The sequence below is a fragment of the Panthera pardus genome, unplaced genomic scaffold (assembly GCF_024362965.1).
Source record: "Panthera pardus isolate Hobbes unplaced genomic scaffold, ASM2436296v1 HiC_scaffold_18, whole genome shotgun sequence".
Lineage (NCBI taxonomy): Eukaryota > Metazoa > Chordata > Mammalia > Carnivora > Felidae > Panthera > Panthera pardus.
In genome coordinates, this window is record NW_026526743.1 from 19,967,562 (window position 1) to 20,036,894 (window position 69,333).

At 57.6% G+C, this 69,333-nt stretch overlaps 2 protein-coding genes and 1 long non-coding RNA gene across 3 annotated transcripts; 2 read left to right on the plus strand and 1 right to left on the minus strand.

Annotated features, from left to right (window-relative positions):
• Nucleotides 1-233: 233 nt before the first annotated feature.
• Nucleotides 234-5,640, plus strand: LOC109251605 (uncharacterized). The gene is made up of 3 exons (XR_002073600.2): nucleotides 234-512; nucleotides 1,497-1,602; nucleotides 5,044-5,640. It is a non-coding gene; the product is annotated as an uncharacterized LOC109251605 (long non-coding RNA).
• A 28,396-nt stretch (nucleotides 5,641-34,036) lies between these two features.
• SLC7A10 (solute carrier family 7 member 10) lies at nucleotides 34,037-50,426 on the plus strand. Its single transcript, XM_019423366.2, has 11 exons — nucleotides 34,037-34,319; nucleotides 44,163-44,367; nucleotides 46,334-46,485; nucleotides 46,698-46,823; nucleotides 46,895-47,048; nucleotides 47,791-47,914; nucleotides 47,995-48,098; nucleotides 48,441-48,537; nucleotides 48,754-48,903; nucleotides 49,609-49,786; nucleotides 50,027-50,426. Exons 1-11 carry the CDS (start codon nucleotides 34,037-34,039, stop codon nucleotides 50,155-50,157), a joined length of 1,704 nt encoding a protein of 567 aa, XP_019278911.2. The 3' UTR covers nucleotides 50,158-50,426.
• Nucleotides 50,427-51,433: 1,007 nt separating this feature from the next.
• LRP3 (LDL receptor related protein 3) lies at nucleotides 51,434-63,550 on the minus strand. Its single transcript, XM_019423364.2, is given in 8 exon segments — nucleotides 51,434-52,084; nucleotides 52,331-52,463; nucleotides 52,677-53,122; nucleotides 53,124-53,794; nucleotides 54,143-54,357; nucleotides 55,694-55,832; nucleotides 61,031-61,078; nucleotides 62,981-63,550. Coding segments are annotated over 8 exon segments (2,310 nt in total). The 5' UTR covers nucleotides 63,054-63,550; the 3' UTR covers nucleotides 51,434-51,499.
• Nucleotides 63,551-69,333: the final 5,783 nt, after the last annotated feature.

A 69,333-nucleotide genomic window follows, 5' to 3' on the forward strand; every position in this document is an offset into this window, starting at 1 on the left:
CACCCTTGGTCCTCACCCGGGAAACGTGGATTATTAGCCAACCACGGGTCCCAGACCAAATCAGGCTTGCCACCGGGTTTTGCACAGCCTGAGATAAGGTTGACTTTGACATTTTTTAATGGTTAGAAAAAGTCAAAAGAAGAATCGTATCTCATGACACGTAAAAATGATATGAAATTCATAAATAAAGTTTTATTGGAACACAGCCACACCTGGCCACTTAGGTAGTGTCTCGCTGAACCCGCCCTGCAGTGGCAGGTGAACAGCCAGAGCAGTGACTGAAAGGCCTGAAGTATTTACCATGTGACCTTTACCGAAAAGGCTCCCTGCTCACTGCCTGGACTCTCACCCACCATCCAGCTGGCTGAGGGCAAAGTCGTCTCTGCTCCCAGCGCTCTGTTTCCCACTTTGGGAAGTGGGGTGAACAGCGCTGCCCTCAGAGGATTCCAAGGGTGACAGCCCATCACTGGGTGAGGTGGCTGTCCCTTCTCACCTGTCCTTCCTTTGCTCCAGTAAGTAGGAACTGAGCACTCATTCTGTGCCAGGCGTTGGGCTGCCCCAGGATCTGCCCTCAAAGGACACGAACCCAGGGGCATGAGACTGTTTGGGGGTGAGGGGCAGAGTACAGGGAGCCCAGAGGAGGGACAGGAAACTTGGCCTGGAGTGCATGGAAGCTTCCCTGGGAGGAGTGAAGCCCCAGCTAAGTTTTTTTTTTTTTTATTTTTTTTAATGTGTATTTATTTTTGAAGGAGAGAGAGACAGAGTGTGAGTGGGGGAGGGGCAGAGAGAGAGGGAGACACAGAATCCGAAACAGGTTCCAGGCTCGAGCTGTCAGCACAGAGCCCTAAGCGGGGCTTGAACCCACAATCCGTGAGATCATGACCTGAGCTGAAGTCAGACGCTTAACCGACTGAGACACCCAGGCACGCCCCGCCGCCCACACCCCCCCCACCCCCCACCCCCAGCGAAGTCTTAAAATTTCCATAGAAATTTGCTAGGAAGCCAGGAGCAAGAAAAAGGATTATAGGTGGAGGAAACAGCTTTAACAAAGGTGAGAATGACAGGCCTAGACCCAGTGGGGGTAGTGGGGAGCCAGGAACTCAGGGGCTTTGGGCAATCAGAGGTCACCCCTCATCACCAGCCTGGCTGTGGCTCCAGGCTGGCAAGGGTGCCTGCCAAGGGAAGGATGTCAGGATCTGGCAGGGTGAGGTGGGGCACTGAGGGCAGAGGATGGGACAAACCCAGGACCCCACTCCTGGCGCCCTGCCCACAGCCAGCGTGGGGACCACTGCAATTGGAGGAGACCGCCGGTGGGTGAGGTCTGGGGGCTCAGCTCAGCAGGGTGGGGGCTGCTGGGGCTGGGGCCACCTGGTCCTGCCCCCAGCCCAGGGGATTCCAGGGACCAGGCAGGCTGCCACAGGAGGGGAGTTGGCAACAAAGGCCTATTCTTCAGGGTTTAAAAAAGTCTGAAAACCCATCCAACTTTCTTTTGTTAGATGCTCCGGGATGTTTCCCCTTTGGAGGCGCTCGAGATACCTGGCTGATAAAGGGCAGATTGGTGGAGACTTAATTATGGCCCCAAGCCCTCCGTGTAAACAATCGGTGAGTGTTTGTTCTACCGCTGCCCCTCAGTGCTAATGGGGAGCGCAAACCAGGTGCTGAGTAGTGGGACTCGGTGACCCCGGATTCTTGGGTTCCCCTCCCTGTGGGAGGAAGGCAGCCAGGCCCAGAGTTTGGTGTGTGGCTGCCCAGCTCTGGGTCCCCACACCGCGGACTCCTGGCAACATGCTGCTCGCCTGTGAGGGACGATGATGGCCATCCGGCATTAAAGGAGGTGTCCGGCACTTCGAGAATGCTCGGGAAATGCTGGACAGCAGTGCTAGGGAGGCAGCACTGTCCTGACCTTGACCCTGGCCCCGGCCTCTGGGAGGAAGCATAAGGATCCTCAGGTTCATCCCGGACCAGCTAGATGAGCAGGGAGGTTGGTGTGAGTGTAGGTTCTCAGCAGCCTTGTTCACATTTGCCCCCATCCGCAGACCCTGGGTGTTTACAAGTACCCAGGCCTGCCTGGGGCTGCTCCTCTGCCCCCGGGGGATCAAAATAGCAGCTTGAGGACTGCCCTGTGGCCCCTCCCTGGCACATCCCTAGCACATCCCACCCATGGCTCACCTCGTGGCTGCCTCCCAAGCCCTGGGCCCTGTGCAGAACTGGGCCCCACACCACCTTAGACTCAGACTAAGGAGTCCCCAGGGTCAGGAAAGCTCACTCCCTCATCCTGTCCCCACCCCCCCCCCCCCCCCAGGGTGGGCTCTGTGACTTGGCAGGACAAAGCTCAGCTTCAATTAGGGGACAAGCTCTGCTCAGGGCACCAGTTGGGAGGAAGGAGACGGTGCCCTCTAGACGTGCACAAAGGCGAACTCACCCAGGGAGATTTGCACACTCACACACACGTGCGTATTCCACAGGACCCCCCACACACTCACCAAGGTAGTCACACACAGGGGCACTCTCAGGCCACGCTCCCACCGCAGCTCGGCTCCTGGTGGGGCCACACGTGCACGTGGGTGTGCAGGTGCACTGTGGACCAGTGTGGTGCTGCCCATGAGTGCCCAGGTCAAGTTCCGGTACGCCCGGGAGGAAGCAGGGAGAAGGGAAGGGCATGAGATCCTCTGGGTCCTCTATCTGAGGCAAGAAGGGGATACAGCAACTGTTCAAGGTCACTCCGGTGGGATCCAGCCCACCTTGGCCTTGAGCAGCACTCACACCAGAGGCTCCATCCATCCAAGGAGCTGAAGAGGCTTGGTCAGAGACCCAGTTCACACCTCCACGGCCCTGCCTCATACAGGGGTGCAGAGCCCCTCTCTCCCTCCCTCTGCAGCTGTCTCGGGCCGGGGTGACCAGCCCCCCTACTAGGCCTCCAACTGAGACCAGCAAGCCATTTTGAACCCTGATGAGAAGAGGAAGTTCCTGTGGCCCCAAAACAGAAACAGGAAGCTGGGAGGGGCTATATGGATAGGGAACGGGAAGGGGACACAGGCACCCAGCAGATGTACCCAGAACACCCCAGCCTTCCTGGGCCCGACACGCGCAGCCGTGGCTACGTATCTCTGCCTGACCCCGGCACTGTGGTCCTTGTCTGTGCATAGCCACACCCCCCCGAAGGACAGACTCGCTGAGGGTTTCTCAGATGCTGGCTAATTGTCCTCCTGGGTGTGTTCAATTGTCCCAGCTTATCTGGTTCTGTTGAGAGGGCTCCATGTATCCCCTGGAAACTTCCCATTCATCCAGGCATTTGTGTCTGCCCATGCACCTCTCCCTGGCCCCTGAGGGTTTTCACATAGGAAGGACTCCCTACGGGGCTGGCCTGACCCTTCTCCACCCACCATGTCCGCGTGACCACCCAACCACTCCCCTGATGGAGCACGCGACGGCCTGTCTCCCTGGCCGCAAGTCTGGTGACTCCTAGCCCTGGCTCTGTTTTCCCAGCTTCCCTATCGCCAGCCCCACCCTGACTTGGTCACTACACACAGGACGGTCCCAGCCCCCTCGACAGAGCCAGGATGTCGGGGCTCTGTCGCCTACACACCACTGCCTCCCACTGTGTCCTGGAACAGAAATGTCCCCACCTGGTGCCTTAGTCTCCCCCTCTGCTGTGTGGCATGGGAAATGGAGTGTCTGAGAAACATGCAGGGGCCCCGGCCACTGTGCCCCTGAACAGGGGGATGGTGAGTACAGAATCTCACCCCAACCACCAGCAGTGGGGAGCGTCCTGCCCACACAGGGCCCAGGCTGGGGCGGGGGGTGTGGAAGGCAAGAAAGCCGTGCTCACTCAGGGAGGGCCTGGCATGTTGTTCCTCCCGGGTCCAGAGGCTCCTGCAGGGAGACTCTGGGGTGAGTGGGCGGGGGCTGGAGCCAAGGGGCCAGAGAGGCAGATGTCACAAATTTCAGTTCTGCCCCAGCTGGCCTGAGGGAGCTCGGGACTTCCCAGAGTGGGGAAGGACAATCCGGGGGCCAGGCCGCTTGGAGGCAGGGCCGGGCCTTGAGGACCCCTTCCCTGGCCCAGCTGGGTGCTCTATGCAGGGGAGGCATCGGAACCCGTGGCGGGTGGGCCTCTCTCCCCGCACCCCTGTGGTAGGTCCCTCCACTACCACCGCTCGTCAGCTCCAGCCCAAGAGCATGGCAACAGAAGAATTTCTTGGCCTTTCTGTCCCCGCAAATGAAGGCTTTAAGGGTACAGCTGCCCCCGGGGCACCTGAGAAATATTTCCAGGATGAAAGTGGGGGGTGCCCAGTGGATACCTCATCCGATGCCAAAGCACAAGGCAGAAACCACAAGAACCCCCCAAAATGGCTCCATCTTCTAGCTCCTTGAGCTCAACCTCCAAAGAAGGAAAGCGGGGAGTGGGTGGGCAGGCGGGCAAAGCCCCTTGCCTCTGCCCCGGCCCTCCCCTCTGGACCCAGCCAGGCGGGCGGTCAGCACCGGAGCCAGCGGGGAAATGGGCCCCCGGGCGGGGAGAGCATCTGACTGGACCATGTTCTTGGGAGATCAGTTGTGAAACTTGCTTCAAACCCCCAAACCACAAAAACGGCCGATTTTCCCAGCCCTGTTCTCACGTTTCTCAGATCAGCCGAGGACTCTTCAGTATTTCCATCCAAGAGACGCCAGGCCAGCCACCAGCCCCCCGAGGGGGACAAGAAAATGGTGCAAGGAGACTTGGGTGCCGTGGAAACCCCTCCCACGTTCACCCAAAACACGCCGTGCTCACCAATGCGTCTGTAAATGTGGGGTCTGGGAGAAGGGCAAGGCGTGGGCCTGATAAAGAAAACTGGAAATCAGGATAGAGGGACCCAGAAGCTGCTAGGGCTGCCTTGGAAGGAACATTTGAGAGCACCCTTTGCAGGGGAAGACGGTATGTGGCTGGCAGGGCGTGAGAGCCAGTAACTGGGGAAATGCCTTTCAGTTTTAAAAAAGGTCAAAGAGGGGTCCCCTCGTGCTTCCCCGACTCAGTGGACAGAGCACCTGTCTCTGGTTCGCCTCTTTCAGGGCCTGGTGACAACAGAAATGCAAGCTCTCGTCAAGCGAGGACTGATAAGGGGACCCTCAGAGATGAGCAGAACCCGGAGGAGGGACTCACCACTTTTCTCAGCTGGGTGGTGATGATGGCCAAAGCCATCTGTGAACAAGAGAAGCTGCTCGTAGGTGCTTTGGATGACAAGCTGCCTCGAAGGTTCAAAGCCCCGTTCCTGCTGTAGGAAATGCAGACCCCTTGGTCTGGCTTCTCCCGGCCAGAAGCCCATCCACCTCCGTCCCCAGCTGGAGACAGGTGAGGTCCCTCGGTGCGCCCCCTCTGGGCCGGGCCGCCTTCTGTCCTCACCAGCCACTCTGTCTGCGGGCCTGCCCCCTCCATAGCCCGCTGTCCCTCTCCCAGGCCCGGTTCCTCACCCTCACCTGCCACCGTAGCTGCCTGTTTCCAGCTGGAACCTCCCTGAGGCTGGGAGAGACACCCTGACTCACACTAACTTCAGCACTGAATCCAAAAGCAAAACGTTGTGGGAAGAACACCGAGCTTCAACTTCGTGTGCGCTCATCCAATCCGTTCCCTGCGCTGTAACTTTTCTTTAAAATGCCATCCGAGAGGTGCTTAATGCTGTGCCGCTGTATTAACCACAGTGCTAGCTAATGCTGGCCGGGACACCATGCACTGGCCCTGAAAGCCACTTGTCATGAGTAGTTACACTGCTAGACTTCTGCCAAGGCCCAGAGAATCCTGCCCCCAGGGAGCCTGGGACCCCGGGAAGAGTTCCCTGAAGCCAAGGCCAGGGGCAACAGAGTCCAGGAGGTCTGCACTGACAGGGGGTCCTACCCGAGGGGCAGGGGCAGGGGCACACAGGAGCCGTGTCACAGGGATGCCCACCAGCTGGTGAGACGCGCTGAGCCCCTGGAGGAGAGCAGGCGTGTGTGTGTGCGTCTTTCCGTCTGAGTCTGCCTGAGTGTCTGTGTGGGAGTCTCTGTGCATCGTGTGTGGACGGGCTTGTATGTTTCTGTCTGTAGGCCTGGACGTCCGTGTCTCTGGGTGGGTGTGTTTACACATCCGTCCACACTACCGCCTGGTGGGACCAGGTCCAAGCCAGATACTGGACAGGTGACAGAGGACTTGGTCTCTGCCTCGTTGTCCACAGTCAGGAGGGAGGCGGACAGGAAACAAGGAATCCCAGCTGGAGGAGCTGGTCTCAGTGAGGACAGGGAGACCCATGCCATGAGGGCAGAGCGTGAGGGGCCGGGGCCCCGGAGATGAGGGACCTGATGGAGACCTGCGATGCTCTGAGGAAGCCACATGAAAGCTGAGTGGGCTTGGCTGTGGGCGCGTCAGCTGGTGGAAGGGGGCAGAAAGTTTTCCAGGCAGAGGGAACAGCATGCACAAAAGCCAGGGCACTGAGGAGCGGTAAGGGGACTGCGGTGGCAGCACAGTGGCAGCTGAAGCGCGGAGGGGTGGGGGCAGGGGGAGGACAGAGTGGGGGCAAGAGCTAGACACACACGTCTGGAGGCCACAGTGACAACGACCGACAGATCCTGAGAACCACCAGAGGGCTGGCTTAGGAAACTGGCCGGTCCCGTGGCTGTTTAATAATAGGGCCATTCCACCTGCTAGGAGGAGAGTGGGCTGGGGCGCAAGAGACAAGGCCTGAGCAGCCACCCAGTGAGCAGTGACAGCGGCCGGGGCCCAGGGATGGGCTTGCAGAGGCGACGGGAGGGTGAGGTGTAAGGCTCGGTGACGGGTGAGGCATACGAAGGTCCAAGAGGCTCCCCTGTGCGTGCCTGCCTGTGAGTGTGTGTGCACACGTGCACAGGTGTGAGTGTGCACACGCCCGCAGCGGGCTAGAGCCCCAGCCCTTTCCCTCTCCCCTCTCCAACCTCATGTCCCCGCAGCCTTGCAGCGGACATGACAGTGACGGTAAGAAGGGCTCGGTGTTGCAACTGCATTTCCTCTCGAACCCGGGGCCGCCAGAGATTAGCTGAGAACCCCGTGTGTACCGGGCGATAACACCCCCACTCCCCCGTTTCCTAATCTCTGATTCATTTCCAACTGATAACAGGATAAGGGCCCATGGGCAGCTAAGAATGCCCCGGCAGGTCCTGCCAAGCCTGGAGCCGAGCTGCCTGCGGGGGCGGGGGGGGGGGGCGTCGGAGGCGGGGGCCCTGGACAACAGAGACTGAGGAAGATCAGGGACAGGGTGAGTGTGGAGGGAGAGAGGGCAGGGGGAGAGGAGAGACAGGGAGACAGGGAGATAGAGACAGACACAGAAGAGCCAGGGTCAGGGTGGGGTGATGGGAAAGAGAGATAAGGAGGGAGAGAAACACAGAAAGCAACAGGCAGACAGACTGACAGATGTATAAATATATACAGAGTGGGGCTGGGGGTCCCGGGGGCAGGAGGAACTTACTAAAGAGAAAACAGAAGAGACAGTGTGAGAGACAGAGAAAGGGAGAAGAGGTGACCTGAGGTCAAGAGAGATGGGGAGGGTGAAAAGGGGGGGGCAAAGGTAGAGCAGGGACGTGGGGACAGGGCTGACCTGGTCCTCCCAGAGCACAGCACATGAGGGAGACTGAGGCGGAGCACAGCAGGGTGGGGCAGGGTGCTGGTCTTGTGGACTCGACCCTGCCAGGACCTGGGAGGCAGGAGTGGCAGCTCCATCCCCTACACCCCACCACACCCCCACTCTCACCTCCCAGGGAGCCCCGGCTCTCAGACCCTCAGGAGGAGAGGAGGGGCAGCTGGGTCTGTGGGCTGCACGGTCCGGGTAGCTCCCACCCCCTGGGTTTATCTATATCCTGATGGGGTCTGGTGGGGCCAGAGTGAGGCTGCAAAGTCAAGGTGGGGCGGGGTGGGACTCAAGCCAGAGGAAGGTGTCAGGGACCAGTGAGCAGGGGACCGGCAGCCCTCCCTGCTGGGCCTGGAGGGGAGCCAGTCTCCCCTGTTCCCTTCCCAGGCCAGGCGCTGCTCCGGGCTCAGCACCTGGGCTCCTGCTCTGTGATGCTCAGGCGAGGGAAGATGGGCTCCGGGAACTCTGGAGGCCTGGCCACCTCCCTTGCAACTAGGCCCCTGCTCTAGCCCCCTCCCATTTGTACAAGGGACAGAAAGTACAGATAGCTGCCCATTTGCGGGGCACCGGAGGCACAGTGCAGGTTCCTGGGCTCGGGCGTCCCTTTTGGGAAGAAGGGGGTTCCCCGGAGCAGCCAGACCAGGCGCTGAGAGCTTCCCAGGAGGGAAGGGGGTCAGGGAATCTTCCCTCAAGTGTCTAGAGATGGGCAGAAAGAATAGGTGCGTAAACAGGACGGGCGGTGTCTAGAGATCAGGAGAGGCAGGGGGCAACTGACCAAGTCCTGGGGGAGCTCCGGGAGGCTCCCAAACAGGGGTCCCGCGGGGCCCATGGTGTTTCAGTAAGTCCCTCCCTCCCCAGGACGCCCAGTCTGGACCAGCGAAGGACAGCAGCAGACTGTGCCCAGCCCGGGGCCTCCTGGCCCAGGCCTGCTGACCAGGCAAGGCTCACCTCGCCTCCTCTTGGGGCAGGGCAGACACCCCTCTGATTTGCCATGCCCGCCCCGATGCCCTGACTGCCGGCGACCACAGGAAGCGCTGCCCCAGCTCAGCACTTCCCTTTTCTGAAATCTGCCCCCAGCAGCCTGGTGGCCAGGGAAGGCAGACTTCCCGCTGCCCCCACCCCTACGTTCTTCCCACCAGTCACAAGTGGCTTGTTCCTGAGCTTCCCTGGGCAGAGGTGACCTTCTTGCCTCAACCACAGATCAGTTATTTATCAGAACAGGAAAGATGGCACCAGAGATATGTCCTCACCCGCCCCAGGAGGGCCTGGCCTGCTCCAACGACCGCATGCCTGCTCCCCACATCACACAGGGAAGTGTGGCCAGCGCGTGCAGGCTGCACTGGGGAGGGAGCCAAGCAGGAGGCCTCATGGGCAGGTAGGGCAGAGTGTGTGTGATGCACCCTAGCTCCTGGCCCAGAGGGGGCTCTGTGTGCCAGCCAGGAGCGGTCCGCACATCTGCTCCCATAAGACTCACCCTCCCATAGATGCACTCTCAGCCTGCGGCAGGTCCTAAGGCACCTCTGAACCCCGAGGTGGGAATACCCTGGGGCCAGGGTCTCGGGCTGCTCCCCTCCGCCTTCATCCCTTAGTGAACATAGGGCTCCTGCCCTGAGGATTCAGGACCCACTTGTAAGAAAGGGCAGAAGCAGCTTTCAAAGTTCCTCAGCAGCAGCACTGTTGACATTCTAGGCTGAGTCTATGTGTCGGGGCTGTTCTGTGCCTTCTAGAATCTTTAGCGGCAACCCCGGCCTCTCTTCGCTAGATGCCAGTAACATTTCCCCACCAGCCGCAACAATCGAGACCGTCTTCAGATATTGCCAGATATTCCCTGGGAGGACAAAATTGTCTCATGTCAAGAACCACTGAGAAAGGAACAATGGAAGGCCCTGGCTGCCATGGCTAGAAAGTTCAAGGGCTCAACTGGCCTGTTTTACAGTTTTGTGCTAGAAGGTCATGGACTGAAGTGACGGTAGCTGGTCAGAGTCTGGGGTTCTTGGAAGTGAGAGGGTGTGTCTGAGGAATCTGTGCTGTAGGGCTCCCTCTGAGGTTCTGGGCATAACTGTGCCACAGAAACCGGGGCCAGAGAGAGGAGCCCCTGGTGAAGCTGGGAGGTTTCAGGGAAGAGAAGGTCAAGATGTACTACCGTGGGGCCTCCTTAGGACCATGGAGGCACTGAGTTAGGGTCATAGGACAGAGAGACTGGGAGAGACCTCAGAATTGGGGCAGGAGACAAGGATAGGATATGTGCCTGGGACTCCCTGCGGTGGTGAGCTGGAACTGAGCCCTTCCATGAAGCTCCAGGCCTGGAAAGACTGTCCCATACAAAGGGGACTTGCAAAGTTGACCCAAGACAGTGCAATGAAGCTTTTCATCCTCTGGAGTGGGAAAAAGTAGCCACCTTGGAGAAAGCAAAACCCTAGCCAGAGCCATGAATAAATGTAGGACTCAAATTATGCAATCCAGGGGTTCTAGAACCCCAAACCTAGAAAATAACACAAAAGCAGATACAGGACCATGAAAGAAACTTACTTCCCACTCACCTGGTATGGGCACTTCCACAGCCCAGGATAATTACCAATAATTACCACAGGGGGAAGAAATGATTGCCAATGAAGATGAGCTCACAATAAAAAGAGGTTATGAATGACCCCCAAAAGCAAGCCACTATGTCAGCAGGAGATCTTAGATTTAGAGGCATTAGAACAACTTGAAAAAGACTACACAATATATATATTTTAAGTTATCAAGGAGATAGAAGAGGGAGTAGAAAACATAATCAAAATATTATCTAAAAGTAAAAAACAGATTTCTAAGGAAATAAAATAGTCATTGCCACGTAAAATACTCAGTGGATGGATTCATAGCAAATTAGTTGTGGTGGATGAGAGGATTAAAAACCACATCTAAGAAAAGTTCATGGAATGCAGCACAGAGATATAAAAATAAAAAAATATGAGACTGAAAGTTTCTTGGAGGACAAAGTAAAATGGTCCAAGAAGATTTAACATACATATCATAAGAATTCCGCAGGGTGAAAACAGGAAAAAATCAAGATGTAATGATTGAGAAATTTCCAGAACTAAGGAATGAGTCCTCACATTGGGTCCTAAGAATGATAAGTAAAAATTAATTCACACCATAGTAAAACTACAAAACGCAAAAGACAAAAGGACAATCTTAAAAGTACAGCATATCTCCGAGATATGGCGGTATACTGCAATAAAGCAAATATTGCAATAAGCCAGTCAAATGAATTTTTTGGTTTCCCAGTGTATATAATAGTATGTTTTTACTGTAGCATAGCCTCTTAAGTGTGCAATAGTATTGTGTCTTTTAAAAATGTCCATACCTGGGTGCCTGGTGATTCAGTTGGTTAAGTGTCTGACTTCGTGGGAATGCAAGCTGGTGCAGCCACTCTGGAAAACAGTACAGAGGTTCCTCAGAAAACTAAAAATAGAACTACCTTACGGCCCAGCAATTGCACTACTAGGCATTTATCCACGGGATACAGGTGTGCTGTTTCGAAGGGACACGTGCACCCCCATGTTTATAGCAGCACTATCGACAATAGCCAAAGTATGAAAGGAGCCCCAATGTCCATCGATGGATGCATGGATAAAGAAGATGTGGTATATCTATACAATGGAGTATTACCCGGCAATCAAAAAGAATGAAATCTTGCCATTTGCAACTACGTGGATGGAACTAGAGGGTATTATGCCAGGTGAAATTAGAGAAAGACAAAAATCATATGACTTCACTCATATGAGGACTTTAAGAGACAAAACAGAGGAACATAAGGGAAGGGAAACAAAAGTAATATAAAAACAGGGAGGCGGACAAAACAGAAGAGACTCATAAATATGGAGAACAAACTGAGGGTTGCTGGAGGGGTTGGGGGAGGGGGGATGGGCTAAATGGGTCAGGGGCACTAAGGAATCTCCTCCTGAAATCATTGTTGCACTATATGCTAACTAATTTGGATGTAAATTTTAAAAAATTAAAAATAAAATTAAAAAAAAGTGTCTGACTTCGGCTCATAGTCTTGCAGTTTTGTGGGTTCGAGCCCCTCATCGGGCTCTGCACTGGCAGTGCGGAGCCTTCTTGGGATTCTCTCTCTCTCCCCTCTCTCTCTGCCCCTCCTCCACTTGCTGTCTCTCAAAATAAATAAAGAAACTTAAAGAAACTTTTAATAAAAAATAATGTACGTACCTTAATTAAGAAAAATACCTCGTTACTAAAAAAAATGTGTCCTATCGTCTGAGCTTTCAGGAAGTCATAATCATTGATCACCATAACAAAGATAATAATAATGAAAAAGTTTGAAACGTTGCAAAAATTACCAAAATGGGACACAAAGGTGCAAAGTAAGCAAGGGCTGTTGGAAAAATGGCGGTTAGACCCACTCAATGAAGGGTTGTCACAAACCTTCGGTTTATAAAAACAAAAAACAAAAAATGAAAAACCAGTGTCTCCAAAGGGCAATAAAGTGAGGTATAATAAAACGAGGTATGTTTGTGGATGAGGAAGAAATGAGGGATTATTGGGGCGCCTGGGTGGCGCAGTCGGTTAAGCGTCCGACTTCAGCCAGGTCACGATCTCGCGGTCCGTGAGTTCGAGCCCCGCGTCAGGCTCTGGGCTGATGGCTCGGAGCCTGGAGCCTGTTTCCGATTCTGTGTCTCCCTCTCTCTCTGCCCCTCCCCCGTTCATGCTCTGTCTCTCTCTGTCCCAAAAATAAATAAAAAACGTTGAAAAAAAATTAAAAAAAAAAAAAAGAAATGAGGGATTATGACAAAGGAGTGACATTTCAACTGACAACAGACGTCTCGTTCACGGCAATGGATACCAGAGAACTAGAGAACTATGTCTTCCAGGTGCTCAGGGAAATAACTTCCCACCAAGAATCCTGTACTCTACTAAACTAGAGTGGCATAAGGAATTGGGCATGACTCAGGATCTGTGGCGAGAAAGTAGCTTTCATTAGATCAGGAGTCTTCAAACCAAGTCATGGGTGGTGGTGCAGGCCGGGCCAGACTGGTCTTTTGCAGGGTAGCTTCACTTTGGATCCTTTAGACAGGAAAGTGGTGAAAGCCAAGGTCAGAGACTGAGATACAGTCCAGAGAAGAACTAGGTAAAGTGGCCAAGAGAAGCCCGAGAAGCCTCTCTGTGTCTGGGATCTGATAAGATCATGCTAGTAGGGTCAAAAGCTACAAAATGACCCTTTGATCCCTGGAGACATGCTGGCTGCTGGGGACAGCCACCCTTTCCCTCAATTCCACCTGACCCATTCTTTAGGCTCCCCTCTCAGATGCTACCTCTTTGGTGTGTTTTCCCCAGCCCCTCACCAGATACACCTTCTCCCCCTGTGAACTCCCCTACAAACTATCTTAGGTCATTTCTGTCTGGACTTTGACGTTCTCTTCCCCTATGAGACACCCACCCTGGGTTAGCGGAAACTCACCTGTGCTTCCCACACCGGCTCTACGGCTCCCTTTCCCTGGGGGGCAGGCAGGAAGCGTGAACTGCTCAGTATCCAAGGCTGTCCATAGGATCAGCCACCTTCCAGCTGCGCTTGGTCAGAGAAAGGTTCCGATGGTTCCGAACGCCTACCATTGCTCCAACCACTCTGAGAAGCTCTCATCTCAGTGCCTGAGACAGGGGGCCAGAGGGTCCCGTGGGTGGGCCTGGAGCGCAGAGGATGACGGGTCAGCCATCTATTGTGGTCTAGTCCCCCTGTCGTCACTTCCTGTTGTCTCCAGCCTGTCCTCTGGGAAGACGTGGGGGGAATGTCCTCATCCTAAGACATACCAATCCTTGGATGCAGGAACTGTCCTCTCACTGTGAGGTCCAGCACACCTTTCCTGACTGCACCTGGAAGTGGCAACACAGCCTTGAGGACAGACGACCACCTCACTTCGATCTAGGGACTCAGGTGACTCAGGTCATCTGGCAGATGTGGCCTACATCTTAGAACCACTGTTACCTGGCTCCTGTCTATTCCTCAAACACTCCAAACCTGTCCCTGCCACAGGGCCTTTGCCCCAGCTATTCCCTCTGCCTGGTACACACTGCCTCCTTCTATTGACTTGGTGGGCTCCTTCCAGTCATTCAAGTCTTGGCTCAAGAACCACCCCTCAGGGATGGGCCTCAACCTCCTTACAATTGGATCCTTGGCTGAGACGGTCTTACATTTGAGTCCTGGAACTGCCAGTTATTGGCTCTGGGACCCTGAGCCGACCTCTGGGCCTTGGCTTCCTCCCCTGTAACATAGGCCTGCCTGGCAAGGATCCTGGGGAGATGAACTGGAACAGGAGCAGGTGCCTTTGGCACAGTCTGGTTCCTAATGGGTGCCCCAAAGAGGGAAGGTTCAAGAGGTGGCTGCAGACCAACTGGGACCCAAGGCCAGAGCATGTGGACCTTTGAGTCGGCCTTGGGGGCGTCTGGCTGGAGAACCCGCAACGTTTCTCAGAGGCTGGACACAGGGTTCCCAGCAGCTGTTGGTGGGTGACTCAGGCCCTGTGGGAGCAGGCACCCCCATACCTGGGGAGAATGACAGGTGGCGCCCAGCTGGCACTGGAGACCACATCCTATTTTCATCCCATCCTGCCTGCGAACATAACTCCCATGCAGACAAGCTGGCCCGCCACCCTCTAGAAGGGCCAGAGTTTGGGGAAGCTGGCCAGGAGGAGGGCTGGGGGCCGATCTGACCCGGGCTTGGGGGCTTCTTAAGAGAAGGGCCCCCTCACCTTCAGCATCCCTTAGGGCTGGACCCTGGACCCGGCAGGGGTCTCCTCTCAGGAACCCTGAAGGCCTTTGCTATCTTTGTGTGTCCAGCTCCCTGCTCCAAAGACCTAGTGGCTGCCCTCATTGCCTTTGCTGACCCTCTGCTGGCAGTGACTGACACGGGCAGTGGTGACCCTCAATGGGCAGTAACTGCCCTACTCTGCTGGGGGGGCAGGGAGGCCACCCCAGGAAATGTCGCATTAGCTGGAGCCCAGCTCCTGCTTCACCTTCCGCAAACCTGTCACTGCCATTCTGGGCCCCAGCCAAAGAGAGGACAGCAGGCTTGAGCCTTCAGAATCCCACTGCCCACCAGGCCTGACTTCTGGGAAGACCCCCCAGAGGACTGATGAAAACCAGCGCCTCCTGGGAACCAGCCCACACCAGGCCTCACTGGCCTTCAGCGCCCCCACCCTCTTCAATCCCTTCCCGAATGGCCCTTGAGGCGTTCACATTTTAATGGAGTCTTGGGTAACTAACAGCAGAAGAATCTGGCTCCAGGGATGGAATGTCAGACAGAGACAGTGGGTCAGAGGTCTCTGGGGCCCTGACTTCCAAGAGGGACCTCTATCTCCACCAATTTAGGGTCGGGACCCAAGGCTGGCCTGGCCACAGAGTCTGGGAAAGGCTTTCTTCATGCCCAGAAGCAGACGGTGGGTCTTTGCCCAGGCCCCTTGTTCCGGGCACGAGATATGGGCCCCTCCATCTAAGCCGGGTTGGTCAGCCAGGTCACCGCAGATCAGCCATGAAGGGTACGTGTGGAATCAAAGACCGGCCTTTGTGGTGCGCACCCATCCCCCGCGGGGGAGGGAGAGGTATTTGGCCCTGGAGGGGGTGAGAGGCCCCTCAAGGCAGTCCCCAGGAGGTAGCTATGCGCCTCCTGAAGGCTGGGGGGGGGGGGGGATACAGCCCCAGGCCTCCCCCCGCAAACGGCACCTTAAGCCCCTGACACCCCTCCTCCACACCCTGTGGGACATGGTCCCCCAGAAGCCCCCATTTTCCCTCTGAATTTCTCCCATCAGGCATTCAGCTCAGGACACCCCGTCCTTTCTGACCTCCACGTTCTGCCCAGTGGGGGCTGGGAACTTCTGGGACGGGGACCTGTGTGGCCCCAGGGATCCTGCAGGGTGACTTGGCTGCTGTGAGCCTGTGTGTGTGTGACAAACGTGGGCAGAGTCAGAGCTTGGTCTGTGTGTGTCTGCGGGTCATGTCAGTGTGACATGTGTATCTATGTGTGGTGTGTGTGTGGGGGGGGGGTGTGGGTCTGTGTGGATATGTCAGAGTGTGGGTTTGACCATCTGGGCTGGATGTCATGTGCCAACACTGGGACTCCGCAGGGAGCAGCAGGGGCCCCAGGGGTGATCATTAGAATGAGGAAGAGCCTGGGCTCCCCTGTGCGGTCACTGATGTCCCCACGGGGGTGCAGGGCAAGCCGGGCATGCCTCAGGGACCAGGGCTCTGGAACTACCTGCACCCCACTCTTCTTCTGTCTACACATTGTCCAAAGCCGCAAAGGCCCAGCAAGCTGGGGCACATGTCCCCTCTCTGCAGGCCAGGCAGGTCCTGGGCCCCCAGCAGGGAGAAGAGTAGCCTGTGACCCTCGACCCTCATCGCTCAGTCTGGACTTCTGGCAGGATTTCTTATTCACAGGCCTGCAACTCCCGGCCTTGGGGTCAAGTCTAGCTCCATCTCCCAGGGGGGCTGTCACTCCTTTCTCTGAGACTTAGTTCCCTGGGCCTGGGTGGGGTCACCGGGCAGCAGGCTTAGCCCAAGGCGGGCAAAGAGGGACCGCTCGGTACAGGTGACCTCCACTGTTGTTTTTCCTGGCCACTAGTCCTGGACCCCATGGCTGTTCCCACCTGCCTGGCCCAGGTCCCAAGTAAAGAAGAAATGAGGCTCCCAGACAGCTCAGAAAACTGCCTGGATGGGGCAGCAGGGTGGCCAAGGGCCTCAGAATGCCGTGCTGGGGCCTTATGGATGCTCCCGTCCTGCCCGCTGACCTCAGGGCTTGCTGACCACACACCCGCCCCTCGCAGCTCCTGAACATGGCCCAGGGAGGCAGATAGGCAGGGCCTGAGGGGGCCCTGCGGTGGGTCAGGATTCCTCCTCCGGGGCACCTGCTGGAGGTCTCAGGGGAGGCCGGTGGAGTCAGGGGAGAAACGAGGACTCCCTGACCCTGAGCCCACTTCCTGGCTACTCCCCTTCCGGTCTCTCTGAGCCTCGGTTTCCTCATCGGCAGCATGTCTTCATGCCTCCAAGTACTCCTCAGCTGCCTTCCTGTCTTGGTGGGGAGCCCCTGTCCATCCTGCCTCACCCACCTTCTTCCTCACCTTGGCGTACGTGGGGGGGAGGCACGGGGGAGGCGTCTCATCACTGGAGCTTCTGGGCCGTTCCCCCTCCCCCTGCTGCAGACACAGACGGACCCAGGACAGAGGGCTGCTGGGCCCTGTGGCTCTCGGAACACCTGTGTGGGGGAGAGGTCTCTTCTTAGAAGCAGGAGCCGGCATGGAGGCACCCACGGGTCCAAAGACAGGCACCCAGGTAAGGGTGACATGGTGCGCGACCTGGTGGTCCTGTTGTCCTGGCCAGACCTCCTGAGGCCAGAGTCTCAGGTACTGGTGCCCACGTAGGAGCCCAGGATTCCCCAAATTGCTTTGCAGGGTCGTTCAGGGGATTTCAACGGGGCAACGGGCTGGAGCAGGCTGGACGGGCAGGACAGGGAGGTCAGAGCAGTGACCCTCCTGGCCCAGCTGAAGGGGATGGAGCTAGGGAGCACTTTGGGGGCCTCTGATCAGCTTCTTCCTCATTCTTGGGTCAGGGCTGCTGGGACCCAGATTGGTCTGGGAGACTGGCTGCAGGAAGGGGGACCCCTGTATAGGGGCCCTCCAGTCCCCCAGAGGCTTGTGGCTGGTGCCCCGGCTGTGGGGGTTATGGGGACTACATGCTATCCCCAGCTGCACTCTCCCTATCCTGGGGGTTCTTCTCAGCCAGACCCATGCTATAAGGATGGGGGTTCCGAGGCTCAGGCCCCTGGCCTGATGCATTGCAATTTGGGGGAGGTGGTAGGGAGGGACACCTTTACCGGCCTCAGATAGGAGATAGGATGCCCAGAGTCCCTCCCCTGACCTCCCAGGGGCCCTGAGCCCCAGAAGTTACCCAGAAGGGACTCCAAATCCTTCATTCACAGCCCTTGGCTGTCTGGCATTTTCAGCTCCGAGGCCCAGCCTATTAGCCGGCCAGGGAGGTCCTACCAGGGAGGGCCCCAGGGGCGGCCGCTGACTTGGGCCCTGAGTGTGGAATGAAGAGAAGAGGCTGGACCTTGGAGGCTGACAGCCACACACTCCCTTCCCCTCACAGCCGGGGCCGTAGCCGTAGCCGGGAGTCACCTCTCCTCAGCCACCCCAGAGACCAGAGCAAGGATTGGTGGAAAGACCGGTAGGTTCAGGGGTCACACTGTGTGGCCGGGTCAGAGGTCAAAGATTTGCTGACAGCAGGCTCGGAGGTATTGATCTGGTGGGGGAGGTGACAGAACTGTGTCCCCTGCCCAGGGCTGTGGGCATGGGCTGCTGGTCAGCGAGCTGGACTCAAGAGAGCCCACCCCAGAGGGGGCTCCTTGGGATGAGGGGCTGGGGGGCTACAGAGCGCCATCTCATGGCTCTAGGTCCCTCGACGGGCGGGGGAACCAATTGTCATGCCACAGGTGATTTCAGTTATGGCCCTTGGGCTGATGGCCCAGCATGCCTGGGCCTGTGTGGCCGGGAACAGCAAGGACTAGGAGGTCATGTGCTCCAGCCCCCAAAGCCCTCTCAGATTTGAGATGACAGTCAATAAGCCCAACCTCCCCTTGGAGAGGACGGCGGGCTGAGGGCTGGGCTGACTTCCCGAAGGAGGGGGTTGTAACCCAGTGAACCGCAAAGCCTCACACATCTTACCTGCCCTAGGGAGTGGGTTTGGGTCGCTCCAAAATGACAGCGAGCACAGCTCCTCCAGAGTCAGGCAGCACCGCCCCCCCCCCCCCCACTCCCGCCTCAGGCCCTATGCCCAGCTCACTTCCCCGGGATGCAGGCACAATTCCTGCTCCCTCCCACCCCAGAAAAATGTCCCAGAGGCCGCCAGATACCCCAGCTGCCCCTTACTCCTCCCACACACATCCACCCACAGGTCCAGGCTGGGACAAGGCTGGCCTGGAGAGGAGGCGCTGCCGTGACTTGGAGGGAGAAAGGCCACCTCCCCCAGCTGAACTCACCCCGAACACACTGGACCCAAATGGGTTTCCTCCATCCGTGCCCCGGGGGGGGGGGGGGGAGAGAGTGAGGCGGGCACACCTGTGTCCACGTGCATGTGTATCCGCACGTGCGTACATCCACGTGCTTGTTAGTCCACGCTCCTGTGTATCCATGTTATGTGTGGGTGCACGTTTACGTGCCCCAGGTACGTGTGCGAACGTGCACTTGCATCCATGTGTGAACCGTGCGACTGTGGGCACATGTGGGCATATTCTGTGTGTGTGTGAGTGTACTCACATGTGTCTGGCCCGAGCCCGAGGCTGGCCTGGCCCCCTTCCAGGTGCTGACTGGAGAGACACTCCAGCTGTCCCTTGGAATGGCTTCATCCGGCCTTAGCCAGAAACCCTTACCCGTCCCTATGGCCCCGGCCCTGGCGGCTGTCCTACAGCTGAGGGCTCCTGATCGGCCCTGGCCAAGCTGGCTGCAGGGCCAGAGGGCAGCTCTGTCCGCTGGGAAGGCATGTGGTGGCCCCTGGCTCAGAGCATACCTAGGCTAGAGGTCACTGGCACCGAGGCTGAGGCCCGTGGCCCCCTGGGGTCCGGAGCTGTCCTCGCTGCCACCAGGCCCGGCTGGGACCACCTCCGAGCAGTGACCCTTACTGGGAACATCAGGCACGACAGACTGGCTTTACAAGCCATTGTCGGGAGGAAGGGCCCCCTTCACCGCAGTGAGCAGTAGGTGGGTGTATCTGATTTTCAAACCACGTTCCAGGGAACCCCTGGGGTTCCCGCAGGTCCCTCCAAGGGTTCCCAAAAGTTGGTGCTGCCTCATCTTCCTCCCCAAAAGAGCATTGTTTTTCAGTATTGGGCTTGTGAAGACATTTCTCCAAAAATATATTTCAATCCCTAGGCCAGATGTTGACCCTTCAGCTCTAAGAGTCTGTTTATGAGGGTACCGGAGTCAGATCTTCTTTTAGAACAATTCATTGAGTTTCAACCCATCATCTCCTGCTAGGTGTTCAATATTACTTTGGGGGGGGGGGGCTGGTTCTGGTTTCAATACCTCTTGGAAACCAAAAGAGGCTCTACACAGGGACGGCATCCACCTCAGAGCTGAGCAGCCTTGGGGTGCCCTGAGGCCTGGCCCTTTGGTGGGGGCTGCTGCCCCCTTCTACTCACAGCCTCCAGTAAGAGGGCATGTGTATGAGGGGCTCCCAGGGGCCTTGCCCTGGAGAGACCCTGATACCAGCGCTTCTCCCCCTGAGAGTCCACCGACCCCACCCCCAGAGCACGCAGGACAGCTGTGGCCTGTCCCTCCCCGCCGTGAGGTTTCCCGCCTCCTCCCACGTGCCCCCGGTGGCTCCATGCAACCTGTCGGGCACATCACAGCGCCCACAGTCCACACCAGGCAGGGGGGCCTGAAGCCCTTGAATGGGGTTTGCGGTTCACAGAAGCATAAAGCAGAAACAGATGTGCCGGGGTCAGTGGCTCTGCCACTGCGGCCCCCAGTCTGGCCCACCACTTCCAGCTTAGATTGGTCCTTGGAAGCCCCTCATGGGGGCCACCTCCCTAAAATTCCCTCCAGGGCTGATGGCAGGACATGCCAGCATGACAAAGCCTGGGGACCTCGGGGCTCTGCTGGAGGTGGATGGGGGCTAAGACCCAAGGATGTCCGGTGGCGGCCAGGAGGGATGGGGGTAGGCTTGTCCCACTCATCTCATCCATTCATTCCTTCCTTCATTCACTCCCTCAATAAGTATTTATTGCCGTGTGCTGCCACTGTGTTAGGTGGGCTGGATCCAGTGAAAAAAACAGATCACCGAGCTTACGGTTTAGTGCAGGTAGTGGGGGAGGCGGCAATAAAAGGAAAGAAGCTAAACATACAGACTTTCCGATGGTGGTCAGGGAGAGAACCAAGACACCGTGGGGACAAAGTACAGAGGGGGGTGGGGATGTGCTCTGCAAAGGCATGAACAGAGAAAACTTCCCGAGAAGGTGATGTGTGAGCACATCTGAGGGAGGTGAGGAAATGAGCCCTAAGGATATTTGGGAAGAGCATTCCCAGTGGAGAGAACAATAAGGACAGGGGCCCTGAGGCAGGAGTGTGCCTGCTTCAGGAGCAGTGGGTCTGGAGCCAAGCAGGGGACAAGAACAGTTTATGAGGTAAGCCGGATTAGGGGACCGCATATAAGGCTATTGCCATGGGAAAGTCTTTGGATTTATTCCGAAGGGTGCAGAGACGCTACAGGGTGTTGAGCAGTGGAGAGACTCAGGACAGGAACTCTGCGCCCTTCCCTCTGACTGACCTACCCCCTCCTTTTGTTCTCAGCCAAGAAGAGTGTCCAGGAGCCTGGGAACTGAGACAGACCAGCCCTGCCCTGCCCTGCTCTGGGGAGCCCTCGACCAATGGGGAAAGGCCCTCTTGGGGTTTTACCTGCTTCCCAGCCCACGGGGATATGAGGGCCAGGTCCTCTCAGGTCCCCCATGAGGGCCCTCCTATTCTTCAGTGGCCATCATGAGCTCTGAATAGAACAGGCCCATCAGCCACATTCCAGCAGGAAGGCTCCACCACCCTGCAGAAGGGATAGCCCCTGAGACCTCTCCCCATTGAGTGTCCTTGGGGAGAAGAAGGCAATGTGGTCTGAAGCTCTTTCTGGTCTGTTTCCTCCCACCCTCCAATCTTGATCCTTGCACCCTCCCTACACAAGGCCTCAGTGTTTCGCTGATAACAGGTTTGGCTTTTTCCTGCCTCAGGGCCTTTGCACATGCTGTTCCAGCTGCCTGTCCTGAATGTTTGCATGACTGATTCTCCTCTTTACCTGTTCATAAACCCCCCCAAAGTAGCCCTCCCAGTTACTTCATGGTTTATTTCCTACGTGACAGCATCTCTATCACACATTCTCTGGTTAATTTATTTGGCAACTTTAATATTCTACAGCTCGCAAGCTCCATAGGGCAGAGTCCAGTTGTCCTGTTTGTGGCTGGATCCCCAGTGCCGGGCACACAGTAGGTCCTTGTTGAACGTTGCATGAATGCATGGGCAAGGGCATCGGTGAGTGCATGGCAGGGGGTGGGGGCTGGGTCTGAAGGAGGCTGAATGGGGCCTTGGGAATCCAGTTGCCGAGCTGGGCCTGGGTGGGGACAGAGGTGGGCAGGTGCCAGTGGGACTCTACCCTCCTCCTTCCCCAGGCAGGCAGGCAGGCCCAGGGTGCAGGTCAAAGGGCTCCCCTGGAGGTGCCCGCAGAAAGCAGCAGGGCCAGGCGGGGGCTGGGTGGCCAGGAGCTGTTTCCCACCCCCTCAGCTGTGTCCTCAGCCAGGGTCTGTGTGGGCGGGAGGTAGGACGGGCTGCCTCCGTGGAAAATGTCTCCTTCTGGATGGGGCACCGCCTCCCCACCGGCTCAGTGCTGCTGGTGGAGGCTCAGACAGACCAGGGAGTGCCCCTGCCGGTGGGAGTGGGCACACCTGGGAAGACAAGGGGCTCAGGCCACTCACCAGGAGCCTTCTTCTGTCCCATGGGCTCCTGGTGACACCTAGTGGCCAGTATTCCTGATGCACTGTGTCCCCAATCCCCAAACTCCTTCCCTGGACCTGTCCCAAATAGCAAGGGCACCGCTGGCCTTGGTCTCCACCTACTCACATTCTCACGGACCCGTCCCCCCAGCGGGCTCTCTGGGGCTCCCACCCACACAGTCACTCTCACACCCTCTCTCAAGGCTCATCCCTCCCACACATGGTGACAACGCTACGAGGGGCCCAAGGGGGTGTCCTTGAGACCCTCTGGGCAGAGGGCCTTCTCCAGTGCCCGCCAAGACCAGCTCCTGCCAGCCAGCCCCACCCCATCCCCAGGTGCGTCATGACCAGCTGGTCCACCCTGGGGAGGGAGGCATGGAGGGCAGGGCTCAATGACACCTTGGATTCTCTGCCCATCTCCTCCCACTGGGCCTCACAAACCTGGACCAGAAGCACAAGACCAAGGTCTAGGACCAGCAAGGACCCAGGAGGTTGGCACCCAGGAGGTTGGCACCCTAGCTAGAAGCCTAGGAAGAGCCAGCTCATAGGCAAGGCCCACATGAATGAGGCGGGGGCGGGGGGTAGGGGGAGACTCTTGAGGACAGTGGGCAGGGGAAAGGGGTGTGGGAGCCAGGCCAGGCCCAGGAATGGGTACATCCACATCAGCCAAAAGCAACCTCAGCTGAGCCAGGGCCAAGCTGCCTGCGTCACCAAGAGGAGCCTGAGGAACTGGGGGAAAGGCCTGGTAGGCAGCCCAACCAACTGAGGCATGGGGCACTCATGACCCAGAGCACAGGGCATTGCCTGGGGCCTGGGACCCCAGAGCCCCCTGGGCTTGAAAAGACCAACTTCAGGTATGCCCTCCGCCTTCTCCAATAGCAACCAGGACAGGAGGACAAGGGTCACTTTACCCATTTCGCAGCTGGGGGCACTGAGACCTGGCAAACGCTAACAGAGACAGGAGCTCACTTCCCAGTCTTCTGGGGATCAGGGTCTCTCCCTCCCTCCTCCCAGGACCCAGACGTCCCTCACCACTGTGCACGCAACCCTGACAGCTTGGACAGGGCCTTATCCACATGTGCACCCCTCCCTGATCCGCTCCCCCCCCCCAACCTGGCCTCCAGTCCTGCACGGCACTGAGGAAGCGTGCCAACAGCCAGGACACCCACAGGACAGGATGGAGTCCCCACCCAGGGCTGAGGAGTGGTGTGAACCTGGGTCAGGGGCATGCAGAGTTGTGGGGGGGAGGGACAAATGAGGCAAAGTCCAGCCCAGGTCCCTGTGACCACTGCCCATGCCCACGCTCTGTGCCCCAAGAATACCTCCGGAACTGGGAGTTCAGGCTCCACAAAGGGTAGGTGCCAGAGGCTGGACTGGAGGCCAGACTCTTAAAGGCACCTCCCTGGTAGGAATCAGGGTGCTCCTCTGCCTCCCTAGTGCTTTCCCTCAGCCCCAGCTCCACTTGGATTGGAGCAGGTCTTTCCCTGGCACTTTTGGCCAGAGAAATTCCAATGTCCACCTACTGCCCCTCCCCCCATTTCTCCAGGAGAAGGGGCAGAAGCTCTGGGCAGGGGGACGAGATTCCAGGTCGCTCCCAAGCTGCTCCGCTTCAATGGTGTAACCCAGGAGAGGTTACCCCTTAGCATGACCCCCTTCAGATTTGTGGTGGGGGGGGGGGTACAGTAGTCCTCCGTGAATGAAAATAGAATTGAACTGAACCACAGATTCAGTCGTGCCACCTTCTTGGAGCCAGACTCTGATGAAGGTGGTGGAGAGGGGGCGGGGGACGGAGGAGAAACGTGGCCTGGCCGGATACTCCCATGGGCACTGGGACACCTGGAAGGAAATGCTGGCCCAGCCCGTGCAGGGGAGGGGACAGCTCAGGAAGGGCTCCCCAGGAAGGACACCTCCTTCTGGAAGAGAAAGCTCCTCCAGACTTGAATGGAGCTCCAGGGTAACCCAGAGCGAAAGAGTGAGGAAAAGATGAGAAGGGGGAGTCTGGAATTAAGGAGCAGCAGCAGGGGTGAGGCGGGCGAGGCTGGAGCCTGGAGACAATGGAGGCTGTGGTGGGGATGGGCCAGATGGCCCTGCAGGGGCCAGTGAGGGGGCGGTGACAGGGCCCCAGGGAGAATTCAGAACAGTAGGTATTAAGAGTGTGCTAGGAAGGGGCTTCTGGGCATGGCTGCCCGCCCAGCCTTGGATTCGAGAACCAGGTAGGTGAGAAGCTCTCAGCAGTGGCTTGCTGCTCCCATAGGCATTTCAGAAACGGAGGGGAAATCGCTGGGTGCTGCGGTAATGGGGTGCTGTAGGCATCGGCGGTGGGGACCTGGGATGTGAGCAGCGTTCTGCCCCGTGGCAAGATGACCCGCATCCCACACAGCGTGCAAATATTCCACTGGACACTCAGATGGGTCAGGGGTTCCTAACGGGGGGGTGATTTTGCCACTTGGGGGAACTTTGGCAACGTGTGGGGACTTTTCTGATGGTCACAACCTGGGTGGGGGTGCTACCAGCATGTAGGCCAGGGACGCTGCCGAACATCTTATGGTGCAGCAGCCTGTCCCTAGCGTCGTGGCTGAGGAATCCTGCTGTAGGTGAAAACTCTGTTAGTATTGATCGGAGTCTGGAAGCTACTTCCACTTTCCAACACAGAAGTTCTTAGGGATGCAACACGCATGAAAACCTAGCGGAGATGGAATCTTGTTTCATTTGGAAATTTACCAAGCGTTGCTCCCCGGTTTGTAAAATCACGTCCCTGAGATGCAGTGGCCTCCGCGGGCATCCGAGCCTGGGAGGCTGTGCCAATCCCTGTCTGTGTCTGCAGCAGCTCTAGCTGCGAAGCTCCTGCATCACCAGCAGCGTCTGAGTCCTCTGGAGATCATACCCAAGCATTTTTCATAATCGAATACACATTATGAAGTTATTCATTACTTTCCTTTTATTTCTCCCTGGTTTCGAAGTTAGGACACGGTATCGATTTTTTAACGTATGAAGGTAAGTTATATCGGCTGTGAATTTTATTTTCGCAAGAAGACATTATAAGATTGGGGCCATGGGTCTGATTGGATTGACCAGATTTAGGTGCTCACGGGAGGTGGGGCATAGGGAGGAGTTGAGGTGAGACCCCCAGGTTCTTGCCTCAGCGGAGGAGGGAGGGTGTCCTCTGGATAAGGGAAGGGAAGGAGGCCCAGGTGTGAAGGAAGATCCACTTGGAAGCTGCCCGTGGGACCCTCAGCCCTGCCCCATCTCCCCCAGACAACAGCCCGTTCCTTTCCCACAGCCTGGCCCAGGCTTAGCTACGCTAACTGTGCCCCCACCCAAGGGCAGGCTGGAGCCAACTGAGGCCCTGAGAATCCTTACTTTACACTCCTCTCTTCTGTAAGATGAGCCCCAAGAAAACACACCATCTTCATCTTGGGAAAGAGTTCCAACAGATGCAAGGGCCCTTGGCAATGGTGCTGGGTAGACTGGAGGCTCCCAGCACCCGCCGCCCCCCCCATTCCCCCCCCCCCCCCCCCGTGACTCACGTCAGCTGTCAGCTCGGGAGCAGCAGGGCAGCAGAGACAGATCTCAGCCCAGCCCACCCAGAGTGGCTGGTGCCTTGTGCCCAGAGGCGGTCTCAGGAGGGCGCCCAGGTGCTGAGGGTGGGCGGACCCCTCTGACATTGAGATTGCTTCTCTTCAGACCCTCTGGGGGGCACCCGGGACCCTGCAGGCCCTATCAGACAGGATCCCTGGAGAAGTGGGACCCCATTTCTCCAGAGCAGCTCACATCCACAACCCCAGGCAGTCAGATCCCCCTGTTCTCCCCACCGGCCCTGGCATCAGTCAGCGCAGGGGGCACCCCCACAGGAGGGGGATCTAGGTGTGTGTGTTTCCGGCGGAGGGGGCAGCCAAAGAGCCATCCTGTCCAGGGCGTCATGTTCAGATCTGTGTGGTCCCCCAGCGATGTTCCACACGTGGTCCCCAAGCCACCCACAGGACTAAAGACAGCCCACACCCATGGAATGACCTCCTGCCGTGTCCCAGGAGCTGATGCATTCTCAAATGCAAGCAGTACCAGGCGATGTGCAGTCACACTTTTACATCAAAAGTGTGAGTTTGTTCGAAGGGCACGCCTAGATTGCCCCAATTTTTTGCAACTGGTATTGACATTTCTTGGTGTTTTGAGACACCGGGGCCTCGAGGGGCCTTCCTGGGCACCCGCTCCACTCCAGTGGCACCCACTCCACCGCCCGCGCCTTTCCCAGGCGCACTGCCTCCCTGCCTACCGGGCAGGTGGGGCGCCTGGGCCCGCGGGGCCTGCAGAGCCCCTGCCCACCGGGCCATGGTCGGCCTGTCAGGGCGGCTCCACTGAGCTGTGAGAAAGGCTGGGGCCCATCAGATAAGGCTCTGGGCCCTCCCCACGACACCGCCACCACAGGCGGCTCTCCTGCCTTCCAGTCCCTCCCCAGGCCCGCCCCGGGCAGGTGTGCTGCGCGGAATGAATTTCACTACAAGATCTCTCTGGTTTCACTATGAGTTTCCTGACCCAGGCCAGCACCCACAGGCCCGGGGGCCTCCCCTGTCTCTCTCAGGCCAGGAGGCAAGCTTCCCCACTCAGGCAGCAGCAGGAGGGAGCCTGGGCAGCCCTTGGGAAGGACTCTCTACCTCCCAGATGACTCCAGTGGTCCCAGGAGGTTGGTCCTGGTCCGAGGAAGCCTGTCCTGCCCTCTCCAACCCCGTAGGACGCGGTCCAGCCGAGGCCTAGATCGCTTGACATCAGAAAGAGGCAGGCCACCGGGGTTCAAACCAGGGATAGGGAAGCTGCCCTCTGGTGGCATCTTTTGGAATAGCAGGTGTCCTTGAGTGAAGGCCAGGGCCAGAGGGGTGCCCAGCCTCCTGGCTGGCCAGCAAGATAGGTCTGGGACCGTCAGGAGGGAGAGGAGAGCCCAGTTCCAGAGAAGAGGCCCAAACCCCAACTTTTCATGTTTCCAAACGTTCCTGGTTCCCACAGCGCCCCCACCACCACCAACAGGAGGTACACAAGGCCATGCTTATAAAGGGGCCAGGGAAGGACACAGGGTGAGTCAGGAAGGCACAAAAGTCCCAGACTCCCCCAAAAGTCACCCCTCGCCTCCATTTCTCTCTTCTGACCAGTGGGCCCAGGAACCCCAGGGTCTGGACAAGCTGCCCCCCAAGACAGCTGTGGGCACTGAGGGCTCATGAGCCACTCCCCACCCTCAACCTCACGGATGTTAAATGACTCATGACTCATTAGTTAAATGGTCTCCCTGCCGAGATATCACTGGGAAGGGTTGGCCCTCACCCACCCACCCCCACCCTCCTACCCCCCACCGTGGCTGCACTGAGCCAGGACAGTTGAGGATGGGGAAGGGGATTAGATTTGCACTCTAGAGCAATCCTGGGGTAGCAAAGAAGCTGTCGTCAGCCCTAAGGAAAGGGTGGGTGGTGGAAAGCATCAGGTGCCTGGGGTGTGTGGTATGGAGTGGTGAAGACACCCCCCCCCTTTGTGGGGACAGTCTAAGCTCTGGAAGTGGAGACAGGAGGGAGTGGGTAAGGACCCTACAAGGCAACACACGCCCCACCAAGCAAATCCTGTCCCACCCAGGGACCTGCCCAGGACATGTTTAATGTCCTAGTCTTGTTAAAGTGAATGGAACCTACATACAGAAAAAAAAATCACAGAAATCGTAAGTATTCCGCTTGACAAGTTTTCACTAACTGAACATACTTCTATGATCAGCATCCAAAACCGGGAGAACATGACCAGCACCCCAGGGTCCCCCTCCTACCCCCCTCCAGTCCTTACCTCCAAGGGTAACCTCTATCTTAACTTTTAGCAGCATACGTTAATTTTGCCTGTTTTAGAACTTCAGGTAAATGGAATCACCCCAGAACATAATACCACATCCAGCTTCTTTTGCTCAGTGTTATGTTGATGAGATTTCTGTACGTTGGGGCATGGTAGCAATTCGTTTATTTGTTCATTTGTTCAGCGCCTGCTTCCTTTGTTCATTGCCTCCAGGATCTGAATATACTCTGATGTATTCATTCTGCAGACAATGGTTACACAGGTTTCCAGTTTGGGGCTACCATGGAGACCACAATATTGTAGATGTCTTTTAGTGTATTTATACATCATTTCTGTTGGGTATATACCCGGGAGTGCATCTCAGCCCGGGGCCCCCCAGAAACAGAGTCTGAGGCCAAAGCTTAGGTGGTACTTCTTTTTTTTAAACATCTTTTTTTTTTTTTTAATTTTTTAATGTTTATTTATTTTTGAGAGAGAGAGACAGAGCATGAGCAGGGGTGGGGGGGGTGGGGAGGGCACAGAGACGGGGGAGACACAGAATCCGAAGCAGGCTCCAGGCTCTGAGCTGTCAGCACCGAGCCCGACGAGGGGCTCGAACTCACGAACTGTGAGATCATGACCTGAGCTGAAGTTGGACGTTCAACCGAACGAGCCACCCAGGCGCCCCAGGTGGTACTCCTTAATTAGGGGGTGCAGTCGCAAGGAGTCAAGGGAGGGGGGGAAAGGAGAGAGGAAGGCAAGAGGGCCAACATGAGGATGAGTTTCCGGGTTGGCCACCACTCGGCACCAGAAGCATCTGATTGCTGGGCCCATGGGACCCTCTCACAAGAGGCTTTAGGATATGATTTGTCCATCTGGGATGAGGGATGGGAAGAATTTGTCCACTGGCTCCCGTCTGTCATCATCAAAGAGGAAGCCCAACACTTTGGTTACAAGTCTGTGGGTGCCAGTTGGTCCTCCATTACCTCACACTTCAGGGGTAGCAGAGAAGCCCCGGGGGGTAATGGGAAGAGCCAGAAGGTTGCACTTGAAGTGGGAAAAAAAAGTAAGCAAGGTGAGGCTAGAGGATCTGAGGTGGTTCCCAACAGGCATCTGATACAAAATGAAGATGCTGGGCCATGGGCACTTGGAGATACAGCAGGGGTGGGGGGGGGGGACAGTCAGATGGAAGGTACCAGTGCACATTCCCTCCAGCCCTGCACAGGAGCCCCCCGACGTTGCTCCCACCCTCGCCAACACTGGTGTTCAATTTCAAACGCTCCGGTGAATGTGCCGTGGTACCTCGTTCCGGTTTTAGGTGGCATTTCCCTGATGACTAATAAGGTTGCACACCTGTTCAGGAGTTTACCAACCAATCGGATATCCTCTTGTGAAGCTCCTATTCAAAGTCTTCCTACTGATTTGTAGTAGCTTTCATATTTCTTTCAGATAAAACCTCTTTATCAGATGTGTGTATTGAAATGACTCCTCTCACATGTGGCTTACGTATCCCTTCTCTTAATCATGCCTTTTTGAGAGAGACAGTGCATTTGCACTTGTGTAAGTGGGGATAGTAGGGGGCAGGGGCAGATAGAGAGAGACAGAATCTTTTTTTTTTTAATGTTTATTTTTGAAAGAGAGAGAAAGAGAGAGAGACAGAGCGTGAGCAGGGGAGGGGCAGAGAGAGGGGGAGACACAGAATCCGAAGCAGGCTCCAGGCTCCGAGCTGTCAGCCCAGAGCCTGACATGGGGCTCGAACTCACGGGCCACGAGATCATGACCTGAGCTGAAGTCGGATGCTCAACCCACAGAGCCACCCAGGAGCCCCGAGAGAGAGAGAATCTTAAGCAGGCTCTGTGCCCAGCACAGAGCCCGCTGGATCTCACAACCCTGAGATCATGACCTGAGCCGAAATCGAGAGTCAGACACTTAACTGACCTAGGCACCCCCCTTAATCATGCCTTTTGATTAACAGAAGTTTCTAATTCTAATGGAGTCCAATTTGCATTTTTTTTTGTTTTTTGTTTTTTTGTTTTTTTTGTTTTTTTTGTTTTTTTTTACCAATAGTGCTTTCTGTGTCCTGTTTAGGAAAGTGAATCTATTCTCTCCCGAGTCTTCTTCTAGGTGCTTTGTTGTTTTATCTCTCACACATACATTTCACATGCACATCCATGGACTTGGTTTTAGGATATAGTATAACGTAGCGATGAAGAGTATTTTTTTCACTATGGATACTCAACTGACCCAGCACCATTTATTGAAAAGTCTGTGCTTTCTCCACTGCTCTGTGATGTCAACTTCGTGGTGATACACCAGGGGCCCATAGATGGATGGGTTTATCTCAGCAGTTCCTGTTTTGTTCCACTGGTTGATTTGTTTATCCTTGTTTCCAGCTGTAGCAAATCCTTCCACATTGTTCTTCTTCATATATATTTTATTTTATCTTATATTTTAGTTTATCTTATTATAAATGTTTATTCAGTTTGGAGAGAGAGAGAATGAGTGGGGGAGAGGCAGAAAGAGGGGAACAGAGGATCCTAAGCAGGCTCTGAGCTGACAGCAACGAGCCTGATGCGGGGCTCGAACTCACAAACTGTGAGATCATGACCCAAGCTGAAGTCGGACACTCAATTGACTGAGCCACCCAGGCGCCCCTCCTTAGTATATATTTTAGAATCAGCCTGTCAAATTTCACCTCCACCCACCCCCTCAAAAAATCCAAGCAAACAAAAACAAAACAAAAAAACAAACCATTGGGATTAATGTGTTTTGGATCTATATATCAACTCTATAGATCAACATGAAGAAAACCAACATCTTAAATTCTAATCCATGAACAGAGTATACTCCTCAATTAATTTATCTCTTTTACAATTTCTCTCAGTAATGTTTTATAGTTTTCTGTATGGAAATTGTACACATAACGCACTAGATTTCGGTACTTGGTCTTTACGCTATTATGAGTTTATTTTCTAATTGTTGTTGGTACATAGAAATATAATTAGTTTTTATATATTGGACTAGTATCCAGCAACTTTACTAAATTAACTAACTTTACATTTATATATATATGTACATATATGTGTACATATATATACATATATATGTACATATATATATGTATATATATGTACATATATATGTACATACATATATATATGTATATATATTACCCAATGTATCATATGTTTTATGTATTCCTTTCCTATCTTCATACGTTTTTATTTCTTTCTGGATTAGCTTCTTTCACTTAGTAACATGCATTTATGTTTTTTTCTGTTTTTTCATAGTTTCATAGCTCATTTCTTTTTAGCTCTGAGTATTATTTTACTGGGTGGATGTTCCACAATTTATTGATCCATTCACCTACTGAAGGACATTCTGGTTACTTCCAAGTTTTGCCACTTAGGAATAAAGCTGTTATAAACATCTATGCACAGGTTTTTGTGGGGATATAAGTTTGTAATTCCTTTGGGTAAATACCAAGGCGTATGATTGCTGGATTCTATGCTAATAATATGTTTTATAAGAAACCGCCAAGGCACCTGGGTGTTTCGGTCAGTTGAGGGTCCAACTTCGGCTCAGGTCATGATCTCGCGGTCTGTGAGTTCGATCCCCACGTCGGGCTCTGTGCTGACAGCTCAGAGCCTGGAGACTGCTTCAGATTCTGTGTCTCCCCCTCTCTCTGACCCTCCCCTGCTCACACTCTGTCTCTCTCACACTCAAAAATGAATAAGTGTTAATTTAAAAAATCTTTTTTTTGAAAAACTGCCAGACTGTCTTCCAAAGTGGCTACATCATTTTCCATCCTCACAAGCAGTGAATAAGTAAGTGTTCCTGTTGTTCCACATCCTCACAAGCATTTGGCGTTATCATTGTTCTAAATTGTAGTTAACTAAAAGGTGAGCCTTTTTACTTCTTTTTCTTGCCTTATTGCACTGGCTAGGACCTCTAGTGCAGTGTTCTACAGAACTGATGAGTGCTAACATTCTTCCACATTTCCAGTCTCAGTGGAAAAGCATTCAACATTTAACCATTTAATGTGATGTTAGCTGTCAGGTTGGGGGTTTTGTTTGTTTGTTTGTTCCTTTGAGGGCTTTGGGTTTGGGGTAGAAACATTTACCAGATGAAGTACCTTCTCTTCTCTTCTGTTTATAATCTGCTAAGAGTTTTTTGTTTGTTTAAATCATGGACGATTGTTTTCCGAATCTATTGAGAGGATCTCATGGTTTTCTTTCTTTTTCTCTGTTAATGTGGGAAAGTACTCACTGACCAATCTTGCCAACTTTTTATTTGCGCTGGGGCTTGCGATTCTGGTTCGATTCCACTAAAATGTCCTCTTGAACTGTGGGTCTGGACAGTAACATGCAAATTCCATCCTACCAGTACCCTAAAGTCACCCCTTCTCTTCAAATACATGCATTGCACGTTTCAGGAGCCTGCTCCGGGCTCCCGGGTGAGGCTCAGGCCAATCCCTAAGTGCACTAGCCCTGGCTGGACCCTCTCTCAGCAGGCCCTAGTGTTGCAGAGGCAACTGGGTGGGGAGGGTCAGACCAGCAGGTCGACACCCTGGCTTCCCATCCTACTCCACTACATCCAGGAGTCCTCTGAACGCCTGTCCCGCCCCCTGCGCGAGGCTCCTTTAAGAAAGCCGGCTGCTGAACGCGTCTCTGGGGCGGGAGGCAGAGGGCGCCAAGAATGCGGGACTCCGACGACGGGAGCGCGAAGGCTGAAGCTTCGCCGGTGGCCTCCCCCTCCGCGTCCCCCCAGCACTCCACCCAGGGTCCTCCCGCTCCCTACTCCCAGATCCCCGCCCCCCCTCCCCCCCACTTCGAAGGTCCCTCCTCGGCTGCCAAACTCCCTGCACCGCCACGCTCGCACCTAGCTGCTCCGCCCGCAGCCCAGACCCCGGCCCCAGCCCCCGCCCCACCGCCGGGCCGCCGGGCGGCCGTCGGACTCGGGCGGGGCCCCCGCAAGCCGCGGGCGGGGGGGAAGGACGGGGCGCCCGGCGCGACCTCATCCACATGCAGGGGACGGCGCGGCGCGGCGGCCGCCAGGAAAGGACAAAAGCTGTTCCGCCGCCGGCCGCGCAGTGCCAGGCTCGCCCCGCCCGCCGCCCCGGTGGCCCCCGACGCGGCCCCCCTTCCGTCTGCCCCGCGGTCCGGGGCTGCACAGCCCTGACGGCTTCCGGGAGGAGGCAGCCTCTTTGGGGCCCTGCACGCCCGACCTCCTCCACGTCCTCAGGAGCCACAGCCCCCTTCTCCGTGTCTCCTGGCCAGTTGAGGTGGCCCCATCTCCTTGAGCGGGCCTGGACTGCGGGGGCCCTTCCTTCGCCAAAGCCCTGAGTTCTAGTCCCCCTAGCCTCCACTCTCACCTGTGACCAGCAATCTGCAGATGGAACTTGCCAGACACAGCCCAGAGCCCAGCCGGGCGGGGCGGGGGCGGGGAGGTGGGGAGGTTAGGGCAGAACCTCTTCCGGGATTCTCTCAAGGCTCTGGACGAGGGTTGGAGGCCAGACTTTTGATGGTGGGTGCTTAGGGTCTCCTGACCCTCCGAGGGCTTCCTGGACGCAGCCCCATCCCCCCTAGAGCTGTATCTCATACCCCACCATCACCACCCGGAGGCCAAGGAAGCATCAGAAAGGCTTTGCGTCTGGGCCCTGCCACTTGCTCTGTGATGCTTCTTACGCATCTCTGGGCCTCAACTTCCACCTGTAGAATGGACCCAACCTCCACCCTTCTCACTGGAGGCGGGCACTCGGGGTCTGTGCCAGGATTCAAGGAGTATGGAAGCGCTGGCACACAGAGGGTCCCAGTAAACACACAGCTATTATTTTTGCCAGCTTCCTCAGTCTCGTTGAGGGCAGGGACAGTCTTGCCTTTGAGCTCTGCTCCCCCACTCTCACCCCACGACTGGATGTAACTCCGGCAGTGGGAGGGCCTCTTCCTTCGTTCAACTGGAAAGTTCTTCCCAGGTCTGCTCCAAGTCCTCTCCTTCCTTCCCAGGCAGGGGGGTGGGGGCAGTTCCCTTTAAGGAAGGTGGGGGAGGGGGCTGCCGACCGGTCCTCCTTCCGCCCCTCCCTGGCCCCCGCAGCTGGGGGCCCAGGGCCCGGGCCCCGCGCCAGCGCATGCGCCCGCCTGTGGGCGCTGTCCGGGCTGCGAAGGCCGCGAGCGCACGGACAGACGGACGGACCGACGGACTGGCGGCCGGTCGGACACACTGGGCAGCGCGGGGAGCGGGGACGCGGCGGGACAGCGACATGGCCGGCCACACGCAGCAGCCGAGCGGGCGCGGGAACCCCGGCCCTGCACCCTCGCCCTCCCCCGGCCCGGGCCCGGGCCCCGGCGCCTCGGAGCGGGTGGCGCTCAAGAAGGAGATCGGGCTGGTGAGCGCCTGCACCATCATCATCGGTGAGCGGGGCCCCGGGCGGGCGGGTGCCTGGCGTGGCAGGGCCAAAGGCTTGGGGCGCACTGCCGCCCGAAACAAGGAGCACCCCGCTCCCGGCGCCCCTATGATCTGCGACCGTGGGACGCGTGAGGAGATGCCCAGAGCACCTGTGGTGTCACCCCTCACACGGTGGCAGTAAGACTTCTCGTTCCCACCTCTCCTGGAGCCCCAAATGTTTGCACCTGAGAGAGGTACAGGTCCCATCCACCCCTGGGAATCCCCCTCCTGCCTTTAATTTGCTGTGGTTTCGGCAAGGGGAATTGCCCTCAGTTTTCTCATCTATGAAATGGAGGTGACTGTAATCCTGCCTTGAGTGCAGGAGCCTTGTAAGTACGGGGACTGGATAGGTTGACCCAGGTTAAGGCCCCAAGTTCTGGGCTGTGGCTCAAGCTGAGCCCCTACTGTGTGTGGGACCCAGGTGCCATACAGTGTGGGTGATTTATTCAAAAGCAGGATGCCCTGTGCGTAGACTGGACAGGTAGAGCCAGCCCAGTGGGGAAATAGGTTCAGAGTATGTAATTATTGCAGAGTTTGGTGGCAGGACCCTGGGGAGAGTCAGTGACTGGGAAGGCCAGTGATGGGGTGGGCATACCAAGCCTGCAGAAAAGCCACCTGCTTCCTGGGCAGGGATCCCAACAGGCACTCACATCCTCTGGGCTCATCTTTCCCACCTGAGAATGGGTCCGTGTGTCTTGCCCCCATATGGGGACTTCTGGATCAGCAGAGGGCTCAGGGGACAAGGCCCAAGTCATGAACACTGACTCCTCAGGAACTAGGTAACCTAGACCTGTGCCCGTGTCCACACCAAGTGCCTCAGAGACCCTCCTGGGAGTAGTCTGTTCCATCCCCTGTGTTCCAGGAGACAGAGTGGGGGGATGAATGACGGGGGTCTTGACTGCTCTCATCCTGCCTGCCAGATCTCCCCCTCGCCAGCCAGGGAGGCCTTGTGTACCCCCCTGCCCACCACCCATCCTCAGACCCCTGAAGATGAAGAAAGTTGGAGGCTCAGAAGGGCAGACTGGAGTCTTCACCTCCTCTTCTGCTGCCCCCACACTGGGAGCTCCTGAACTGGGGCTGGGATCTGGTTCGTGGCCATCCCCACGCTCACGCAGAAGGTTGCCCCAGAACGCAACCCCTGTCCAGGTAGCTCCCCCATCTCACCCCCTTCGCCCTGGAATGGAATCTTCCAGGAGCCGCTCCTGTGACCTCGTTGCCCTAGGACGTCCCTGCCTGTCTGCTGCTGGGAGGAAGTGTTGGTCCCAAGGATTTGGCCGGGATACTGGTTAGAGTCTTGCCTGGCCCACACATGATGGAGTCAAGAGGCTGGCCGTGTCTGGAGCCAGCTACGGTGCCAGGAAGGTGCAGGGCGCGACACGGCTCTTCCTGGGCTACCTCAGCTAAGCAGGCATCCTTGAGCTGTATTCCTACTCTGCCTCCTCCCGCACCCTATCTGCTTCAGGGCAGGTGGAGGCCACTGGCTCCTCTCTCCTCGAAAGAGGACCCTGGCGGTGGCGGTGGGACCAGAGGAGGCCTCCTCCACCGTCACATGTCTTCTGCAGGACGGACCCCGTAAGAATAGCCCCGTGCATCCCAGCTCTGCCCTTGTGGTGCCCACCCCCCCCCCCCCCGCCCCGCCCCGTTTCAGTCCATTCCCACTGTTCCAGGTCCACTGCCCCCTTGGTCTCCAGGCCTTGAAGACTGAGCTGGGGTAAGAGGTGACTTGGCCAAGGGTGGCCGACTCGGGAGGAGAACCCAGAAGACCTGACCCCCACCTGCGACACTCATTGGTGGTCCAACGACCCTGCTCGGGGAGCTGTGAAGGGTCCCAGAAGGCAGGAGACGGACGAGGAGAGAATGGATGTGAACCAGAAGGGGACGGGACATGAGGGAGGAGGCCTCTGTGGCTGAGTCAGGGTCTGCACTGCTCTTCCCACTTGATGCCCTGGGGACCCCACCCTCTCCCCCTCCCCATGCTGTTCTGTGGAGTCTATCTATCTCACACATCTGATCCCACCTTCCTGCCCTGGGCCACCTGGTCAAAGTGAAAAATGTCTCCAGAGTGTCATATTTTATTATTTATTTTTTTTTAAATTTTTTTTTTAACGTTTATTTATTTTTGAGACAGAGAGAGACAGAGCATGAACGGGGGAGGGGCAGAGAGAGAGGGAGACACAGAATCAGAAGCAGGCTCCAGGCTCTGAGCCATCAGCCCAGAGCCCGACGCGGGGCTCGAACTCACGGACCGTGAGATCGTGACCTGAGCCGAAGTCGGACGCTTAACCGACTGAGCCACCCAGGCGCCCCCAGAGTGTCATATTTTAGCTTTAAAAGTCTTGAGGCCTTTATATTCTACTCCACAGTCTTTCTTGTTACCAGATCCTGCACTTGTTATCTCGAAGACTTCAAATAGCCCCTTCCAGAAGATCCTATAATTCTCGTTCCTTGTACCCTCTGCCCTGTCCTAGGCTGAGGAGTGGGAGCTTTCGGGAATGGAATGATATGGAAGGGCTCTGGGCTGGAGTCAGACTCTGCCTGAAGTGTGTTTAGAACAGCACCTCCTGGCCCCAGCAAGCACACCTGGAGGGGAACAGGCCGGCCTGGGGGAAAGTGAGCCAGTGGAGCAGGGGCTATGTAAGACACCACCATGTCTAATGCCTAGCCTGAAAAACACCCCTTACTACATCATGAAATCGTGTTCCCCCTTTATCTCACTTGATTCTCATGCCCACCTTGCAAGATGAAAGTGTTTACACCCATTCTACAGATGTAGAAACTGGGGTTGGAAGTTAAATGACACTTCTGCAGGCAGTAGACTTGGGACTTGGAACCAGATTTGGACCCAATCTTCTAATCCAGTGCCCTTCTTCATACTGTTCTGGTGCTGGGCAAAACTGGAGCCAGATTCAGAGCCCTTGATGGAAGAAGATTGGGATTTACCGAGGATTTACCCGAGTCCCCCACTTTATGATGGATGGATGGATGGATGGATGGATGGGTGGGTGGATGGATGAACAAATGGACAAAGGAATCTCCCGGGACTCCCCACTCCCACCCAGGACTGTATGTACAAAATCTCTTGTCCTGACTCAAGAACCTTGGCCAGCTGCCTCTCCCAATCCACACCCAAGGAATGGGCATGCCCAGGTCCAGCAGAGTGGGAATCACTTTGGGTATGCTCACCAGGCTTTTTTGTCCTCCACTCTCTCCCTTGGACTCGGGTATCCAGCCCATGCTCGTGTTTGTGTGTCAGGCTCAGGAGTGTTCAGGGACTCAGAGGCCTGCTTCATGAACCCCATCTCCTGCTCATCCAATCATGACCAGGCCCCTTTCTGTTGTCCCCAGGGCTGGTGGTGGCTGGTATGCTCAGAGGATGGCCCTCTGCAAAAGCCCAGCACCTCCTCATAGGGACCCTGAAGAGACATAAAGCCACACAAGAGCTTGTCTGTGTCTCACACCCCTGATTTACAGATGAGGAAACAGACTGAGGCTGCAACCAGCCCAGATCAGATGCCCTTGGTGCTCGGGACACCATTGGGGGCCAAGTCAGCTCAAGCTACAATGGGGGGTGGGGGGCTGCCAGCACTGGACACACTCATTCATCTAGGTACAGAACAATGCCAGACACTGTTCTGGGTGCTGGAGATACAACAGGGAATAGGACAGACAAAAGCCCTGTCCTCTTGGAGCTGACATTCCAGCATGGGAGTGAAAGAGCAAATGATAAACAAACTGAATGTTCGGCCAATGGGATAATGATAAGTGCTAAGGTGACAAAATTAAGACAGGGGGTGGGGAAGATTGTAGGTAGGAGATGAGTCAGGAGTGGGAGGAGCCCAATTTGTGTGGGCCTTCCTGGCTACAGTGAGAACTTTGCCTTTTTCTCTTTATGAGACAGGAGAGGGCTTTGAGCAGACGAGGGATGGGATAAGACAGGATGGGATGAGATGACATGGGGTGGGATGGGATAGGATGGATGGAGTAGGATATGGGATGGGAAAGGATGGAATGGGATGAGATGGATGGGATGGGATGGATGGGGTAAGATATGGGATGAGATGTGATTGGATATGGGATGGGATTGGATGGATGGGAGGGGATGGGGTGGATGGAATGGGATGGATTAGATGGGGTGGGATGGATGGGATGGGATGGGATGGATGGGGTAGGATATGGGAGAGGATGGGAAGAGATGGGATGGATGGGATAGGATATGGGGTGGGATAGGATGGGTGGGATGGGATGGAATGGGATGGAATGAGATGGGGCTCACTATGGAGAAGCTGTGGACAGCAGGGGTAGAAGCAGGAAACCTGGTCAGGAGAGTACTGAGTCACCCAAAGAGATAGTGGTGGCTCAGAGCAGGGTGGTGGCAATGAGGTGCTGAGTGGAGGTTCAGTTCTGGATGTGTTTGGAAGGTGGAACCAAAGGATTTGGGATGAACTAGATATGAGGTGTGGGAGAAGGAGAAGAGTCAAGGGTGACATCAGGTTCGGGCCTGAGCCTTTGGGAGCCAGGTTTGCGATGTACTGATCTGGAAAGACTGTGAGGGAAATAGGTTCTTGAGGGAAAGGGGTTGGAAGTCCAGAATCTCATTTTGACCATGGGAAATTTGAGATGCCTATTTGTAGAGTAATTAGTTGGATATGCGGGTTTAGTTTAGGGAAGAGGTCCATGGTAGGCATATAAATGTGGGAGTTGCCAACAGAAGCTAGGGGACTGGATGAGGTCTCCAAGGGAGGGAGTGTGGAAGGAAAGGGGCCAAGGCCCCGGGGCTGAGCCACAGGCACTCAAAATCTGGAAGTCAGGAAAGAGAAGGACCAGCAGAGGAGTCCAGAAGGAGCAGCCAGCAAGGTGGGAGGAGGGCCGGGAGGCTGAGGCTGGAGGAAGGGGTTAACATGCCAGATGCCACTGATGAGGCAGGTAAGATGCGGTTTGCGGGTGCATGACTGGATCCAGCGTTGTGGAGCTCATCGGTGACCTTGACTCAGCCTGGAGATGGGGCACAGGCGAGGCTTCTTAGGTGGGGTTGGGCTGGGCTGAGCCAGGCAGAGAGAGCTCCACACTTCTGCTCATCCCTCTCTTAAAAGGAAAGTGGGTTAGGCCGGAAGTACACGCCAGTCATTTGGCAATTCCAGACATGTCCTGGAGGCATCCCCACTCACCTCCCTGGAGTTCTGCCAAGAACCTCAATGGGCACTTCTGTCTCCTCAGAGGGATGCCTACACATGCTCATTAAGGACATTCATGTGTTTGGAGTCACGGGCTTCACCCAGGGGGACAGCAGGGTCCCTAAAGCAGAGCTCTGGCTACGGACTCCAGCATACAGAGGTCCCATGGGGATCAGGTCTCCAAAAGCCAGATTGGGTGGCCCGGGGTATCTTCAAGGTTGATGATAGTAGTGAGATCCATAAGCACTTCCTGGGGCCTCTGATGTGCGAAGCAGCGTGGGGGCATCCCTGCATCGCTGCCTTTTCTTCCCACTTTGTAGCCAAGAAGGGTTGGAGAGGTGATGTATCTTGTCCACAGCCCCCCACCAAGAGGGATCTGGGATTCGAACCCAGATCTGGGGATTCTCAATTAGTGCCTCTGCCTGTGGCCTCAGGGACCTACTGAAGGGAATTTGGAACTCTTTCCCAGAGGCCTCATGGGTCATATCCTAACGGGGAGGTGCTGAGACTCGTTGCCCAGAGCAAGGGAAGGAGGTCTGGCCTATGGCCAGCCCCTGATCAGGCCCAGGAGCCCCAGAGCTGTTCTCTGTCAGGCCAGCAGGCCAGTGTGACAGGAAGAACCCCCATTGTCAGCCTGCTCGCTAAAAGAGGCACAGAAAGGCAAGGCGTATGTAAGATGACCTAGGCCCTGTGGGTTCTTTGTCCTTTTGAGGGGCTGAGGCTTCTCATCACAGACCCTACCCTCTGGGGACTCAGGACCTATGCAGGGTAGCCAATAATCACTTCCTGGCCATCCTCCATGTACCATGGGAGTAGAGCAGGATCCAGGTTATAGGGGCCAAAGTGGAAGGTCAGGGAGGGCTTCCTGCAGCTTCTGGGAAACTAGCGAGCTGAGGAGACACCTGACACAGTGAGGGACATGGGCCCCCGAGCAGACTGTGTTTCCTTAGGCCTTTGCAAATGTGCGGGATGTGTCCACCCTGCCCAGCAACACCTCTGCCAAAGTCTGGGTTGAGCCAGCCCTCTGCTGCCCACTAGCTCAGTGGCCTGACCTGGTGAAAGGGGAAACTGAGGCCCAGAAGGGCAGCACTGGCCTGAGGTCACACAGCTGACTGCTGAAAGCGTTTCTAGGGATGAGGGGTGGTGCCAGCAGCCTGGCCTGATGGGACCTCCCTGTCCCCCTCCCCAAATCAGACTCTGCACCTTCCACCCACACGCACCGAGGGCAGTTGGCTCTTTCCACCAACATGACCTCCACCGTCCACCCTTGCGACCTCCACGGTCGGCCACTGCCTCCCAAAAATAGGTCAGCGCGCACCGCAACAGCCAGAAGAACAATGGCCCTTTCTTCGTTCCTCCACGGAGCCGAGTAAGCCCCATCAGGCCAAACATCTTAATGTGATAAAAGCCACCCGGTGTGGGCTGAGGGAAGAGGGGCGGGAGGAGACTGAAGGGGGGCTTCCTGGTGGGGGACTCACATCCTCACCCACCTGTGCTGGCGCTGTGGCCCTGCGAGGACCCACTGGGTGGGTGGGAATGTGGAGACCCTGGAACCTGCATTTCTCCAGCCCACTGTCAGCAGACGTCTGACCAGGCGCATGGTAGTCTCTCCCTGCCCAGCCCATGCTCCCCGCTTCCTGCCCCTCCGCCTCTTTCTCCAGAGCAGGCTTCCCCAAGGTCTGGCCTTGTCCACTACTGTGTCCTGAGTCCAGCAAAGCTGATCCTGCTGGGCCTGAACACGAGGGCTGAGAAGGGAGGCCTGAACCCACCGCCACTGGGAGGGCTGGGCAGGCACCCCTGCCATATCCCTCACAGCTCTGTGGTCCCTTCGCCACGCCTCCTGGAATCATTCAGATGCTGGAGGCCCCACCCCCGCCCCCGGCGTCCTCCTCCTTGCCCTCTACCGCCCACCCAAGCCCACAGCCCCTGTGGATCCTTGCAGAGCCCCACCCAGCCCATGTGGTGCCCAGAGCAGCCAGTGGACTTCAGTGGGTTTTCTGCCACCTTCCAGCACAAACCCGGGGGAAGGTGCTAGAGGTTGTCCAGGCCCACAGGGAGAAGCCCGCAAAGACCTCAGAGGCACCAGCTGACACACGTGTTCCGCTGAGCCATGTGGGGAGAAGTCCTGCACTGTAGGCTGAGGCCATGTGTCCAAACAAAATGATCCCCTGGCCCATCCCCCAGGGCCAGCATTGGAGTCTCCCACTCCTGAGCACAGGCTAGTGATGTGTCCCTTTTCAGACCCCAGCTTTAGAGGACAAGATGCCAGGTGTAGCTTCCCAAGGGCTATGCCCATGAGGCCCTACTGTGCTGAACTGTATAGAGCGCTGGGGTCCCCATGGGCTGGGTTGCTCGGGTCCCTGGATGTCCCCAGCCTGAATGCACCCAGCTCCTTCCAAGGCCACCCAGCCCCCGCTGGCTTCCAACCTCACTGGCTTTTGGCAAATCCCACTCCACCAGGTCCTGAGAACAGAGGCCCTGCTGCCGGATAGAGCGAACTCAAAGACCCTTTAGAAAGCTGACCCAGGCCCCAGGCCCCCCGGGTAGATAAGGGAGGCGGCTCCTCTCCCCCTGGAAGCTGGCTGAGGGCACAGCTTACCTCTGGGGGCTGGGGGACAGGAATTCTTTCGTCCTTATCTGGATGTATTTAGGGCTCCTGGGATGTGACTGGAAAACCAAGTGGGGCACCGTGGCCGTCCAGACTGGAAATCTGTGTCGGCCGGGGGCGGGGTGGGGGGTAGCACCGTGGACAAGGAATGCATGCAGATTGGTGGCTACAGCTGTGTCCTTGGCCAGACCCGCCTGTGGGCCTGGCAGGTGGAACAGGCAGGCTCTGCCCTGATGGGTGTGCACTGTCCCACAAGACCTGGCAGGTGGGGGTGATCCTGTTGAGGGGCTGAGCCCCAGCTCCTAGCAGGGTTGCTTTTTTATTCTTGTGGCCTGCGCATTCTGGGATTATTTCCTCTTGGGCGGGCCCTTGTGCAAATCACCAGTGATGTGACCTAATTTATTTGCACAGATGGTGAGACCCAGGTCACCCAGAACATTGCCCTTTTTGCCCTAACTGCCAGGGAGCTCACAGCTCAGTGGGTATTCAGAGCCTTGTTCATCCTGAGAATCTGCTCTGCAGACCACAGCTTGGCCCTCTGAGCATTTTGATTGAGCGTTCCCAGACACCATGAATCAACAGAGCACCCCCTGACACCCACCACACTCCGCAAGACTCAGAGTCATCCCCAAGGGCAGGGAGGGCTTCCATGACCAAGGCAGATTCCACTGGCCTCTGAGCCTCAGAGGCTGGCCACTCCCCTCCTCTTCCAGGAGAGTCGAGTAGAGAAAGCTGCCCCACTTCACAGATGAGAAAATCAGTCTTTCATGCCAAGGTATTGGTGCCACTTTGGACATCAGGCCTTTCACTCATCCATTAGTTTACTCAACAGCTGTGTATTGAGCACTTACTACACACCGGGAGTTGGAGGTGAACCCAAGCAGGTATGGCTGCAGAGAGTACACAGAACCACGCCAAAAATGCTAGGTACATCTGGATACAGCTGTAAGTGAGCAGAGGGCTTCCTAGATTCCTTGCCGAATCCTCACGATAACCTCTTGTATAGATGGATCTGGAAAGGTGACCTGAGCGCCAGCTGGGCTTTCCCCTGGGATTAGAGCAGCGACTCCTCTTTGCAACCAGTAGGCTGTCTCAAGGGAGAGGCGGTCTGTGTCCAGACCCCAGGCTGGCCGGGTCTCTGCCAGCCTGCCCTTGCCCACCCGATTCCTTCAGCGATGGCTGCTGACCAACCCCCGGTCCTGAAAGTGCACCAGTTCTTCCCCGTCACCCCACCGGCCCTTGCCCAGGACCTGACACATTTTAACAGTGCCGGGAAACAAGGTCTCTTCAGAGTCTTTGTCCGCAGTCTGGGTCTTAGGTCAGGGACAAGCCCAGGAAGCAGGTTCCCTTTTAAGGAAAGGGGAGAGAGAAGATAAAGAAAGAAAGTACGGGACAAGGTCTGGGGAAGGACAGGACTGTGACATGGGAGGAGGACCCCAAACTGGCATGGTCAAGGAGGGCTTCGTGGAGGTGGTGCCACTCCCTGAGCTACTCCATGAGTTTGGACTTTGGCCAATGGGAAAGTAGCAGGACAGTGTCATGGTCAAGGTCTTGCTTTAGGAGGCCAGCTCCAGCCAGCAGGTTGGAAGGAGAGCAGGTGGCTGGAGGCTGACAAGTCTGGAGGCTTCGGCCAGGGCCAAGGGGCTGAGCCTGGGCCCTGTGAGGATGCACAGGAAGGCTGCCAGTCTGCCACCGCTCGGGTGATGGAACTTCCTCGCCTGTGCTTCCCCGCCTGGTGGGAGTAAATGGGGTGGGGGTGGGGGTGCAGAGGAACTCAGAACAGGACTCATCTCCTGAATTGCAAGGACAAGGCCAGGGCCTGGAGAAGGGGGGATAATGAGCCCAGAGTGGGGATTGCAAGGTCTGAGGTGCCCAGTGGCATCCATTTGCCTCCAGGCTCACCTTCCCCCTCCTCCTTCTCCAGGGAGCAGCCCAGGCTCCCTTCCTCACTGTAGCATCTGGAAGCCTGAGGAGAAGGCTGGGCTAAGGGGACCCCAGACCTGATGCCTCCCCATCTCTCCCGACCCCAGGGAACATCATCGGCTCGGGCATTTTCATCTCCCCCAAGGGGGTCCTGGAGCACTCGGGCTCTGTGGGTCTGGCCCTCTTCGTCTGGGTCCTGGGTGGAGGCGTCACTGCCCTGGGTTCCCTCTGTTACGCGGAGCTGGGAGTCGCCATCCCCAAGTCTGGCGGGGACTATGCCTATGTCACCGAGATCTTCGGGGGCCTGGCTGGGTGAGTCTGGGGCACCCGTGGGGTCAGTGGGGGAGGGCATGACAATCCGGAATGGATGGCCAGTGGGGCCCTAGACTTTGGTTTCCTTTTTTTCTCACATCTCCAGGAGATCATGGGGTGGATGGAGGGAAGGAGGTGGGGGTGTTGGGGAGCCTTCCAAGGCCAGGGTGGGCAGGACACTCCGGCTGGCCCCCTGACCTCTCTGTGCTTCCTTTCAAATATTTCCTTAAGCCTAATCTGCACCTGGGTGAGGCTAGCAATAAGGCAAGGACAGCCTAGATTTTAGTAAACCCATATGTGTGTGGTGGGGGACAGGGGGCATGATAACTCCTATCAATACCCTGCAAGAGCTCTCCTTTGAGGAGCTCCCCAGCATTCCTTTATGCACCAGTAAGCATTAGCTGAGCACCTACTATGTGCTGAGGACCAGGGAGAAAAAGATCCATTCCTGCCCTCAACTTGTTCACAGTGCAGAAGGGAAAGAGCCCCTCTACACTTGATGAGGACCTAGATCCTTGCTTTGAGGGTGTGCTTGGGGGGCCCGGCAGCTAAGGGAATGGGTGGCACCACCTCAGAAGGTTTCCAGGGAAAACACATTTGCACCAAGGCTTGGAGGGTGTGCTCGACTATCTGGTGTGGCCAGAGGCAGGTCAGATCCATGGTAGGTGTGGGGGCTTGGAGGCGCTGGGGGAGCCTGGGGGCGGGGTGGGGGGGTCAAAGCTATTGTAGTTGTCCAGCTGAACCATGCCGAGGGCCTGAATAAAGGCATAGGAAGATCCCAGAACCTTGTAGGAGCCTAAATGCGGAAGACGCGGTGGCCAGTGTGGCATGAGGGAGAGGTGGGTACAGAGGAGGTGACAGCCGCTTTCCCACTGGTGGGCTCCACTGGCAGCAGTTCCCGGGAGGGGGAGGTTGGGGGACGGCTGCCATGCTGGTGGGGTCTGCAGCATATCCGGGGAGATGATGTAGTCAGGCCTTGCGGGGCAGTTGTCTGGATCCCAGAGGAAAAGTCTAGGCTAAAGTGTGCAAAATTTGGTCCTGAGGGATGTGGTCCAGAGCCTTTAATGGGGTAGTGGCAGACGGGGCCCTGGCAGGGCGTGCACACCCCTGTGGGTGTGCCCATGAGTTCTCTGCTCTGGGGAGAGGGTTCTTGGAGGCAACTGCGACCTGAGAAAGCAGAAGGTGGGCGGGAGAGGAGGACCCAAGACCCCGCCCCAGGGGCACCTAGCTTCTAGGGTTGCAGACGCCACAGAGTAAAGGTGAGGACCAAGACGAATCTACAGAGCATGGTGGTCCAGAGGTCAGTGGTGTCCCTGGATGAGGCAGTCCCCACCCTCAAGGTCCAGGAGCATCCCCAGAGACAGGCCCTCCCCTGAGTGCAGGCAGGACCCCCCCCCCCCCCCCCCGGAATAGGTTGGGCCTTATAGCCTGAGCAGAATCCCTGCTCCCATGTGGGCACCCTGCGGTGCTGAGATTCGGGCAGAAGGGACATAAATCGTTCCCAACCCCCAGCCACAGCTCCTCGGAAGGTCCGGTCCCTCAGGGGTCACAGCTCAGAGCCAGCTACCTGCAGCCATAGGCTCTGCTGAGAGCTCCAGCTGGAGCCGTAACTAAAGGTTCCAGAACAGCTCCGGCTCAAGAAAACAGCCTGTGACCAGAGGCTAGATGGCCATTAGAAAGGTGGTTGGTTCCCAAGTCCTTTTGGACACCTGCCCAAGGGCAGCCCATAGCTGTTTAACTGTGCTGAATGCTGTCTCTGTTGAAGCAGTCCATTGATAGAGTGGAGACCCCAGCGGGGCCAGCCCTGCCTTCCTGGACCGAAGCCGGCATTGAGTGCCCGTGCCAGCCTTGGGTGCCACGGCCCAGGGCGCAGCCCTGCTCCCACACCTGTACCTGCTTGGCCAAGGTGGCGGGGAGGGGGGGTGGTGCGGGATGCCTGTGCCAGGCAGGCCCTCACTCATTCCAGCTTCCTGCTGCTCTGGAGTGCGGTCCTCATCATGTACCCAACCAGCCTGGCTGTCATCTCCATGACCTTCTCTAACTACGTGCTGCAGCCCGTGTTCCCCAACTGCATCCCCCCAGCTGCTGCCTCCCGTGCACTCTCTATGGCCTGCCTGAGTGAGCGCCCACCTTGGGGCCGCACCATGCCCCCTGCCCCTGTGTGGGAGGACTGCGGGGGCGTGGGGGGGTTCCTCCAGCCTCCAGCCCCCTGTGAGCTCAGCCTCAGGGGGTGGGCTTCTGGCACCCCAGCTGCCACAGGGGATGCCGCCCTCCTACAGCCTGGGCTGGACTCGGCTGAGGCCCACCCACCCACTCTCCTTTCCTCTCAGTGCTCCTGACATGGGTGAACAGCTCCAGCGTGCGCTGGGCCACACGCATCCAGGACATCTTCACCGGTGGGAAGCTGCTGGCCCTGTCCCTCATCATTGGCGTGGGCTTCGTCCAGATCTTCCAAGGTAGGGCCTGGGTGGGGCCGTGCACCAGGGTGGGGAGAGGACACTGACCCTTGACCTGTGGACCCCCCCAGGACACTTTGAGGAGCTGACACCCAGCAATGCCTTTGACTTCTGGATGACACCCTCCGTGGGTCACCTGGCCCTGGCCTTCCTCCAGGGCTCCTTTGCCTTCAGTGGCTGGAACTTCCTCAACTACGTCACTGAGGAGCTGGTTGACCCTCGAAAGTGAGTAGGACACCCAGCCGGGCCCTGGGAAGGGGAGGGGTGCGGCGATGGGAGAGATAGCCTCTCTGCACGGACCTGCTGCCACCTATGGCTCAGTCTGGTCACCTGCCTGACCATGCTGCTGCCCCACGGGGATGGCTCTGGAAAGACAGCCGGGACACTGTTCCAGCCCGGCCCTGCTCTGCATGGCTGTGGGTGAGTCACGGCCCCTTGCAGGGCCTCAGAAACACTGAGTATCACTGTCCCACTGAAAATGGATCCAGCTATTTGCATTTGCCCAAAACTTACACATGTGCACATAACACGGTCCCTACTGATAAAGCCCATGGCTCATCCGATACTCACCCAGGGTCACAACAGAGAGTTTGCGCTGGGGCGGGGGCTGGGGCTGATAGGGAGTCCCAGGAGACCCCAGGTCTAGGGACCGGGCCTCAGGGGGATTTGGGGATCTTCAAGGCTGATTTTGGCTGTATTCACTTTTCTCTTTATGTCCTGACATTAGACCTGCCCCTCAAGGTTTGATGTGGCCCTTCCCCCATCTGCCCTTCCTCCCATCAGCCCGTGGCCCAGCTGGGGCTGGGGGGTGGCAGGGAGACAGCAGTGCTGCCCCTTATCTGTCCCAAGTCCACCAGCAGACCCAGGAGATGGAGACTTAAAGCTCCTCCCTCGCTGGGGTCCCTGGGCCCCATCTTCCAGCCCCCACCCCAGGGCTGATGCTGACACACTTCTCCACTGCCCCCAGGAACCTACCTCGTGCCATTGTCATCTCCATCCCGCTGGTGACCTTTGTGTACACCTTCACCAATGTTGCCTACTTCACCGCCATGTCCCCCCAGGAGCTGCTGGCCTCGAACGCAGTGGCCGTGGTGAGTGGGGTCCCGCTGGTACCCGGCTCCTGCCCGTCCCGCCATGCCTCACGCACCACCTCTTTTCTGTGTCCACTCAGACCTTCGGGGAGAAGCTGCTGGGCTACTTTTCTTGGGTAATGCCCGTCTCCGTGGCACTTTCTACTTTTGGAGGGATCAATGGCTACCTGTTCACCTCCTCCAGGTGACTGGACTGGGTGGGAGGGGTCATGGTGAGGGAAGGCAGGTCCCCCTGGTGTGTGTGATCAGTACTGGGGGCCAGAGGAAGTCAAATCCTGCCAGGTGGGTCCCACCTGAAGCTGGGACAGTGAACCCCCCAGTAACAGATGTGATCCCAACTCAGCTACAGCAAGCGAAAGGGAGGTGGGCTAGACAGGGAAGAACTGGCCAGTGGGGCTGCTGGGACCCAGAGCAGGGGTCAGAGGTGACAGCTCAAGAGGGACCTCAGGTGTGGAGCTGAGGTCTGGGATCTGGTTGGTAGGGGGCCCAAGGCTGGGCTCACGGCCCCCACCAATCTCTGTCCCAGACTGTGCTTCTCTGGGGCCCGAGAGGGGCACCTGCCCAGCCTGCTGGCCATGATCCATGTCAGACACTGCACACCCATCCCTGCCCTCCTTGTCTGTGTAAGTTGTGGGACCAAGGCTGGCAGGGAGGGGAGCCGGGGCCACCCAGCAGTGTGGTAATGGCAGGGATTCCCACTGGCCCTGGGGGGCCGCCCACGGAGGGAGTGGGGAGGGCCTGGGCTCACCAACGTCCTGGCCTGAGCCGGCAGGCCCAGGACAGCCCACAGGGCTGACGGAGGCAGGTGGGAGGCCACCCTCAGCCCGGTCCTCTCCCAGTGCGGGGCCACAGCGGTCATCATGCTTGTGGGAGACACGTACACGCTCATCAACTACGTGTCCTTCATCAACTACCTCTGCTACGGTGTCACCATCCTGGGCCTTCTCGTTTTGCGCTGGAGGCGGCCAGCGCTCCACAGGCCCATCAAGGTGAGGCCTGGGGGAGGAGGGGCTGGCCGGCACTGTCAGAGCCGCCCCTTCACTCATTGGGCATGGGGGTGTGGGGTGGGGGTCAGGGTGGGGATGGGAGTGATGACAGCATTAGGTATTCCGGCTTTGGCCACATGCTGCACCCTGCTCAGGGCTTTAAGTATGCTGATGTATTCAGCCTTCATCACAGCCCCACAAGGTGGGTGCTTTGAATACTCCCAGTTTACAGACAGGAAAATGAGGCTAAGACACAGAATTCCATGAGCACACACAAAGACAGAAGAGCCTTAATCAAGCTAAATGCAAATACTCTATTTGCATATAAATCCTGGAGCTGGAGAAGTGCTCAGTGCCTAAAAAACATGAAACACCGAGAGAGAGAGAGAGAGAGAGAGAGAGAGAGAGAGAGAGAGAGAGAGAGAGGCCTTCAGCCAAATGCAAGCAGCCAGCAACACATAGTTACTGCATGGAACTCAGAGCCACCGAAACTTTGACAAACCCTCAACCATTTGGCAAAACGGCCATCCCATGAGTTTGTTTCTAGCATGTTTGGCTGCTGCCAGAGCAGGAGACCCTCAAGCCTCAGCTCCCAGAAAAGGGCAGCACCTCGGGATCCCCCTCCCCCCACCCCTGCCAGGGTGGGGGGGCAGGAGGGCCCAGGGAAGGTCCTGCGCCTACGTTAGCAGTCCCGTCGCTCTCCCCCAGGTGAACCTCCTGGTCCCCATCGCGTACTTGGTTTTCTGGGCATTCCTGCTGGTCTTCAGCTTCATCTCGGAGCCCATGGTGTGTGGAGTCGGCGTCATCATCATCCTCACGGGGGTGCCTGTTTTCTTCCTGGGAGTGTTCTGGAGAAGCAAACCAAAGTGTGTGCACAGACTCACAGGTGAGCCAGGCAGCCTCCCCAAGGTGGCGGGGCCGGATATGTGACCTGTTAGGGACTCGCCCTGGAGCAGGACCTCCCGGCAGTTGCGGTGACAACAGGGGGTCCAACCGCCACCCGACATCTCCCCAAGATGTGGCCCCAGGGTCCAGGATCCACCCAAAGGGAGCGGCTCCCTGAGGACCCCTGCCCCACAGGGTCGGATCCCAAGGTCTATCTGTTTGTTTGTCTCTCTGTCCTCAGAATCCATGACACGCTGGGGCCAGGAGCTGTGCTTTGTGGTCTACCCCCAGGGAGCCCCTGAGGAAGAGGAAAATGGCCCATGCCAGCCCTCCCCACTGCCCACCAGGGACAAGCCCTTGAAAACGCAATGAGACATTTGCAGAGCCTGAAGCAGCTGTTTCTGTTTACATGTTGTTTATTGAGGAGGTGTTTTTGCAAAATAAGTTGGGTTTTGTTTTTTGTTTTTTTGTTTTGTCCTGAAAAAAGAGAGAGAGAGAGAGAGAGAGAGAGAGAGAGAGATCTGACTCCTTTGAGTCCTGTGCTGAGAGAGCCCTGGAGATATTGGCTGGGCTCCCTGTCAGTGCTGCCCTGCTCACTTTCCTGGAAATGTCTATGAATAAAACAGGGCTGGTGGGCGGTGTGCTTGTCTTAGGTGAGTCCCTGGTGGGCATGACCCGGTGGGGCTTGTGTGGTGCTGGCTGAGGAAGGTGCCCCAGCAGGCTCTGGAGGGGGCCTACGGCTCTGCCACTTGAACCAGGCACTTCCTTTCTCCCTTGTGGGGTCCAGAGCCAGCCTTGACCCAAAGGGACACCGGGGTTGGGAAACACCTTGTGCGCCCCTCCCCGGGACCCGCAACGCCAGCTCTAGGCTCAACCACCGAGGTCAGTCCAGGTGTTTCTGCTGGAACTGCCTTTCCCCCGGCCCCATAAATCTCTGTGGAGTGACTGACAGGACTTCAGAGCCCATGGCCTCACCCTGATTTACAGGGGAAACTGAGAGCCTGCGGCAGGATGGGATGGATTTAGCCACTGTCAGTTGGTGCTTGGCCACTGTCACCTGAGAAAGCATCCAGCAGCATCTCCCAGGGGCTTCAAGGCCTGCAAGAGACCATGGGCTTCCTCTACCCTGTGCCCACATTCCCAGCCCTGCCCTCATGCCCAGGAGATTAACCCCTCAGCCAGAGGGCAAAGGGCATCTGCCTGGCTGGGCCTGTACTGACACCACAGGCACGAGGCTGGGGCCAGCAGCCTCCTAGCCTGCTCCTCTAGGGATGGCTGGGAGGACGGGGAGGGCTGAGCACTGACAGAGGTCCCCGCCATGGACTAGGTCTGTGGCACCCATAACCCTGCTCAGTCCAGCACAGCTCTGCCACCCTAGAGGGTGAATGAAGCAAGAAGCCACAGAGATCACTCCAGAGAGCCCTGCCCTAACTCTCCTGCTTCTTCAGAAATGGATTCCCAGAATGGAGAAAGAAGTAGAGTGAGACCCCAGGGTGCCTGCAGAGGGGCTCCTCACTCCACCCCGCTCCTCACTCAAACCCCCACAGCCCTGGCCCGCCGTGTCCACCAGGGCTGGGGGTGCCGATGCAGCAGGCTAGCTGGGCCTCTGGGTGGCTTCTCTGCAACAAAGAAGGACGCGGAGGCAGGGTAGAAATGACTGTGTATTCCCTGGTTACAAAGCGGGGCTGTGGCGGTCACCAGCATGTCCAGCAGGTCAGCAGACCAGCAGGGCCTCATCGTCACTGGCCTCCAACGTTGGGGAGCAGGGTGGTGGGGGACTCCTGCAGACACCCAATGGCTCTGGTGGGTGGGGGCCCAGGGTGCTACTGGCAGTGGGAGCCAGGGGGTGAGGGTCCTGGGCCGAGCAGGGCTCCCGAGGCGCTTCGGCAGGGGCCAGGCTGTCCACCAAAGAATCCCTGCAGGCCTTTCTGTCCTTGTCCCCCAGCCTGCACTCTGGGTCCCGCAGGCCGGAGGGGGGCGGCACAGCAGATCCCGCCTCTGTTGCATGGCCTGGGACACTGGGGGGCCCATCCCCAGCCACCACAGGGCTGCCTGTGTCCGTGAGGGGTGCTGGGGGATCTGGGGTGGTCCCCGGTGCAGGCTGGAGGAGCCCGTCCCCCAGCACCGTCTGTGAGGTGCGCGCAGCGGTCAGCAGTGGGATCTGTCCCCGCGGTGCCCGCGGCCGGTGAAAGAGCCGGTTCCAGAGGCGGCCGAGGCGGCGGCGGGAGGGCCCTCGGCGGGAGGCGTGCCTGCGCATCTGTCTCCGCATGGCTGTGCGAAGGTTCTGTAGCACCGAGGCCTGGAGGGTGGGGCGGTGGCTGAGAGGGCAGAGGTCAGCACGACCCCAAGAGGACCAACTCGTTCTCCCCAACGTGGCCGTCCGTGGTGACCCCCCGCATCACCCTGCCCCAGCCTCACCTTCCGCCTCCCTCGACCCCTGGGCCATGCAGTGTCCGACCTGGCCCCTAAGTCTCCCGGTCTGGGCGTTCTCTGAGGTCCAAGCAGGAGCCCCGCCCGGGGCGGGATCTCACCCTCTGGCGCTCACCTGGGACGCACTGTAGACGGGAAAGTCCTCCACGGGCGGAATGAGGCCCTGCGCGATGAGCTGCCCATAGGACGGGGGTGCCTCCCGCCGCACAAACTCAGCCTCCAGGCGCGTCATCTGGGTCTCGAAGGCCCTGAAAGTCGCGGGCAGGAGGGCAGCATGGCGGGGCTGGCCACGACCGCACTCTCCCTCCGACATACACGGGGTCCCCAGCCCTCCACTCTGACCTCCCAGGACGCACAGAAGTCCACCAGCCGCGGCCCGAGCCGGGGGATGCAGTCCTCGCGGTGGAGCGCGGAGCAGGGAGCCCCGCCCCTCCCCACTGCGGCGGCGCGGCCCCGCCCACCTGTACTCCTGCGTGCGCAGCGAGTAGAGTTTGAAGGCGCAGCCCAGCGCGATGACCAGCAGCAGGCCGCACACCAGGCTGCCGATGAGGGCGGCGGTGATGACCTTCCGCGGCACCGCCGCCAGACAGCCGTGCTCGTCGCTGCCGTCCTGGCAGTCCTCCTGGCCGTCACAGCGCCACGTCTCGAAGATGCACAGGTTGGTGCCGCAGTGGAAGGTGCCGGGCTGGCAGGAGAAGCAGTTCTTCTCGTCGGCGCCGTCGGGGCAGCTCTTCTGGTTGTTGCAACGGTCGGCGGGCGCGTAGCACAGGCCGCTGCCGCCCTCGCAGGGGTACTGGTCGGGCGGGCAGGCGGGGCAGCCCTGCTCGTCGCGGCCGCTGGCACAGTGCCACCAGCCGTCGCAGCGCTGCGGCTCCGAGAAGCAGCCCTGCTCACCCGCGTCCCCCGCGGCCCCCCTCGCTGCTGCTCCCACACGGCTGCTCCCACGGGAGGCAGTAGCCCTTCACCTGATAGGTGGCGTTGAAGCCGTGGCCGGCGCTGCGGGCGCGGGCGTGGTAGGCCACGGTGAGGCGGCCCTGGGCAGCCTCCAGGCTCACGGGCCGGTGGTTGCTGCGGTAGGACAGCGTCTGCAGCAGGCGGTCCCCGCGCTCGCCCAGGCCCTCGTACACCTGCACGTAGTCGTCGTAGCCCAGCCGCAGTTCCAGCTGCAGCAGCACGCGCCGCGGGTCCTGCGTGTCCACCAGCCACGTGCAGTGAAGGTCCGAGGGCCCACGGGCTGCGCCAAACAGGTCCGGGGAGGCGAAGGAGCCGTAGAAGCTGCCCAGCCGCCGGCCACACGCCAGGTCGGGGCAGCCGGCCTCGTCGGAGCCGTCCCCGCAGTCCTGCGTGCCATCGCAGCGCCGCTCGGCCGGCAGGCAGCGCGTGGAGCGCGCCCCGCTGCAGGGGAAGGTGCCCCCCGGGCACAGGCTGCCGGGTGGCTCAGAGGCAGGTGCCGAGCAGTTGCCCTCGTCAGAGCCGTCGCCACACTCGTCCACAGTGTTGCATTGCCACGGCCCGGGCAGGCACTTGCCGTTATCACAGCGGAACTCGTCTGCCTGGCAGGACGCCTGGCCCAGCTTCCCTGTGGGGTGAAGAGCATGGGGGAAGGGGGCAGTCAGGGGAGAGCAGAGCCTCGCTCCAGCGTGGGACCGGGGGCCAGGAGCAGGTAGGGTGGTTCCCCTGTCCTGGGGTGGCAGGGCCTCTCCATGGCCACCCGAGGTGCAGAGACCCCTCAAATGCCAGAGTGGGCTCATCCCTGACTTGACCGAAGGGTGAGGGGTGAGCCACTCACTCTAGCCAAGTCTAGGAAGTGGGGTCAGGGAACTCGAGGGGAAGACCCTGCAGGGAGTGGGCCAAGAGAGGGCACTGCCTGGGCCCTCGGAGCCCTCGGGCTCTGTGGTGCCCTGCCCCACCGTGCCGCCAGCATCACCTCGGATGTACGAGAGACGGAAGCCCTGGGCCTGGCCGGAGCTGGAGGCGTCAGAGTGGAAGAAGATCCACACGTGGTCCCGGGCAGAGATGAAGGCAGGCGGGATGGCAGAGCCACAGAGCCGGAAGGCCTCCTGGCGGGGCGGGGCTGCTGGGCCCAGCATGAGCCAGTCCAGGGAGCACTGGTGGGACTCCTCCACGTCAAAGTTGCGGAAGCTGCCGGGCAAAGAGGAAGAAGGACCACAGGTGTGGGCGGGCAGGCAGGGAGCCCACAGACCTGAGCTTACGGCAAGGGTGGCCAGCCACACTGGTCCCTCTACTCCTTCACGCCGGGCCTCTTAGTGGGACCCCAGCCACCATCCAGGGGCCTGAGGGTGGCTGCATGAAGAATCAGAACAACCGTGGACATCCCCATTGAGGCTCTGGGAGGGCCTCACCTTTCTGCCCTCCATCCGCACACACAGTGCCCACCCCAAAGCCAAAGTGGAGGGGGAGTCAGTTCCTTCCCCTGACACTGTCTCTTCAAGGGCAAGACCCAAGAGTCCAGATCCCTCCCACACTGGGTCTGCTGGGACAGACCTAGCACAAACTCACAGGCTTATCCAGTGAGGGGGCACACGCACACAGGGCTGGCCTAGCCTACATCTGGGTGACAGCTTGTCTCCTGGGGAGAAATGCTGGAGCTGGCCTCCCACCCAGGCTGTAGGGCAGGCAGGCCACAGGGCCAGGGAGTACCCTAGAAGTGGCCAGTAAGGGTGGAGTCTTTGAAGAAAGAGTGCCTGAGAGCCACGGCCCTGCGGCCACAGGGAAACTGGCAGGACCACCAGGAGAGACCCCCATCGTGTGCATCACATCCCTGTGCTTTGGAGCTAGGGAGTACCCGGGCCTGCTGGGCTTTGGCATGTAGGAGAGTGACACCTCAGCCAGACACCCCATGGCCACCCCAGGCCAGGGGTTCCAGCCTCAGTTCCACTGTCTAGCCACCTCATCCCAGCACCCTCTGCACATCCCTGCAGCTACAGCACCGGGCTCCTGCCTGGCTCCCTCTCCTGCCGAGACTGCCCCCAGACCCCGGGGGAAAAACCCTGCTCTAGGCTCCATGCCAGCCTGGCCTCAAGCCACCTGCAGGACACTTCTGCCACCTCAGGGACAGCTGGACCACGCCAACCAGTCCCCAGGGCTTCTCTCCCTGGCCGGGCTGAGGTGATTGACAGCCCCCACTCCTCATGAGAGAGGCTCTCGCAGAAGTCCAGCAGGAGAGGCAACCAGCTGCAGGGACCCACAGAGCCCGGGGCACGCTCACATGCTCACACGCACCCACACACATGAACTTACACACATATCTGCTCACAGCTGCCTTCTGTACCTGTTCATACATGTGCTCACTCACATGCACGCATTCACACGTGCTCTCATACATGCCCTCTACACCTGTTCATACATGCACTCACCTGCATGTACCGTCACACACCCACACACTCTTTCACATACACACTCACTCAGCCTGTGTAAGGCCCACGGAGTCTCCCTCTGATGCCCTAGGTCCCCTTACCTGATGGTGATCATATCCCCACGGTCACCCTGGATGTACCAGCTGCAGTTGGTGCCCGGCGGGTAGTTGAGGGGCCAGGCTGGGCTGTAGATGACACCGCGCCGTTCCGTGTGCTGTTCCAGCTTTCCGCTGCAGGCAGCTGTCGGGAGAAGGGGCTGAGAAGTGCTGGCCTCCCGTTTGGGTGGGAGGTGAGGTGGGAGGCCCACTTGATCCCCCCCGTGGCTTGAGCACAGGCCTGCCCCAGGGTGGGATCAAGTCAGATGAGGGTAGCCATGGCCAGGGCAAGGCCAACCTCAAGACTTCACTGGAATTCCGTATGGAGGGCCAAGGACCCACAAGGACTCGGGGCAGCCTCAGCTCCCAACCCTGCCCCATGCACCAGAGTGTAGGTCTCATTCCCCACTCCCGGCAGGGCTGTGAATGAACCCACCGGCAGTCCCCTTGGCACCTCCGGGGTGCAGCCTGCGTGGACAGTCCTGCTGTGGTTCCCTGCCTGCCCTCCCTGGTACAGGTATAAATACAGGCCTCAGCCCTGGGAAGGGAGGGGCTTTGCTCACCCAGCACATATTTACTGAGTAGCTACTAAGTGCCCGGCACAAGTACTAGGTGTGCTGAGTAAGACAGTCAAAAGCCCTGCCCCATGGAGGCTGCCGGGAGAACAGACATGCTGATCTCTGGGTGGAGTAAAGATCATAACACAGGCCTGCAGGGAGGCCAGTGTCCAGATGTGGCTGGAAACACAGGCTGAGTCTGCTCCCACCTTGTGTGGCACTGGGGTTTCATCCTGAGCGTAAGTGGGAAGCCACTGGAGGTAGATGTCATAACCGGACAAGGAGACAGGCTCAGAGAGGATAAGTGACCTTCCTGTGGCCACACAGCAGTAGGTGGCGGAGTCAGACTCGACCCTGGTCCCCTGGTAGGATCGGCCTCTCACTGCCATCCGTGAACCCACGCACCAGGGACAAGTGCGGGTTATCATTCCAGCCAGTATGATGAAGCAGTGTCACCACGCCCAGCCCTGCCAGCCTCACTTCACCCTCTTCATTATCCATGCCTCTGCTTCCAGCTGAGCCTGCCTAGCCTGAAGACTGCAGAGCTGACCCCGGTGTCAGGCCAGGTCCCTGCACTTGGCCACACCCACCCCTCCCAGCCCCTGCAGCCCTCCACCACACCACCTCATCTGATCCTCACAAAAACCTGTGGCAAAGGCAGGGCCCATTATACAGATGGAGACACTGAGGTCAGTAACACCACCTCCTCACTCTCCCACTGCCTGGCACCTTCCACTGTCGCCCTAGAAACCAGGGTCTCTCTGCTGGCTCTTAACAAGACTCTTTGGGACCCCAAACTGCACGGCTGCAGAAAGGAGAGTGGAAGCCTCCAGCCGCCTCCCGTGCTCATAGGACTGTGACCTGGAGGTCCAGGTCATCTGATACTCTGACTAACAGGGAAGTGGAAACCCCCACAGACAGCTCACAAAAGCATCAAAGGACTAGAAGAGAAACACCACACTTAACCCTAAAACACGGCTGGGCACCCTTGGGCTGCCGTCAGAGCCCCAATAGTCCCTGGTCACCAAGGCACCAGCCAGACCTCTCTGCTTGGCACTCACCTGTGGCCCAGAAGGCCAGCCTTCCTGACCCTCAGATTTCTTACCTATTAAGCAGGAGCATTATTGCACCTGCTTAATAGGTAGATTAATAGGTAGAGCACACAGGAGGGGAAGGACAAGGGCCCCTTCCCTCTGACAGATGAGCCCCCCCCCCCCCCCCGCCGAGACCCTGGGTGCTGACCAGGGGGCCTGGGAGGTGTGAGGCTATGAAACCAGAAGAAGCTTCTCCTCCTGGATGGTGCTGGACAAGAGATTCACAGGCAGGGAGAGCCTAGTATGGCTGGCTCAAATCTCTAAAGGACATGATTAACGAGAAGTCAGGAGACTCCGTCAGCCAGGGTGGGAACCACCCTTTGTTGCCTTGACCCTCAGCCCCTGGGACAGGGCCTGGAGCAAAGCAGGGCCTAGTCTGTACCTACCCTGGCCTGGAGGCCTTCCTCAGGGACAAAACACTCAGGCCAGGGTCCTCACCCACAGTGGTTGCAGAAAGCCAGGCCCGTGCATCTTCTACAGGCATCACCTGCCTCAGCCAGAATCTTCTTCCTGACCTACGTCTATCCTCCTTTCCAGAGTCAGGCCGCCTGTCTCTGGAACCACCAGTCAAGTCAGGAGCAGGTGACGAGGCAGCAGCCAGCCCAGCCCTACCTCTCAACAAAGCCCCTGACAGCATGTCCCCCACACAGCCTTACCCCTGAGCAGTCCCCAAGGCTGCCCAGAAATTCCCACCTAGGCGGCAGCGAAAGCACTCGGTTTGCTCTTCTCCAAAGTGGGGGCACAGAGCTCATGTCCTCTGCAGCCATCAGCCTGGCCCACTCACAGTGAACGTGGAGCCAGAGAGAGGGAGCTGTGAGCTCTGGTCAGGGCCTCCTGACTGGACGCTGCTTGGCCGTGAGCCTGGAGGCTGCCACCAGCTCAGACAACCAACTCCAGGCCTCTGCATGATGGCAGCCTCACTCCCACCCCAACAAGTCACCCCGGGACCCAGGCACAGGTGGGGGAAAGGCCTCACAAATCCAGTTCCAGGGCCCACATTGCCAGGCACTCCATTCAACCCTAGGCCTCACCTTGTCCATCAGTAAAATGGAGCCCATGGGTGCTGCTTGTCTCAGAGGTAGTCGGGAAATTCTAGGAAAGTGGCAGCCTCTAGGCAGATATTCATGTGATGCGGTGAGTGGGGGTACGCCCTGCGGGGGGGTGAGGATCCCACAGAGTGTGTGATGATGGGCAGGTAGTGACAGGTGCTAGGAGGACCGTACGTTTGCAGGATAGAGGGTGTGCGGTGTCAGGGGGCAGAGAGGCCTGTCTGAGCTTTAAATGGAGGTGACCCGTGTTCACTCCGGCAGAAGACCGCTCGGCCCTCAGGCCCGGGTGGCCCTGCTCAGGGGGGCAAGGGATGAATGAGCACTTTCAGACCAGCGAGCGTCCTTCTTTCCCGGTCCAAAGAGTCATGAGATGCTCTTGAGGAAGCATGAGCAAGGCCCGATAGAGCACAATTTGCGGATCTGGTTTCCAGAGGCAATCAATACTCCAGACAACCTGCCTGCTCTAACTGCACAGCAGAGAGCTGGGGGCCCCACCCCGGTGCTCGGGGAAGCTGCCAGGGGAGTGGAAGGCAGCCCGGACACGCTGTCCAGGTCAGGAAGCTGGCGCCACGGCAGCCACACGGCCTAGCCCAGAGTCCGGGGTGCGGGAGGTGACGACCTGCGGCAGGACAGGGGCTGAGAGGCCAACACCCGTGAGGTTTCCAGGCAGTCCAGCTGGGCCCTCAGGGGTGTCTGGGTGGTTACCTCAGGCAGCCAGAAGCTGCTCTCCAATGCTCTTAGCAATGCTAGCGGGACAGAGCTAGACTCCAGGAGAGCTAGGGCCCCAGACTGCCACCTGTGGCCACCTAGGCCGCCACGCAGTCAGGCTCCCAGGGTGCCACGCATAGGCGCCCTGATGCGAACCGCAGCCCCTGAAACTGGGGAATGAGGGCCTGCTGAGAACAATGTGGACCCTGGCTAAAAACAACCAAATGTGCAGACCTGGATGGCTGTCTTTGTCTCCCTGGCACTACGAGGGAACCTTGTCCCTATAGCAACACTGTTCTAAACCTGGGGCACGGGCATGTGGCAGATGTATTTGAGGTCACATGCCCACCCACCATAGCAGCAGAAGGCCTCACCTGGGGCTCACAGTCTGTAAGACCCGGCCCCCCTCCCCCCCTCCCTCCCACTCTCTACCGTGGTCATAGACCCCTGACCCCGGCAGGGCCAGTCAGCCTCCTCTGGAAAATTGGGATGGGGAGACTGGGCAGTTAGCGGTGAGGGCCAGGACACCAGGCAGCACTGGGGCTGGCTCGGTGCTGAGTAAGGCAGGGCCCCAGGCCAGCTGTGTCAGCAGAGGAGGCCAGACAGCAGGGATCAGGAGATGATGTGCAGGGGGAACCAGGAGGGAGCCTGAGGAGCCACATCTGAGAGATGGGCCTCTGAAAGCAGCCTCTGTGGGCCCTGGGCCTCCCTATCCCAGTGACCCTGGCCAGCAGAGATCCCTCTCCCTGAGCCAGCCTCAGTGGCTTTCTGCTACGAGGCACTGAGCAGAACGAGAAGTCCCAGGTGCCTCCAAACCACTATGCAGCCCTGCAGACAGCAAATGAGTCACCGACCCCCCACGTTGGAGACCACACATTCTCCCCAGCTCCCTAAGGCCCTCCTCAGATGCCCCCTGGTGGCCCCAGGGCCCTGAGGGCCTGGGCTTCCCTGCAGCAGCCCCTCAGCAAAGAGCAAACACCCTGATGGCCTCAGTCTCCCCTCCTGCTCCTGACAGTCTTTGCTGGCCCTGGCATTGGGCCAGAGCACAAAGATGGCCCGTGGATGGCTGGACCCACTCAGACAGGAGGAGGCAGGGAGGAGCAGTTCTGACCATGTGTCTTGGGTTCAGTAGGTCTACTTGGCAACCACCGATCCCAGGGCCAAAACATCAGCCAAAGTGTTCATCTCTCTCCTGCACACCAGCTGGCCTGAAGCTGGTCTTGCCCAGACAGACCAGCTGAACCCAGGCTGAGCCACCTACTTTTCTAACTCACAACCAAGTCAGTATTTTCCCTGCTCTGGGTGATCCTGGCACCAGGTACCCGGCAACTGGACCCCACCCCTGTAGCCTCAAGCCTGCCAGAGTCATTCAAACTAGCCCATTCTGAGTTGTTTCCCCTTCCCTGCCTTGACTTCCCCCCTCTCAAGACACATAGGTAACAAACTTGTCTGTCAATGGCATTGGCCTCTCTGTGCCATCACCCATTCATACCTTTATAAATTCAATCCCAGGTATAATTTTAAAACAGGCAAGCATCTCATGGTGCCTTGTGGCCTCAGGGAACCCCACAGTCTACAGGAAGCACAATCTGTCGATTCTACTGGACCTGTGACAGTTTGCTAGTGGCATTAAGCCACCATGTGTCATTGCCATGCTGAGCACCTTGCCTCATTTGCCCATTGACCCTAATAAGCAGGCTCTGAGGTAGATCCTGTTATCGCATCCATTTTAAAAAGAGAAACTGAGACTCGAGGAGGTGTAAGCTTGCCCAGGGCCAAACGGCTCCTTTGTGATGCAGAAAAAATGCACAAGGACTGAAGCTGAAAGAGGCCAGCTGACCTCAGGGGTGGACAGGCCCTGAAGGCCTGTCCTCAGAGGTCACTAAACCAGAAGGACAGGGAGGAAGGGAAGAAAGAGAGAAGCATCTTACTCACCTAAGGCAGGGACTGCACTGCTGAGCCGCCCAGTGAGGACGATGTTCACTGTGGGAAATACAGGGAGGAGTCAGTAGGGAGCAGTGACTCTTGGGGACCCAGACACCTGCACTGAGCCAACAGCAGCCCTTGATGGGCACAGGACAACACGGCCAAACCCCTGGCTGGTTCTCTTCATCTCGCAGGGCAAGGCCCAGAGTGCTGCTGCCACAGAGACTTCTACTCCCACCCGGTCCTGCCAGATGGGCAGAGGGGAGGGCCACAGAGGGTCTCAGGACCCACCCCCCACTCCCACAGCCAAAGAGAGTGGGGTGCAAGGTTGGCTGTACTCTGGCTGCTCCCCAGGCCTGGGAATTCTAACTCCTGTAGGATGGGGTGTATTTCTGTCTCCCCTGTCCAGCTTGGGAATTCATGCCTGGACCACCCTGGTTCAGCCTGGATAAGGGCTCTGCCTGCAAGGGGGCCCCTACCACTTGGAAGGGCTTCCTCCCTCTGAGGGGCCTTGCCAGCCACGGGGTCTACCAGCAGTCAGGGCAGGAAGAAGCAGTTCTGATTACCACATTTTATAGGGATGCACAGTTAGCAGGATTCAAGGTCCACTCACTGTGCCATGCTGACCTTGAGAAGAGAGGCAAAGAAATCTGCCACCTACCCCCTCAAGTATCCACCTGCATGGCCTTGGTCCTTTGCTTTCACCTACTGCTTTCCTGCAAGGGGGTTATAGGACCAAGAGGGGAATATGGGCAAACTCAGCTTCCCGGGGTTCAGGATGCCCCCTTCCCCCAACATCAAGGATGCCAAGGGAGGCAGAGAGCATCTCTGCCCAGGTCAGCCCCCAACTGGTGAGGAAGCAGGGGCAGATAGATGCCCCCTCTGAAAACACCCAGGCTCTGCTAGGCAGAGCCCATGCCACATCTGGGCAGGGAGGGCCCCCTGGGGGAAGCCCAGCACCCAGCAGCTCAGAGTCCAGAGAGCACATGGTACTAACAGACTGGGGAATGGGCGCTTTGGAGGGGTGGGGTCCCAGCCCTTAGCCATTCACACAGCTGAGGCAAGGGGCCTTCCAGAAGACTCAGAGCTCCCTGATTATTGAAGGGCAGAGGAGGGTGCAGCTGAACGCTGACAGGTTTCTTTTTTACTATGTCATTTCAGTAGCTTCAGCAAACCTACGGGGCTTACAGAATCTTCACTAGTGACACCATAGGGTGTCCCCTGATGACCCCAAGCTCAGATAATGGCCTCCCTCCTCCTCCTGGTAAATAAAGGAGCCATGTGGGTTGAGGATTTAACTCCTTTCTTTCCCTCTCCCCCACACAGGGCGGTGGAAAGGTGGACAGAAAAACTCCCGGACAGGGCAGGAGTCCCTCCCCGTCCCCCTCAGGTGCCAGGCCTGGACAGGTCCCCGGGTCCTCCCCAGACACACCACTCGGGCTGAACAGGCCTGCCCCGCTGGGTCTAAGAGACACAAAGGGAAGACAGGAGTCACTCTCCCAGCTGCCTCCCGCCGGCATCCTCAACGCGGCTCCCGCTAGCACCCGCCCCCGCCTCAAGTCCCGGCAGGAAACAGTTCCTTCTTCTGGGGACTACCGGCCGCAGACCCGCCCGCCTCGCCTTTGTCCGCAGCTCCGGAGGCCCCAGCCCCGGCAGGCCGGGCGGAAAGCCGCTGCCTGCCAACCCCGGCCGCCCGCACCACCCGGGCGCCCCGCGCCCCGGGATCCGCGCGCTGTTCCGAGCCGGGCGGGAGCCGGGGTTCGGCTGCCAGAGTCGCCCCCCACCCAGGCCTGACACCCCAGCAGGCCGGGGATCCAGGGGGCCGTCTGCTCGCGCAGGGCGCGTCCGGGAAGCCCCGGCCGGAGCCCGGGGGAGCGGCGCGGGCCGGGGTCGCCCAGGGCGCGGCGCGGAGCTGCGAGGCGGGGGCGCGGACCCACCCGGCCTGCGCGGCCCACTCACCCAGGCAGACGACGGCGAGCTGTGCCCGGGCGCCCGGCGCCCCCTCCGGCCCCGCGGTCGTCCGCTTCTCCATGCCGGGGCCGGCCGCCCGCGGGCGCCGCCTCCTGCCCCCCCGGCTGCGGCTCCGGCTCCGGCTGCGGCTCCGGCTCCGGCTCGGGCTCCCGCGGCGGCTGCCGGCCGGGTGCGGGCGGCGGCTCCGGCTCCGGCAGCGTCTTTGTGAGGCGGCGGTGCAGGCCCGCAGCGCGCGCGGGGCCACATCGGCCGCGGCGTCACGGGCCCCGCGGGGGCTCAGCGGCGGCCGCCAGGGAGGACCCCCGCCCGCCGCTGCCCCCGCGCCCCCGGCGCCGCGCCGCCGCCGGCCTGTGCCCGGGGGCCCCCGGCGCGCCCATGCCCCGCGGCGCGCAGCCCACCCGGCCCCGGCGCCCCCGGCCCACGCGGCCGGGTGCCGTCGCTGGTGCGTCCGTGGGTCTGTGGGTCCTCGCGGCCGGCCCCTCGCCCGCTCCGAGCCCGGAGGCCGCGCCGCGCCAGCCACGTGATGCGCCCGCCGAGCCGCAGTGGCGCTGGCCGGGCGGGGGAGGCGGCGGGGCGGGCCGGGGGCGCGCGCCCCGCCTCGGTGCTGGACAGCTCCGCGCGGCCGCCCCGGCCAGTCGGCACCCCCCGCCCTCGAGCCAGGGCCCCGTCGGCTCTGGCCTGGCCGGCTCTTGGGGCCCACGAACTGGTCCCTCCCGGAGCCCGCGGGGCCGCTTGCAGGGGAGGGGAGGGCACCTGAGGGCAGGACCGCGCGAGGTGGCGCAGGGCTAAGGCCCGTCTGCCCGGTGAGGTATCCCTGTTCCTGCCCCTCTGACCTGCCACCTCGTTTGCTATAGCCCACCTGGCCCTGGCATGTCCCTACAATGAATCCTTCCGTGCAGAGCAAGGCATGGGAAGAGATACTGCGGAACATCTAGCAAGCAGGCCTCTGGAAAACCACCCCTTCCTTCCGGGGACCCCGAGACCACCTAATCAGCCGGTCAAGGCCCTGGGGAATGGAAAGGAGGCTTGCTTCTCAGGCTTGGGGCTGGGAGTGGTGTCAACCAACGGGCTGGTCCCGAAGAGGCAGAAACCCGGGAGAGACAGGGAGAAGAGTGGAGGAGGCCATTTACGGTCAGGCAGGGTCAGCCACCCTTTCTTGAGACTAATGTGAAATCAGAGGTCCTGACATGGAGGTTTGGTATGGGGCTCCATGCCTGCCCTGAGCTGAGGTTCAGGACCCCTCTTCAATTACCACCACTCCTCCTGATATTCTCCTTTTTTTTGGAGAGAAGGTAAAGAGAAACTGATACTGTATTAGTGAAAGTTGTAGACCCACTGTCACTGTGCAGGTCAACTGTGTGTGTGTGTGTGTGTGTGTGTGTGTGTGTGTGTGTGTGTGTTTTCTCTCTTCTAATTCCTTTGGTGATTTTTCCAAAGCAGACTTCTTGAGAGACAGAGTAAACGATTTAAGAATCAAATAACAAGATAAATGACTCATTTATGGTAAAGAGCACTAGCCTACTGATAATTTGGTTTCACGATTTCCCCAGACTGCTGACTTCTCATGTAATGGGCATTTATGCATGGCAAAAATATTCAACAGAATTGGAGAACTGACAAGAAGGGTCCAAAGTTTTGTTTCCACTTGAGGATTGCTTTCTAGATACATGTTTTCCAAGCCGTGAAAAGAATCCAGGGTTGAGACCAAGGCCATGGGGAGTCCTATTGGAGCCTGAGGCAAAAGGAAAAATGTGAGTCCTTGTATACATTTATCAAAATGTATACATGTATCAAAATATGCTCCCATCTTTTAAACTGAGTGGAAAGGTTAATAAAAGCTCTACAATCACAAAACATGACTATATAGAAAGTCCCAAGTTGCCCAATCTGTCCACACCCCATTATCAACCCTCATAAAGCCACATAGCAGGGGACAGCACAGCTACCTGGGAACTTTGGGCTGGTTGGAAACGGCTTCCATTGCACAAGAGTGCAGGATCACAAAAAACCACCACCTCTCTGCATTTAAACTGTTGATGTTTTGTTCATCATAGATTTTTTTGCATTAAATTTTTTTTTTTATTTTGAAGAGAGAGTGGTGGGGGGGGGAGAGAAAGGGGCAGAAGGAGAGAGAGAATCCCAAGTAGGCTCCACCCTCAGCACAGAGCCCAACCGGGCGTTTAATCCCATGACCCTGGGGTCATGACCTGAGCCCAAATCAAGAGTCAGTTGTTCAGCCGACTGAGCCACCCAGGCGCCCCTGCGTTTATTTTTTTGAAAAAAAAACTTTTAAAGACATGGTTTATCTTGATTAACGAAATTTTTGGCACAAAGCTACTCCTTACCCATATTGAGATCTTAGCTACCTGACACGCCATTTCCAGTTTAGTGCCCTCCAGAGGCTGCACCCAGGGCAGAGGCCTCGCTAGGGTTCCCCAATGTAGCCCTGGCCCAGTCCTCTCCGGGAACCCATCTAAGCCCTTCTGAAATGGCTCCTGGCAGTCCAGTCTCTGTTGCAGGACTCAACACCCTGGCTCAAAGATCCTGTAACTTGTTGACAGATATCCTGCATCAGCCCCAGCATCAGTTAGTTGTAACCAGGGGCTTTCTGTCTATCACAACCCCAAATCTTCCAACTAATCGAGAATTTAGTGTTGGAAAGATGGTGATGGCAGCAATAGACCCCCCCCCAAGAACTTGCACCCCGGCTGGGGCAGATGAGGGAGGCCCCAGATGGAGGGGCGCAGGCGGGGGCTCAGGGTCCTCCTGGCGGGAAGCTGGCCTTCCTAGTCAGGAGGAAGCAAAGCTGCTGTCACGCACATGTGTTTCATGAGATGTGGACTGTGGGCCACTGAGGCCTTCAGCCATCTATTCCCGGAGTGAGGAGGGGGAAGGGGCACGGAGTTGTCTCACATAAACCCCTGCCCAGAACAAAGGGGTCACCGCCGATGCTCATTCACCAGCCACATGCCCCAGGGCCTCTGCGGGACGAGGAGGCAGCCACCGCTGCCGGAGAGTCCCATGTCGTCCTCCATCACTTACCAGCAGATGCAAATTCAAGCCCGCTCTTTTCCAACTGGTTGCCAGGTCGGATGGTCATTGTCTTTCTTGACTTCAGACAGTTAGAATTTACTTGGGGATCAAAGGCCAAATGTGACTTTGGCGAGTAAAACTAAAACAGTCTTATGACCACCTAGTCCAGTCTTCCTGCAGGTGCCTTCCAGAAGGGAAAACGCTTCTTTGTCCAAACTGCACTCTCAACCAGACACTTCTCACTCTACAGTCAGCACCTTCCCCTTGGGCCCTGCTCAGCTCACGGTCACATCATTTACGGAGTCAATGATCCCTACCCCAGTCCCTCCACACCAATCCATCAATGAGTCTGGATAGCTAGTCCCTACCTCGTGTCTCACGTCTGCCACTTCTCTCCATCACCACGGCTCCTTCCTGGTCCCAGCCACCATCTCCTCTCTCTAAGATCTCTGCAGAAGCCTCCTACGTGGTCCCCTGACTCCCAATCAACAGCTCACATTTTTATCATGCAAAGTGGATCATGCCCCCTGCAGAAAACGCTCCAGCACAGGCCTCAGACTTTTTAACCTGAGGTTCATGATCCTGTGAATCAGCCTCTCCAAGCACCCCTACCTCCACCCGACTTGTCCTGGCCTCGGAGCATGTCCACTTTGCCCCAGAGCTAGTTTCTACTCTTCCTTCAACCTGCCAGGAGGACAGCCAAGACGCAGCGCCAGAGAGCATTTGGAGAGAGGTTCTCGCCCTGTGCGCAGCCCCTCCACCATGTGGACCTGCTGACTGGCCGCCAGGCTTCCAGTCTCCCCTGGAGAAAAGCACTCAAGCTCCCCAGGCCAGCTCCTCACTCAGGTGATAAGACGGTTGTGTCTATATTTGAGTCAGTCTCTTCTTGAACAGAAACTGTCCTTGGGCGATTTCTAAGACCCCTTCTGGGACCCCAGAGGAGCCTCACAGGACAGTGTCTCCTAAATGGGTATTTTTGTCCCATACACATTAAAATCCAAGTTGCTCAAATGACATTTGATTTTATTTTTTCAAGTTTATTTTGAGAGAGAGAGAATGGGGGAGGAGCAGAGAGAGAGAGAGAGAGAGAGAGAGAGTATCCCAAGGAGGCTCCACGCTCAGAGCAGAGCCCAACACAGGACTGGATCCCACGACCGTGAGACCATGACCTGAGCCTAAATCAAGAGTCGGATGCTCAACCAAATGAGCCACCCGGGCACCTCTCAAATGACATTTTAAAATAGCCATTTACAATCTACAATGTCATGTAGAAAGTAGCATGAAACCTGTGTCTGAGGGACTTCCGAATGGCAGCTAATGTACAACTTTTGGGATAGGGTGACGGGAGGACAAGAAAGGAGGTAAGAGGGAAAAAATAGCTTTAGAGAAAGAGAGTTATGGTTTATTTGATTTTAAAATACTAAAAATATCAAAAACCACAATGAGACACCACTTTGCATCCATTAGGATGGCCATTATGAGGAAGAAAGAAAGAAGGAAAGAAAGAGAGAGAGAAGGAAAGCCAGGAAGGAAGGGAGAGAGAGAGAGCGAAGGAAGGAAGGGAGGAACAAAGGAAGGAAGGAAGGAGGGAGGGAAGAAAGGAAGGAAGGAAAATAACTAGGCATTAGAACCCATGCACGCTGCTCATGGGAATGTAAGGACCCAGCAATTCCGCTCTTGAGTCTGCACCCGGAAGAACTGAAAGCAGGAGTTCCAGGAGATACTCGCCCGCTCATGTTTACAGCAGCGTTATGCGCAGTGACCCAAGGGTGGAGGCAACGCAAGCGTCCGTTGACAGAGCCCCGGAGACGTACAACCCGGTGTATCCTCACAACGGAATATCAGTCAGCCTTAAAAAGGAAGGACATTAGCACACGTGCCACAGCAGGGATGAACCGTGAGGACATTGTGTTAAGCGAAGTAACCGGTCGTAAAAGGACAGACACAGCATGATCCCACTTACAGGAGGTGCCTAGAATAGTCAGATTCGTAGAGACAGGAGGTCGAATGGTGGCTGCCAGGGGCTGGGGTGGGGGCAGTGGGGGGGAAGATGGGGGGGTTACTGTTTAACGGGTACGAGAATTTCCTTTTCAGGCGATGGGTAGTCGTGAAGGCTGCACAACAGTGTGTCCTGAATGCCACTGAAACCACACGTTGCAAGTGGTTCCAATGGTGAGTTTCGTGGGGCGCCTGGGTGGCTCGGTTGGTTAAGCGTCCAACTGTGGCTCAGGTTATGATCTCACGGTTGGTGAGTTCGAGCACCTGATCGGGCTGTCAGCGCAGAGCCCGCTTCAGATCCTCTGTCCCCTTCCTCCCCCACTCATGCTCTTGCAAAAATAAAGAAACATTTTTAAAAAACTGTGTTTAGGGGTGCCTGGGTGGCTCAGTCGGTTAAGCGTCCGACTTCAGCTCAGATCACGATCTCGCGGTCTGCGAGTTCAAGCCCCGCATCGGGCTCTGGGCTGACAGCTCAGAGCCCAGAGCCTGCTTCCGATTCTGTGTCTCCCTCTCTCTCTCTGCCCCTCCCCCGTTCATGCTCTCTCTCTGTCTCAAAAATAAAAAAAAAAAAAAAAAACGTTAAAAAAAAACCTGTGTTTAATGGTAAATTTTGTGTTATGCATATTCTACCAGAGTGAAAAAAAAATACTAAAGATAATCTGGCAAAATTCAGGCACACCACATCTACAGGCACACCCGTGGTGATGGGCTTGGTGCGGCCATGCACATCCAGCCACGCTCTCCGAGTCCTTGCTGATTCTTACAACTTTAATAGACCAGCGGCAGTAAAATCATTTCGCCTTCAGTACTGAGCAGTAATTTTAAAATTAAAGGTCTGGAACAGTGATGGTAAGTATGTCGTAAAAGCACCACTCCAAAAAAAAAAAAAAAAAAAAGACTTTTATTGCAATAAAAATGTTAGCACCAGGTCACCTCTTGGTTTACATGACCCTCTCCACAGTAATTTTGAATGATGAGTGCCGCTCCAATTTTCAATCAAAAAGCTCCCCTCGGCCTTGCTGAAGCACTCAGAATTGCCCTGAAACAATAATCATTTGTGTATTGATTTGGAGGAGAATCAATCCAATTCAGTCCACCTCACTAAATTATTAATGGCGCAAAGCACCGCAGAGCCCCGAGGTGGGTTAACAGATAAGGTTTGTTCTTTAACCTTGTTGCTGCCCCAGGGATAAGAGTGGCAGGCTGGAAGAGTGTGAGACCAGAAGCACACGCGCAGACCCGGGAAAGCCAAGGCTGGACGGATGAGGAAAGCCATCGGGACAAGCCCTCCCACCCGCAGGAGTGGGTCA

What these genes read in the sequence shown, in the direction of transcription:
- SLC7A10 (XM_019423366.2), top strand. Translation starts at nt 34,037, where the DNA reads ATGCGCCCGCCTGTGGGCGCTGTCCGGGCTGCGAAGGCCGCGAGCGCA. An exon ending in ATCTTCGGGGGCCTGGCTGG is followed by an intron (nt 44,368 to 46,333) that starts GTGAGTCTGGGG and finishes CACTCATTCCAG; the next exon opens with CTTCCTGCTGCTCTGGAGTG. An exon ending in CTTCGTCCAGATCTTCCAAG is followed by an intron (nt 46,824 to 46,894) that starts GTAGGGCCTGGG and finishes GGACCCCCCCAG; the next exon opens with GACACTTTGAGGAGCTGACA.